The sequence below is a fragment of the Mus pahari genome, chromosome 3 (assembly GCF_900095145.1).
Source record: "Mus pahari chromosome 3, PAHARI_EIJ_v1.1, whole genome shotgun sequence".
Taxonomy (NCBI): Eukaryota; Metazoa; Chordata; class Mammalia; order Rodentia; family Muridae; genus Mus; species Mus pahari.
This window is the reverse complement of record NC_034592.1, coordinates 13,602,801-13,668,411: the sequence shown is the minus strand read 5'-3', so window position 1 is coordinate 13,668,411 and position 65,611 is coordinate 13,602,801. Positions and strand designations below refer to the sequence as shown.

Below are 65,611 nucleotides of genomic sequence, written 5' to 3'. Positions count from 1 at the left end.
AGGTGAGGGATGGTGCAGGAGCTGGGGACACACCAAGGTGAGGGATGGTGCAGGAGCTGGGGACACACCAAGGTGAGGGATGGTGCAGGAGCTGGATTCTGGTGGGAAGAACCAAAGCAGAGCTAGGGAAGAGAGGCTTTGAGCGTCACACTGTAGGGCCCAGTCTGGCCAGTTTCATGTCCCCTCAAGTGTTTACTGCGTTCAGTCCCATGTACACAGATGGGGTCCAGGACAGCAGAGAATTGTATGCACCCCCTACCCTCACCTGCTTGGTTCTCCATTCACACAGTGCTTCTTTAGGACCTACTACCCTAAATGGCACCCGGTGCTCCATCTCCCTCACCCCATCCCAATCCTGAATCCTCATCCCTTTCACCCTCAAGACACCTGCTTTTTCTGTCTTCCTCCTTCTAGGGGTTCTACCAATAAGGGCCTCTCAGTCACAGCATCCAAAACCCCTGCTCAGCAGGAAGGGATGCAAAAAACAGGCTCTGAACCTACAGAATACTAGCTCTACACACTAAGGCCCTGTTCCTTCTCCCAAACTTCCTCTATTTGGGTCTTATTAAAACCCTAGATGCTCTGACTTGTTTCTCTCTCTCTCTCTCTCTCTCTCTCTCTCTCTCTCTCTCTCTCTCTCTCTCTCTCTCTCCCAGGTCTCAAGCTCTTTGACAACAATTGTCTGTTGGATCTTTTCCTGAGATTCAGTAAGAGACTTCTGGACCCAGGTATCAGGTCTGCAGCCACTGGACCTGGGAAGACAGCTCTAGACGGAAGGACTCAAATACACTGACCAACAAATGGAGGATGGAGCAATGTAAGGGACAAGCTGCTATGGCCTGCCCATAGTTGCCTGTGGTTACTGAATACTTTGTTCAGGTTCCCTGGCCTCTGTGATCCCCTACAGCACCACAAAACCCAACAAGCTCTCTCTCCAGTCCCCCCACCCCTCCTCATCCCTACTGACCATGGTCTTGAAGCTTCCCAGGCTCCCGGGCTGCGGAGGAGCACAGGAGGTCTCGGCACAGACAACATCTGCTTTGCTTCACTGTTCTCCGGGGAGAGGGGGCTCTCTGACTTGCTGGTCTACGTTTTCAGCAGATATTGTCCTGATTGAACTCAGGATCCCCAGCTTTGGGGGGGAAAAAAGGTCAGGTGTGTGGGCTCTGAGGACAAGAGGATATGATCAGGTCAAATTCTTTGTAGTAGTCTACCTTTCCCATTGTCCCCAAGTGTTACCCTAGCTTAGAAGCACTTCCCAGCCAGCCAGCTCAATGTCATCAAGGAATGACAAAAAGAAACCCCTCAACACACACACACACACACACACACACACACACACACACACACACACACACACTGGCCTTCACCACAGAGGTCCTGGGCTGTCACCCCACTCCTGCCCCCACACTCAGCTGATGGGAAGCCCCAGTCTTTTCATTGTTGAGGACAGAAGAGTGGAAAGCCAGTACATTATAAGAAGCCCCTCAGACTGCCCTTCCACAAGGAGCTCAGAAGTGCTGTCAGCACCTAGCCTGGCACAACGGGTGCCTGGCACATGCTCACTTGATAGAGTCCTAGTCCCACATGCATAGCCCTGGCATCCTGGTTCCCAGGGATTTTATGTGCCCTGGCTAGTCTAAGAAGCTCTGCCTTGCCTGTCACTGGGAACCCCTGGGAATATGAGTCCTACTTCAGTCCGTTGGCTCTGCCCCCTCCACTCCTGCAACAGTTAAGTGCCTCAGAGTTGAGCACCAAGAAAGGTTAAGAACTCTCCCTGCCCAACTCAGGCAGTGTCTTCGAGGCCATATGAAGGACTGACTGGTCTGTCTCTACTGATTTTCATTATTCCAACAGACGTTCACCATGAGATGTTCCTTGTGATAAGCAGCTTAAGATCTTGAACCCCCTTCCTGGGTCTCGTCCCAGAAGTACCAAGCATGCTTGCACACTCAACTGCCATTGCCACAGAGGTGCCTGTTTTTATTTAAATGGCCCTGAGCAAGACTGACTAAACTAACATTCCCACGCCAACCCTCGGCAGTGTCTCTGGTTTGGGCAATTTTTTTTTCCCTTTAGCTGTCAAGGCAAAAATATAGAATTCTGGTATTACTTAAGGATTGTTGGTTTTTTCCCCCTTCTCTCTAGAGACCCAAAAATAGCTCACAGATGTGCGGTACCTGCTATTGTTTAAGCTCTTGTTGCTTTACCACCAGAACTCCAGGCTCTCCCTGTAACCCAAGCCCTGATTTCCAGGTCCATTTTCTTTTAAAGAGGGGGCTGTGGGGGAAGTAAGCCAGAGGACGGAAGCTCTAAACATGTCTAAATGTGTCTGCAGCAAATTCCAGGAAACCCAGGCCAGTGAGAAGCCATCCCGTGGCGGGGTGGGAAGGGTGGGAGGGTCTCTAAGACTGTGGCCAGGGCAGAAGGCGGGAGAAAGAAAGGATGCAGGGCCTGGGCAGACAGCAGACTGGGGAGCCCATCCAGTCCCGGGAGAACTAAAGTGGACTTTTTTTTTTTTTTTTTTTTTGAAAAGGCTATTTCCTAGCTATTTTTATCACCAAAAAGGGAAAGAGGAACGAAGAGGAATGGAAGCAGAGGAAGAGAAAGGGAAGAAATAAAGGGGAGCGAGCGAATGGGGCGGGAGCGTTGACTTTTCCAGTGACTCAGCCTTGAGGCTGGCGAAGGCTGAGCTGGTACTGAGCCCGAGGGGCGGAGCTTCACAGTTTCGTCCCCTGAGGCCTTTTCTTTTTGGAGAAAGTTCTGAGCTGGAGCAGGCAGGGGGCCAGGCAGGGTGGAGGCTCCCCTCCTCCCAGCTCTGTAGGGGTCCTTGGGCCCCAGGATCCTGGGACTCTGAGGGTGTGTGGGCAGACCCTGGCCAGGCTCCACAACCCTGACACAGGATAAGCGGGAGAGCATGGTGACAACTTCCTGTGGGCCCAACCCCTGCCTGGAGGTACAGTTTCTGGGTTCAGTCTCACAGTTCTACTGGGGTTCCTCCTCTATTAAACCCCCCTGATTTGAACAGGGCTGTTCAGCTTCTCAGTGTGCGCTAGCTCACACGATGCCCAGTCAGACACTCATGGCCTCCCTTCCTTTTTTTCCTCTGGGTTTCTTGGGAAGCAACAGAAGTGACTAGAGACTCCTCAAGAGACCCACCCTAGGCTGTGTGAGCAGTTGAGGGGACCCAAGGGCCTGGATAAACTTCAGTAAGGCACTGCTCGGAGCATCCCCTGGGGCCTCCTGCTAGCTTTCCAGAGCCCACAGTCTGTTCTTTGAGCAGTTTGGGGACAGGCAAATAGATGGCTTCCATCAGAGGGTAGGGTGCAGGTCCTGAGGCCATCTCTGGGATGACAATAACAGACCTGCCCAGTAGGCCAGGCTTACACCCTAAGTGCACATCCTGTGGGCCTTGGTACCTCACCTGCTCCGGAGCTCGGTTCCCCGTCTGGGGGACTTGCCCAGGCAGCACACGCTTGGGCCTCCCCACAGTAGGAGAACAGCAGGGCCTGCTTCTGGGATGCTTTTGCTCCTTCTTAGGCTTCCTGGGCATTGGGAAGCCCTGGGCAGGCTCCCAGCCATACACAGGGCCCTTGACCTTGTAGATGGCTCAGGGAGATTCTGCCCTTTGCCGAAGGACTGGTCAATACATTAGTGGTTCTTTGGGATGTCAAAAGACTGCACCAAGAAACCCCGTGAAACTTGCCTGCTGGCCCATGTATATTGCCTTCAGCCTCCCTGAGTTATGTGTCAATCAGCAAGCCTTTCTGGGTATTTGGTACTGAGACCCAGAAGGGCCAGGCCCTCCCACAGAGACCCATGCAGACAAGGTATCACAAAGGCTTAGCTGACAAGAGTTTTTGGGAAGAAAGCCCAGAACTGGGAGGGCATCTTGCAAGACAGGGGTCCTGGAATGTCCTTTCACACTGGCACAGCTGGGGTAACCAACACCAGTCACAAGGGAGCCAGCCCTGGCCTGCCTGTCTGGAACAGTTCAGGCCGTTGAAAGCACATATGGAGATATAGTCAAACCTCTGAAAAATGTTCAAAGTGGTACTTAAAGTAGAAAGGGTAGACTGGAAGCTACAGACTTAGTAGGGGGGAAACTGAGGCCTAGAGCCTTGAAGGGCCCAAAGCAAGCCAGTCAGTTAGTAGCTCTGATTCAGAGTCCAGGGATCCAGCTCAGGGGTCAACCAGAAGACAGACATGCTGTGGCGGACACAGTGGTCAGAAAGAAGCAACCTCTACGCTGTATACTTCTTGGATCACTAAGTCCAAGTGTTATAAGCGGTGGGATTCCAAGGGTGGCGATCTGGAATGTTCCTGTAGCTGCCTGTTCTGACGGCACCCCACTCAGGACAGAACACTTACACCATGGACATTTCATGCTCATACCCCTTCCCTGTGTTGTCTTGTCACTTCAACCAAGCATACCGTGTGCCCTGAACTGGCTTGACTGAGAGTTACTCTCCTAGGGACATCTCTGAGCCTCTCCTGAGAACTGGGTAGTCTCATTCTACCTGCACCCTAACTTCTGGGTCCCACAGGGCACAAGTGCCAAGGTGAGATCCTGCAGGAGGGAAAGGCACCTGTAGCCCAGGCTCAGGAAGCCTGACCCTGGGACTCCTGGGACTCTATGCTGCCCATCATACCTGCATACCTGCTCCCTCCAGGACAACCAGGCCATGCTGGTCCGCATTCATGATGCAGGTGGTTACAATGTTCCAGGTCTATCAGCAACAGAACATCTGAGGCTGAGTGACTTCCCACTGAGGTGGCCTTACTAGGCAACCTCTTCCTTGCTTCCACTGGGTCTTTGGAAGGCCTCTCTTGTGGCTGGTCAGGCTTTGGATTTGGGGTGTATGTGTGTGTGTGTGTGTGTTGCTGTTGTTGTTGTTGCTGCTGCTGTTGTTGTTGTTTGTCTGGTTGTTTTAACCCAAGCCCTTTTCCTGGTAGACACAGGACTAGAAGGACCAACATCTCCTGGCTACTGTGTGAAACAGCTTCATACCCTCTTGCCAACAACTTGAGCCCTGCCCCCACCCAGGCCATTTTTCTGGCTCAGCTGTCCCAGGGTTCCACAGCTAAGTTCTGCCTATGTGCTTGGCCTCTACTTATAAAAAGGGCCAGCAAGTGTTTGTGTTCAGCTGGTCTGCTGTGCAGCCATACTCATTGCTGGACAAAGACAGTGGAAGAGATACAGACACCCATGGACAGACAGGATGGCAGGTAGGCAGATGTCGCCAGGTCAGTGCATGCCTCCAGACTCCAGAAGGATGAGGCCTTCTTTGTATCCACGTCAGGCTGGCTGCTGGCAAAGCTGGAATATAGTTGCCACATACCCAAGCAGCTAGAGGCCTTCAGGACCCATCCCAGAAGAGGCACTTCTATGGAACTGCTTTCTGGAGCTGCAGATCTCTTATATAAATATTTCTGTAGCATTGGGCGCTTTTTCTCTCGGGTACTGACCCCATGCTGCTAACCCCTAGGCTTGAGGCCAGTTTCTGAGAGGAGCAGGAGATGGGGGCTGGACAGTTGTTGGCACTGGCCCTTTAGTGCCTTTCAGGAACAGGTGTGTCAAGGGAGACGGGAGGTTCCTAGGACAATATAAGCTGGGGCCCTTATTCCGTGTTGAACTCACCTCCGTGTTTTAGGATGGGGAGGTGTTGTTCGTTCCAGATTCCATTGAACTTTAACTGCAAAGGGATAAGGAAGGCATCTTGGACGCCCAGTGCTAAGCGGCTGAGCCCAGGATGTCCAAACATCAAGGTGGAGATAAAACATGAGAGGCTGTGTTGATCCTAGCAGTCATTGTTCTGGAACTCTGCACTTTCCCGGGCCACCTAAGACGGACAGAGCCAGGGACCAGTGAGAAGGGTGACCGGACAGAGCCAGGGACCAGTGAGAAGGGTGACCGTGGAACGTCTAGACTCGGGTTCCTGCTGGGAATCGAGAGTGCAATCTGTCCAGAAAGGCACTAGTCCTTGGGGAGTTCCCTTGGGGAGCCCCGAGCTCCCTTCTACAGAGGCTGCGGGCGCGACGCCATCATCGTTTAAGGTCAAGCGTTCCGGAAGTCATGGCTAAGAGTGCCTGGCCTCAATCCTCCTGATGCCTATAGCCGAGACCAAACAGCTCCCAGGAGTGGAGCCCCAGGGACAGGACACACGCAACGCTGCCAGGGCGCCACATTTAAACTCCTGCCCCAGTATTCCCCCCCCAACTTGACTTCAGCTGCTCCTGCCCACAGCCCCAGACCTAATTCCAGGATGGAGCTGGTTCCCGGTGCAGCTTGTCTTTCCCACAAGACCCGTACCTCCTCTACTATTGAAATGCAAATTCTGACCAAACGTCGCCGAGGGCCGCTACACACAAAGCCTGATCCTTCCGCAGCCCCAGCTCAAACTTTTGGTCTCTGTAAACTTTCGAACAAGAAGTAGTTCCTAGATGCCCATTCCCTACACCCCTCCATTCTTCCTTGTCTTGCGAACCAGAAGACCCTGGCTCGGGACGCGCTCCCTAGCCCGGGCAGGCGCAGAACCCACCAAAGTGCTGGGAGGAACAGGGTCCACAAGGGGGTAAGGGTTCGCAGGATCCATAGGCGGAGCCCGCTGGGATGGGGCGGGTCAGGGGCGGGCCCCCATAGGGGCGGAGCGTCCGCCGGCCCAGAGCCTCACTGTTGCCTCTGCCGCGGGAGGGAGCGCAGGGGCGTGGGGCGTAGGGCGCGGGCGCTGGGCGCGGGTGCGAGAGCAGTGAAGGAGCGAGCCCGGGTGCCTTGTAGGGCCCAGCGCCGCTGAGAGCCCAGCGCCGCCCACCCGCCAGGAAAGAGGGCAGCAGCGGGTGGACGCCTGCGGGACCGCCGGTGGTGTGCGTGAACGTCCGATCCCCGCCGGCCACCCCAAGAGGCCGCCGCCCGGGCTGCGGGCAGCTGGCGAGCAGGCATGCCGCGGCTCCTGACGCCCTTGCTCTGCCTAACGCTGCTGCCCGCGCTCGCCGCAAAAGGTAGGCTCCCGCGAGCCCGCAACTTCGGACGCCCTTCGGAAACTTCTGCTGCGCCCTGCGCACACTTTGGGTAGATAGGAGTAAGGGACCAGCTGCCAGAGTTGGGAGTCAGAGCGGGTGGACGGGACCGTGGGACCTGGTGTCCTGGCGTGTGAAGAGGACCCTTTTCCTTCCAAGGGTACCCACTTTTCTCATAGCGTCCAAAGATGCTGGAAGTTTGGTATGGGGCTCTGGGGGGCCCCGGGGCCCCGGAGGCCCAACCCTGGCTCGCACTTGGGTAGACGTCTTGGGGCTCGCCGCGGGGGCGGACATGCTGCTTGCGCCTCTACTTTTCGATTTGAATCGAATCGGTTTTGGTTTCCTGTTGCTTCTTGGGACCATTTATTTTCATTCTTCTTTGCCTCCGGCCCGTGCTGGGGCGGATGTTGGGGTGCAGTGTGAGGTCAGGGGCGTTATGCTCACGTTGCTTACTTAGAGCGGGGTGGAGACGATGTGCCCTGGACTCCTAGTATGGGGTTTTGGGATCGCTGTCCCCTAGTCGGAATCAAACTTTCGAAGAGGGTCGATGTGCAGGTGGCTTGCTGCCTAGGGTGGGCGTGGGACTCACTCATTTCGGAAGTTTGAAAATCCTGTGCTGATTGGAACGGGAGCCAGAGAGGGGAGCCCTTATTTCCCTGCCGGCTTCACAGAACCGGGGACTCCTGTCGTAGTAACCAACTGCACTCTTCTCCCAGTAATAGGAGAGAACTGCCTCCCCTTTTCTTAAAAGTGGGGTTTTATGTGACGCTCGAACTCAGCCCCACATCGGAGCTTAATTTCTGGAGTTCCTTAAGATGGCGTGGGAGGGGCTTGATTAATAGCCCCTTCCCGAGAACAGGGCGGAATTCCTTCTAAGTGAGGTTTCTAAGACCCCCCCCCGTGGGTGCGGCGGGGGCTGCCCCTGGAGATGCCTGCGAACAGGTATTGGGTGTCGGAGGAGGCGGGGCAGGTCTCCGGGTGCGGCCCCGCTGCCCCAGGAGGCGGCCCTGGCACGACAATGGGCCGCTCTGATTCCCGGGCCGGCGCTTTGTTGGAGGGCGGGGTGGCGGGCTCCGCAGCTGTCGCTTTTTCCCACGATCCGGGGAGCTGAGTGTGGCCACCCCCTCCCTCCTGCGGTCCCCTCGTATCTTGTGTTTGAACTGAGGCAAGGGTGGAGGCTGGTCGGGGGCTTTGCTGGGCTTCTTAATCCCCTCCCACTTTGGTTGAGTGGTTAGAAGTTTGGGAGAATTTCCTAAGTCTTTCTGTTGCCGTCCACTTCGCCTCACTGTGAGTGGGGCGGTACACCTGCCACCTAGCCAGCCTATCCCTTCTCCACTAGTTTTTGACTCCAATACTGTGAGCAGAACATTGATTCGTAAGCCGTCCCCCGCCCTGCCCCCACCTCCGGACTGCCAGTAACTCTAGTGCATAGGCACCATGGCTTTAAATCTCCGTCCACCGTCAGGACCATAAGGAGTTAGGTGCCCAGCACCAAGACTGACCTCTGTCTTCTGACCTTTCCCCAGGCTTGAGATGCTCCCAGCCAAGTGGGACCTGCCTGAATGGAGGGAGGTGCGAAGTGGCCAACGGCACTGAAGCCTGTGTGTGAGTACCGCCCCTGAGGGGACCTGTTGCTTTTGTCAGAGCAGAGCCCCTGCCTTCTGGGGACAGAACACTGGGCTATTGTCTTCGGAAGACAGCCCCGAGGCTGAGTGCAGTCACGTGCTGACTTTTATTGGACAAAGTCTGGCAATTACTTAATCACCAGCAATTATGCCGCGTGTGGAGCTACTCTGGCCCCTGGAGGTTGGCACACTCCTTCGTGGGCCCTCAGGCTCCTGGGAATTCTTGGTGCCCTAATTCTTAGTGAAAATGCTTGAGAAACAGTTGTTTTTGATGATGAGCATTTGTTCTGGGGCACTTACCGGGAGTCTGAGCCCCCACTCCCTGTCACCTGGGATCCCTCTCTCCAAGCAGGAGTGCACTAGGCAGGAAATTGACCGCTGTTGTTAGTGTTCTGATTTTGTTGGTGTTTTTTGTTTTGTTTGTTTGTTTGTTTGTAGCAGGATCTCACTAGGTAGCTCTGGCTGTCCTCATCACTATATAGACCTTGAACTCAGAGATCTGCCTGCCTCTGCCCAGTGAAAAGTGCCTATTTTAAGACAAGACCTCTGGACTCTGTGCCACGGGCCCTTGTCCTCAGGTCACCAACTGTGAAATGGGTATGACATGGGAAGGTCTGCTCCATGTTGGGAAGTCCTTCTGGGAAGGATCCTGGCCAGGTTGCCCGCAAGGGCGGCCAGGGGAAGTCTCTGCTGGTGCTAGTGCCCTTCAACTTGAGTTCCTCCCTGATGAGACTAGCAAGGTGCTGGAGGCTGAGGCCTCCCCTGGAGGCTGGAGACAGAGAAGGCTCCAGCCTACATGGCACGCCCTCATTCCAACTGCTGAATGGCTCATCCCCTTGACAACGGGGACTGCTGCCTCCAGTACCCAGCCTGTGGGCTGCAGCCCCACCTCCCTGGCTGGCCCGCCCTGTACCGAAGCCAATTAAGCAGGTCTGTGAGCAGTTTATTGGACAAAGCCGATTGTGCCTCTGTCAGACACTAATGAATGCACACTCCTTTTTTTTTTTTTCTTTTTTTGGGGGGGCCCTTTCTCCCCCTTGCAGAAGTCTCACGGACGCTTGATGCCCTAAATCTTATTTCCTTCCATTCAGAGGCCGACAGCTGGGATTCAGTAGAAGGGCAGCGGCTATTGTTGGGAGGCGATTAATGCTGTGTGATTAATTATGCGTGGCTTCCCAGAACGTACAACCCCCTTCCCGCCTCTCTGCTCCTAGGTCTGCCTGCCTCACTGGCAGGGCGGGGCTGAAACGTTTCTTACTTCTGCTCAGCACTTGGAGGGGTCCTGCCAGCCTGGGGAGATTGAGGGCAGTTTCTTCTTAGCCCCGCCAGGAAAGGGGTACAGCCTGGTCTGCTGCCCGCCAGTCACTTGGTAGCGTTAATGTTATTTGCTGTAGTCCCACTAATAGCTTGTATCTTAGTTTCTGCATGGATGCCTTTCAAGCCAAAGGCACAGAGGTGCTGTGCTTTCTTTCCCACCTCCCAAATTTGGGGAAGCTGCTTGCAAATCCCTTGCAGTACAAGCCAGGCCACTGAAAGGATCTTGGTGCCAGGCCTTCTGTCTTGCACTAGATCCTAAGGCCCTTCCTCCTTGGCAGAAAACTTGCTTCAGTTTGGCTCAGAGTTCCACTGAGTTCTATCCACAGAGGCCGCATTGTGCTCACTCCGTAAGTCCAATGAGATGAAAGAGATATGCTCACTTCTGGTCAGCAGAGCTGGAGGCCAAGGCTACAGCCAGGCCTGGCTGGTGATAGACACAGGTCTGGGCTCACTGTGCAGTTTGGGGGTTCTTTATAGCCAATCCATAGAGGGGTCCAGTGTCACTGTGTGGGCTTGGGTGTTTGAGGGTCCCACCCATTCCATGGTGTTGTCTACTTCTTCACATGGCCTCAGGAGGCCTATCCAAGAGTTTGCCAGAGCATACACAGAGAAATCCGCCACTCCTGACTGGGGAAAGGCAGTTCCCTTTTTCCTCAAAGGAACCTAAAGGGGTGAGCTTGGAGCCTGTAGACCTCTGTCACACCTAGCCACGATCCTAATGTTACCTCTGTCACACCTAGCCACGATCCTAATGGTTTTCCGCTTCTTGTGCTGCCTACTCTGAGAAGGGCCTGAGAACCATGGCATCATATAACAGTGAATTGGTGCTTTCTAAATCATCTCTTCTACCAAAACAGAGAACCTACCCCGAAAGCTGCGGGGCAGGGAGTTTCAGGGCTCAGGATTGCAAAGTAACCCTCTTGGTACCAAGTGCCACTTAAGTACTAGTGCCACTGAGGCTTAGCTAGCCAGTGATCATAGAGGAAAGGCCTGGCTTTTCCTCCAAAGGGCCTCTGATATCCCACAAAGCACAGCGGCTGCGAAGACTCTTCTCTGCCCACAGGGTGCAAAGCCATGCCTTCCTTCCTTGTGGGCCCAATTGGTGCTGAGAGGGAAGGCCGACAAAAGGCTGTCATTTGAAAAGCCAGAGGGACCTCTACACTTGGGTAAACATGAATTCACTGATCAAAGGGGCTTATAAGGAGCTGCAGACTCTGAACTGAGGGAGCTCAGGAATAGTGTTAGGAGACTAAGGCCACCTTCACTGGGAGCTAAGCCAGATGTGAAGAGGACATGCATTTTAAATGCATTTAGGAATCGGGTGAACTACGCCCAGAGACATTCAGGGCAGTGGGTGATAATCTTGGGGTACCCTGTGTTTGAGAATCTGACCTTAGCGTCACCATCTTTAAGTCAGGGCAGAATCAGGATTGATATCTTGGTGGTACACAGGATTGAGTAAGAGCTTTAAGAGTACACACTGAAGAACACCCGTGTCTTTTTCACACTCTGCTGGTGAGCTCGTGGGGCTGGTTTTGAGGGCTTCATTCTCCCATAATAAGTTGGGTGATGAATTAGTTCACCATCCCAATAGTGCTATCTGGTGGGTCTGTTCGAATTACTGTTTAGGGACGAGCTGGCTGGGTCTGAGGATTCTAGCCTGGGACGTGGCTGCAGTTGTCAGCTCTTTCAGTTTCCTTTTTTGGAATTTCTGTGTCTGAGCACTGAGAGCAGGCATATGTATGGAAGTCCGAGGACATCTTCTGCAAGTCAGTTCTTTCCTAGGTCTGGGGGTCCAAATCAGGCCGTCAGGCTTGTGTAGTACATGCCTTTCCTCTCTGAGCCATCTCACTGGTCCCTCGGACACTTTAAAGCAACTACTGTGCTCTGCGATCGACTCCAGGTAGAGCCCAGACCTGGACTGTCATCCAGCATGTCTGTGACATCTACATACATGGTAGACCTGCCCCACCATGGCCTGACAGGGCTCTCAGCAGATCAGCCGGGGTCAGGCACAGGGAGAGAATTCAGCCGTGTTTGGTTGTGGACTGTTTCAGCTGATGCCCTTTCCTCCCTCCCTCCAGAGTCTGGGTTATAGCCACATCCCTGACCCATCACTTCCTGCCCTCGTGGTAAGGCCGGAAGTGATTGTGGACTGAGGAGGGACCCAACAGAATGCTCTATGTCTTCCATCTCCTGGCCCTGCGACTGTTCCATTGAGTCACACGCCATCGTGGGTTGGTCCCATCCAACCCAGTAGGAGAGCCAAGGCTGTCCCAGGCTTGCCTGTCGGTGCAGTGCCATGTCTGGCCTTCAAGGACATGAGGTTAGAAAAACAGGTTAAAAAACCAGCCTCACAACTTCACGTGTCATGGAACCTGTGGGGAGACGTCCAGGTACCGGAACACCTGAGCAGAGGCGGAGTGTTCCATGAAGGAGAGTGTCTCTGTGGGCAGCCCTGCCTCTGGCCAGCAGCCAACAGTTTTTCCATTGAAGGAATAATAATAATGCTAAAGGAGAGAGACAGAGCACAAGCTGTGACCTCAGCAGGAAGAGGGTGGGGTGGAGCAGACTGGAGAGCCCTGTTTCCAGGAGCTGCGAAGGAGGCAGATAACCAGAGTGGCTACTGGGGTCCCCAGAAGCGGGGTGGTAGAGGAGGGGTCTCCACAAGGTTTCATGCCCAGGGTCAAAGATGGAAGCTCCACTGGAGAAGATGGTTTTGGCCCTCACTCCTGGCCCCTGTGGTGGGGTAGAAGACATCATGGTCAGACAGGGCCCAGAGGGCAGGCAGGCTGGACTGAGGGGTTCGGCTCTCTCGTGTGGGGAGGGATGTGTTTCATGTGTCATCTCTAAATAGAGGATGTGGCTTTGTAGTCGAGTGACATCCACGTTGCTTTTCTGAAAAACATGAAGGCAACAGCTCTAGCAGGGCTGTGATCAGCCCTGCGAACTTGGTGGCAGAGGGCTGGGTTTTCCCAGAGGGCCTGGCCCACCCTGCTTGTTTCATCTCCAGTTTATAGGTGGGAAAAACTGAGGCTAAGGGTGAAGAGGCTGGGGGGTGGGGGACCTAAGGGCAGCTTGCATCAGCTTTCACCTTCATGTGCAGGCGTATCCAGAACTTTCCAGACCTTTCCCAGAGGCTGAGAGGGAATCACCAGCTTTAATGAGCGGCTAGCTGCAGGGCATCGTTGTGACTAGGTCAGGACGTGTCTGATCCCCCTTGTTTCCCAGGCAGGGCACACCCTGGCACCTGCTGGCTGGAAGACATGGACTAGCTGGTTGTGATGAGCAGTACTCCAGTCTCAGTTTACCCCTTGAGCATGAGAGGGCACCGGAGCCTCCTCTCTGCTATATCTAGACTGGGCTGAGGGATAACCTCCGGGTGTTAAGAGTGGCTGCTCTTGGAGGTAGCAGCTCCTAGGACTATCTATGTGGTAGGGCCAGTTCTTCAAACTGGGACATATTTTGGCCTGGGGCTGGGGACACCCTGCTGGAGAGGGAGTGATTGCAGGGCGGGAGGGCAGCGGGTGTCTTTCCTGTGGCCTGACCCCATGCTGTACCAGAGTCCAGGCTTCTGAGGACCGATTTGGGAGATTGGGCTTTTGGGTGGTAGATTACGCACTTCGTAAACGATGCCGTTTGAGCCCTGGAAAGTGCACAATGCAGTGTGTACTTAATAGAGGTGTGGATTGCACAACCTGCCCACCTATCCAGTTCCAGACCCCTTAATCAGCCCAAAGGCAGGCTGCTTATCAGCCCCTCCCCTCCCTGGCAGCCACTGAGCAGGGATGATGTCAGGGTCTCACAGTGCCACGGTGGGTGCCAGCTCTGTACTCCTGTTAGGATCATTTCCGACTCGTGGCGCCATCAGGATGAGCCCTGTTCTGACTCCTGACGACAGCACCGAGTGGCCAGAATGTAGTCTCTGGGCTTGTGCTGCCCCCTGGGAATGTAGGGCTCCTTGATTGGGACCTGATGTGTTCTCGTGTTGGTCACAGATAATGTGCCCAAGGCCTTTACAGTGCCCAGTATCCATGGCAGACTCATAGTCAACTATCCTTGGCTTGCCTTCCAACGGCCATCTTGCCTCTTGGCCTTTTACGCCTGCAGGAAGAGCTAGTGGAGTCTTGGTACCTCGCACAGGACAATGGAGGCAGAAGATTTTTGCTGAGGGCTTCGTATGCTTTGGAGCCTAGGATCTAGGGCAGGCGAGGCAGCCAACCCACCTAGGCACCCAGCCGTAAGGAGATGAGAAACTAGGGAGGGTGGGCTGCTGGAGTCAGCCTCAGTCTCCACAGAGTAAAGCTTGAGGAACCGTGTGTCCGAGTGCCCTGGGCCTTTCACAGCTTGGTGTGTGGCCCACTACAGGGCAGCATCTATGGCAGCCTGGATGAGGACATGGACCGGCAGGGAGCCTTAGCCAGCAGGAGAAATGCGGCGGGGCAGTAGGGAGGGAAGCTTTGGCCCGGTCTTCCATAGGCTTGTGCTGTGATTTTCCCTCCACAGCCTAGAAGATCTGAACAGGTATGCCAGTCTATGAATAGCTGTTCCTTGGAAGGGGCACCAAGCTCTGGGTGATGAGAGAACCCAGCCCTTACCTTAGAGGTAGAAAGTATCCTTCAGTTGCCTCTGATGCTCAGACGGATGTAATATCTCTTGCAGAACTGTCTCCCTAGCCAACACAGGGGTCCCCAGTAGAAGGCGTAGGGATGGTTGGATGGACTTGGTATGTAGGGGCTGCTTTCTCAGTGTTCCTGAGATCTACAGGACTCTAGGATTAGCCCCTTTCCCAGGGACTTTACTTTTCATTTTGTGAGGATTGATGTTGTCTGCGTGTGTGTGTGTGTGTGTGTGTGTGTGTCTGTGTGAAAGTGTTGGATTTTCTGGAGTTGGAGTTACAGACAGTGGTGAACCGCCATGTGGGTGCTGGGAATTGAACCTGGGCCCCCTAGAAGAGTTCTTAACCACCGAGTCACCTCTCCAGCCCCTAGATTGTGCCTTTTTGTTGCAGCCCCCTGGACTGAAGTGCTCTGGGTAGAAGGCCTCCCAACTTTCCCGCCTGCTCCTGCCATTGGCACTCCAGAGTGAATTAGCTAGGCTAATTCTCCTCCTTCTGCCGGCCCCTCCCCCTTTAGTTTCTTTGGTACTCACCAGGTGAGTTATAGCCACTGCTGAGGCACAGGGAGGAGTGACTGTCTCCAAGTATGGAATCCGGTTAAATGCTTGTTCTAGCCTTGCCCTAACAGGCAGATAAGAGTTGTCACTGGGCTTGTGTTGGTTTATCCTATCTCCTGGCTTGGTGTCTCTATGCAACTGAAGTGCTTGAAGGGCTGCCCTTCTGAAGTAGGCAGATGAGCCCCTTGTCATCTGTTGATGCTGCTAATTTGCTGAACAAATTCTCCCACAGGTAGTGCCAGAGGCCAGCTTGACCCAAGCTCCAGCGCAGGCCTGGGAAGGCAGGTCCTGTCACGTGGACTGTCAGCCTTGTGTGAGCAATTTGCTCTGTGCAGTCAGCTGAGGGTTTTGAGAAGTGGATGTGCCTAGCCACCTCTTGAGAGTTCTTAGACCCGAGCTGGAGGACTACGGACTGTCCTTCTTCTGAGATGATACCCAGGCCCTGAGGCCATAGCTTGGCTCTGGGTCACCCTGCTGCCTTAACACCACATGTGGGTCTCCCTGTATGAATCACAGCCCAGCCACAGGGAGGCCAGGGAGCCGCAGGATGCATGGAAGCCACTGACTTTCCTAGAGAAACATCTGTGTTTAATCAAGTTCAGGAAGAAAGCTGGGCGGCAGCCTGTTCCCTGAAGCAGGTTTTCCCACGGCCTAGAAGCGTGTGTGTGTGTGTGTGTGTGTGTGTGTGTGTGTGTGTGTGTGTGTGTACATGCATGTAAGGTGCGTGGGAAGGGGAGGAAGCAAGGTTGACAGTGGCTTTCTTTCCTCCATATGCTCCACCTTCGTTTTTTTTGTGATAGAGTATCTCATTGAACCTTAAGCTGTCAATTCAGCCAACCACTGGGCTTCAGGGACCCTTCTTCTGTCTTCTCTTCTGGAAGGCTGGGCTACATGCCAACATGCCAGAGTTTTACCTGGGTTCCTTCCGGAGGTTTGAACTCAGGTCCTTGTACTTACATAGCAGGTGCTTTGCCTATTGAGTCAGTATTTTGTGTGTGTTTGTGTAGGTGTGTTCACGTCTGTATGCTTGTATATTGGTGTGTGTGTAGAGGCCAACACTGGGTGTCTTCTTTTGCACCCCATCTTATTTTTTATAACAGGGTGGCTCACAGAACCTGGCGCTCACTGCTTCAGCTAGAGTGGCTGGCTAGCGCGTTCCAAGGGTTCCTATGTCCACCTCCCTGCACGACGATGACAAAAGTGTGCTGCCATCCCTGGTTCAAGTGGGTGCTGAGGACTGGCTCTCGGTCCCCGTGCTTGCTCAGCGAACACTTTACCAGCAGAGCCAGTGTGCCTATGTCCTTACTTTAAAAGTAGATTTGCAGGTGGAGTTCTTGGTGCACAGGGTTCTCTATTGTAGACCAGATCCCAGAGAGACCCGGGAAGGGAGGAGGCGGCTCACACTGGGGTCTGACTTGTGCTCTCCAGGCTCCCAGGGCCATTGCTCTGCATGGGGAGGAATGTGGGTGGTAAAGGCTGGAAAGATGGCTCAGGTCTGAGTGGCAGCAGCTCCGCCTCCCACCATTTCCTCTCTTGTTTCAGTTCTGAGTGAGCGGAAGCAGCACAGTTACTGGAAGTGAGAGGTTGGGGGTGGAGGGGAGCGGGGCTTCCAGTGTATGTGCCTGGCCTGCGGTGGCTGGGGTAGGGCCTATGCTGCCTTTGTGCTCAACCCTCTGCTGTTCTGCTTCTTCTCGGCTCTGGTTGATCATGGCTTCTAGAGGTTGATCCTGGGAGGTTGGGCTTTCCTTCCTCTTCTGAGGGTCAGACGAGGGTGACTTCAACTCTGTCACAGGGCCTGATAGTGGAAACCAGGTGGGGCACTGGTTTGTGGGACAGTGATGTGACAGATCAGGCCGTGACTTCATCCTATCTTCATGGCTCAGAGTCTGGCCTACTCTGTGGTATCGGCAGCTGGGCTAAGCTGGTCTGGTGAGATGGACTGGGACAGGCGTGGGGGCAGGTGGATAGCCCCAGGTCAGAGGCCACGGCGAAGGCAGGATCCCCCTTCCTCACAGTCTACTCTGGACTTGGCCTCTGAGCCAGGCTTGTTCCCCTCTAACTCCCTGTTCCAGTAGGCTGTGCCTAGTCAAAGCTCAGATAAAGGATACTTCCTTCCTCCAGAGCTGGCGCTGCAACTAGTGTCACACTTCCTCTTCATATGACAGGACCTTATCCTTGGGGTGAATGGAGGATCCCATGGGGCCACTGTAGCTAAAGGTACTGGCTGGCCTTACTGCTGGTATATGGGCTTCATTTGTCTTTGGGGGTCTCACTTTGAGAGCCCTGTGTGTTACCATGAGGCTGCAGAAGGTGCCTGACTGACCTTGGGCAGCTTAGACCTGATGGGTTGTGGCCTTTTCCTTGTGCTCAGTCTCAGCTAAGGAGTGGAGAGGTCACCAGGATGCCAGTGAAGTGATATTTGAAAAGAGGCCAAGCATGGGACATCAGTGTCCACAGGGGCAGAAGGGCCAGGACCTGCAAGCTTTGAGCTTGTCCTAGACCCACTGGCCTGGGACACCCTGGGTCCTATACAGCTCCCTCCCTGGAGCACCTCCTTTTCCCTGGACCCCTTCTAGAGCAGGGTACATTTAACTGGTTCTCCTCTTCTCATCTTTCCTGTGTCCTAAGGCAGAACAGAAGATTCTCATGGATGGCCAGTACACTGTGAGACAATTGGTGACCATTATTGGGATGGGACCTAGCTATCTGCTACGGTATGGGGACCTCCCAAGCAGGGGACTTCTTCCTTGTTGGAAAACATTTGGTTGGAGTGGGGGCTGCTGAGTTTTGAGGGGTGGGGTGACCTCTGGGGCCTCCCACCAAAGCTGCAGTCTGCACTTCAGCAAGTCATTCAAAGGATTCAGTGAAAGCGGGTTTCCTAGGGGGCCCTGGAAGAATGCAGCCAAGATCTGTGCCACTTTGTCTGCCCAGCAGCCAGCGTGACTCTGCCCCGATGGGTATCTGGACATAGGCTTCATCAGCACATCTTCAGTGCCACCAACTAGAAAGGATAGCCACAGGGGTGGTGACAGGTGACCGGCCGCTAGGAGGGACTTGGATTTGGTGAAGCTGAGAGTTTCGAGGTCTCCCTTGCGGTGGCAGTGGCTTCCCAGTTCCTGGGTCTCTCACTAAGAACCCTGCCCCCTTCCTAGGAGTTTTGTTTCAGCCAAACTCCCCCTTTGTGTGTGCCTTTTCCTCCCCCCTCCCCCGAGTTCAGGTGACCAAAGAGATGAGGCAGTTTGGGATATAGGGAACAACATCTCGCATCCCCAGGGAGCCTCTGTTACTCTCTCTTGCCTGTGACTGTTCTCTGAACCAAGGCTGTTCCACTGTGGGTGACAGGAATTAAGCACTACAGAATCTGGAATGTGTATACAGAGCCTGGTAAGCCTGTCTTCCCATCTGTAAAATGGGCCTAGCCCACCTCCAGGACTGTAGTAAGGGTCTAGTGAGGTGAAGCGTCTGGCATCCAAGGGCCAGTTTACCAGGTAGGAGCATGTCTTCTCTTTTGAACTTTGATGGGGGTGGGGGGCAGGGGGACAGAGTAGTCTCTGGAGAGCTCCCTCTCACCATCTTCACATTTATTTGGGGGAAGCAGCGATGGACAGGTGCTTTGGTATAGATCTCAGTGCGGGGCGTCTGGCTTCATCTCTCTCTGGACAAAGCTTTCCCCTCTGCTTAGTGGGAGCAGCTTCAGGGCCAGGGCTAAGTTCCAGAGAGGCCTGTTGCTGTCCTCTGTGGCCGTTCCTCGCCTTCCTTGGTACTGCTGCACACACCGAGGTTTGTCCGCATGAGTCCCAGGGACCACTCAGAGTGGCTGGCAGGCATTGTGGAGTGGAATGTGGGAAGACACACTCCCAGCCTTGTTTGCAGCTTGGGGACTGTCTGTGTTTGGAATGATCAAGCAGGAAACTGTCCCTAGTGGAGGCAGGAGCTTAGGCAGGTGTTTTTCACACCCTAGCAGTGACCCCTGCTTCCTGGTGACCCTAGTTTGCTGGATGGTGCTTTCACCAATGGTGGAAGGGGCACATTGGGTGGAGTCTCCCACCCCTGCTCCTGTGGGTCACCACTTCCCACAGACCAACTTCAGGAAATTGTTTAATGCCCCACCCCCAGCCCCAGGAGCCTTTTTGCCCCCTCAGAGGGACCTTCACAGGCAGCAGTCAGGAGGGGGGTATTGTTTTCCCTGTAGTGGGAAAAGGTGGCTTCCCTGGAGGGCAGGTTCCAGCTTCAACTGTCTCCCACACAAAGGGCTTCCCTGAGCCAGGCCAGGAAGCCTGCGCTTTTCCTGAGCTTCCTTTTCCAGCATATTTTAAACCACCCAAGGATGCAACTGGGGGGAAAGATTTGAAGACAAAGGAGCTGAGTGTGCTGGGAGTGGTTCTTTGAGCTGGAAAGCTGGACCCTGGCTTCAATCCCGGCCAGCCCTGCGGCCACCTGCTGATGTGCTACACCTGCCCTAGTGTGACCCACGTTCCTGCCCTGGCCACTGCTGTCCCAGTCTGACCAGCAGGTGATGTTTGGTCCAGGGGAGTCTACCTTCCACATGCTGGCTGTCTTCTCAGCTTCCTGCCGCCGTGGGAGCCAGGGTCCTTAAGGCTTCAGAGGTTGGGAGGAGAACACAGTTCAGTTATTCCTGCCTGCCTTCCCTGCTGGCACAGGTGAGGCACTGATGCTGGCAGTAAGCAACAGTGTTGCTGTGCCCTCTGGAAACGAACGATGCTGGCAGTGCACAGGCAGCTACCCACGTGCACTTCATCTATCCACAGTGGGGCAGGAAGCTGGGTTGGGGCATGAAGACAGGAGACCGAGAGGTTGAAGAGGGCAACTCTCATCCTCACCCCATGTTCTAAATGACAGGAGAGCTAGGCTCCTGATGCTCTTTGCCTTGAGTTGTGTGGGGGAAAGTAGGGATGGAATTGTGGTCTGTAGGGGTCCCCTGTCTCTCGGACTTGAATTAACTGTTCTGAACCAGGGAGGATACCAGGACTTTACTCAGCCTGCTGTGAGCACCTTCCTTCATCGAGGCACCAGGATTTAGGGGGCTTGGGCTGGCCTCTGCTTGGGTCCCAGGGCCGAGGTCCCAGAACCTCTCTCGTGCAACCCCGCACTCCCGCTCCCAGAAGCCTTTGCCCTGGGATTGCTGACCCTGTGAAAACCCTACAAGGTGGGCTTTGGGTGAGAGGTGGCCCTGGTTTTGGACCTATTGTGCGAAGGTTGGGTGGCAGGCAACCAGCTTTACTGTATTTTCACTGAACAGAACAAAATCAGGCTGGGGTAGGGATCTGCATCGAACCATCCCTTGGGTACAAGAGAACGGTCACCACTTGTTGAGTGGGAACTTGCAGAACAGGGGCTTCAGCTATACTCGGGTGACCGCAGACACAGGTAGAGCAGACTAAAGAAGACAGAGGCGCCCTCCACCACTCTCACCCGGTGCCATCACTCTCAGTGGTTCTGGGGACCTGAGGTATACACAGTCATGCACTGAGCCACCCTCGGCCTCTGGGCCCTAGAGCTCAGACGCCTCACTGCAGGCCCCTGGTCCCAGAGAAGAATAAGCAAGAGCCTTGCTACTCAGATGGGGGCCTGTGGTGCCTCCAGTCCTCAGATGGGGGCTTTTACCTGTGCGATGAGGACGTTTCTTGTGGGACAAGACTGTCCTTTTGTGACTCAAACCTAGCTATGTGCAGAGTGGGAGTCCCTCAGCACCTCACATCTGCTGGTGCCTGCTGCAAGGGCCTCTCTTCAACCTCCCCCCTCGAGACAGACAGACAGACAGACAGACAGACAGACACACACACACACACACACACACACACACACACACACACACACGGAGACACACACACAGACACACACAGACACACACACACAGCTTTCTGGCAAAACTGAGGCAAAACTAAGAATTCCATCTCACCATGGAGCAGCTGAAGCAGTGCTGGGAGGGTCCTACAAGACATGTCCCTTCTGAAAGTGCTTTCTCTCACAAGGTCCTCTGGCCACTGGGTTCTGGGAAGCCAATGAAGGGGCTCCAGTGTTGACTACCCCCTCCCCACCCCAGCTATCTCAAGTCTAGTAAACCTACTCCTTTCCCCAGCCCTACTTGGCCATAAACCCACCAAGGGCAGGAGCTAAGGAACTCCTACTGCAGTCCCTCTGCCCCCTCCTCATTTTGGGGTGGAGGGAGCTGTCATCTGTCCCCTGGGGGCAGCAGATGGCCATGTAGTTTAGAAAGGAAAACAGTACTTTAGAATTAGTCCCGGGTGAGAGGCCACAGCAACATCTGCCTCTGGATGCTTTGGGGAGTCACATTTCCATGGAGTGGCGCTGCCAGGGAGGTGGGAGTCAGCACAGTGGAAATGCTGAAGCCGCCAACAAAGCCCAGGCAGCGGTTGTGGGATGACAGGCACAGGGGCCATTCGTACTCCTCTGCATCTGCGTCTGCAGGAACCAACCCTTCCTGGGGCCCCAGCCTGCCTGATACTCACCTGCAGCCAGCCACAGTGGGACCGGTCACACTCCAGGCAATGGAGTATGTGGTGCAGAAGAGGCAAAGTGGAGAAGTAGGTGCCCTAAGGAGCCGTAAGAAGGAAGTAAGGGGAGGGCACACCTGCCGTGGCTGGGTTCCCACTGCAGAGGCCCCTGAGTGCCGGAGTGTTGCAGAGCCCTGGTGGTTCTCGGCTCCTTGACGGCTCAGGCTTTCATCCTTAGCAAGTCCCATCTTTCAGTTCTGGGAGGGTCTTTCCTCCCTAGATAGGAGGTGACTCAGGAAACAGAGGACATCCTGGGTCACTCGGGGAAGCTCTGGTTGGTGTTCGGGGACTGCCCAGTAAGTGAGGCTTCCCGTGTAGGGCTTCCATGCCTCTATGTTGCTCACATCCACTGACACTGGGGGATTGTGGCCATGGCTGTAGCCCAGCTGTGGCCTAAATGTCCCTTCTTAGGGACATTTGAATGCTGTGAGGAGAGCACATGGCCAGGTGGTACAGAGGTCAGACAGGTAGGCCGTAGACAGGAGAAGGGCTTTTGAGCTGTTGTTGTTTGTCCGCCAACCCCCTGCCCTAGACCTAGACCCTGCCACTTGGCTCCAGGCATCTGAGGGAATGGTCCCATCCAAGTGGCCCTGCTGGTCCTCCAGCTATGGAATGCTGGTGGTGGACGGTGGCCTCAGCCATGGTGGTGGGCCCAGCTAAGGAACATGCCTGCGCTATGGTGTCCCCAAGCCTGGGGTGGCAGTGGGGTGGACAATGGGCCTTCTCAGCTATCACATTCCCCCACGGAGGAGTGGAGGAGCGTCCCTGGCCACCAGCTTCCCAGCTCCTGCCCCACCCGCTGGTGTTGGCGTCTGGCCGCGCCCAGCAGGGGCAGCTGTCCCCTCCACAGATGCACCTGCTCCCCGCCGCCCTTTGTCCATGCTGCTGGCGCCTGATTTATTGGCCATATTTTCCCCCTTGCTGGTCCAGCAGAACACAGCAGTGTTGGCAAGTGTGCATCCCATCTAGGCGGGTTCCCCAGTCTCTCACTGTGGTTCCTATTCACGGTGCTGTAGGGAACACAGCCCATGGCCGGAGGCGAAGAGGAATGTGTGCAAGCTTGGAGCCTTTGGTTACATTCAGTGTCTTTACCCTAAGAGACCTAGCAGGGGGTGGCTTAAGGACTGGAGACCTAACATCGGGCTTGCCCCATTTTTCCCTCCCAGGGAAATCTTCCCGCCTCTTGGAGCCTCAGTCTCACTGGCCTAGAGCTCCCCCCACCCCCTTAGCCTGCAGGAATGGGTGGACGGCAGCAGCTCCATTTGGCTTTGAAGATGAAGCTCCCTCTGTCCCTTAACACTCCCTCCCCCGTGACTTCACCAATGGCTGGGAAAGAAAAAAATAAAAAAAAAAAACCTTTTCTCCAAGTGGGCCGAGGCCAACCCTGCTCGACAAAGAGGCATTGATCCAGAGAGGAGGGCTGCTTCTAGGGGCCAGCCTCAGTGGGCAGATCCCAGGCTCCCAGCAGCCTCTCCAGCAGGCTGGTAACTGGATCCATGAGTAGCCCAGGCAAAGACTGCCTCCCAGCCTCCCCAGGGTTGATTCTACCAGAGCCTAGGTGCCCCAGAGAAGCAGGTGTGGATCTCAGTGGCTGGCCACACTGGCGGGGAGGTGCCTTCCAAGGCTACCCCCTCCCCATGCAGGAGGAGCCAGATGTCCCCCATCCCCACCCCGCCCCCCACACCAAACACACACTTCCCATGCAGGACAGGAACCTTCCCAAAGGCTTGTGTTAACTCCCCGGGGAGTGGAGTGTGATTTGTTTTCTTTAGGCCAGTTGGTTTGAGACTTTTGGCTTGTGGCAACAGATGGTCACCAGAGTGGCCATTTTGTGTCTTCCATACCCAAGCGGTAGACACAGATGAAAGGCTTCAGAGAGGACAGATGTCTCCCAGTACTTCTGCTAAGATACCTGACCCCAGACCCCATGCTGCCTCCAGCAGCTCTTAGTGGGGAGGCCTCTCCTGGGGCCACTCTCACACGGGGTGTGTGTGTGTGGGGTTGAATATAAATAGCTGTTCAGAAGCAAGTGGGGACTGACAGGTTGGCTGGAGGTAGGGATTGAGGCAACTTACAGCCAGAGCTTGGGGTGTGTGTGGGGCAGGGGTGGTCAAGGGGCAGTCTGCATGCCAGTGAGCAGGCTCTGGAAGTCAGGATGTGCTGTGTGTACCCAGCACCTGGCTGTGACCCTGCCATGGGGGTTGCCCTGTCAGCTAGCATGTTCTGCCTCAGAGCCTCTGCCTCTGGGAAGAGCTTGGCTTGGCGGCTCCCAGAGCCTTCTGTGGGAGTGTGGGGCCAAGAGGTGGGGCAAGAGTGGGGTCAGGGATTTATGGCCCAAGCTCTGGGAGCTAGGCAGACAGGTGGCTGAGGAGGCTACTGAAGCTGGGGCAGTGGTGCACCTTGAGCTCGTCCCCGTAGGGAACCAGCGAATGGAGCCGGGAAACCCCTCACCTGTCTGGAGGTGACTCAGGCTTTCAGCCTCGGTCCTTCGGTGTGTCATGTCCTGAGAGGAGGGTGCTGATGCTACTGGAGCAGAGTGTGCAGTACAGAGAACGTGTGTCTGGAGGTTTTATGTGTCCCTGAGGGGTGCCATTTTGGCTGGGGGTATGATATGAAGAACCTGTGTCTGAGAGCGGAGCTGTAGAGAGTGGGCAGCGGCCTGCATCCTGGCATAGTCCCCTTGCCACAGGGCAGGAACTGAAGAGAGAGAAAGCACACACAGTCTCCAGTCTGCTCCGCTTCCCGCGTCCACTGTGCTATTGATGTTTGAAAGTGGAAGGAACCGTGAACTCTTTTATTACCCAGATGATGCATATTCATGACAGAAGCCCGGAGAGAAAAGCAGATCAGCCTCCTAAATGAGAGTTTCACAGAGTCTATGTCGACATCCCCCCACAGGGCTGGGGGGAGGGGGCCCTGCTGAGCCTGCAGGGCCCCTTCTCCGTAGCTCACTGCGGGTGTAGACCCGGGTTTGAAATCTGCCGGGTTGGGTTTGAAATCTGCCTGGTTTGAAATTCAGGCTGGTCTTGTCTCTAGCCTGGCCCCAATTAACAGTCATTATTATTTCTTTTTTATTGAGGTGAAGCTCACTTAGTCTGTGAAAGTAACCCCTTTAAAGCGAGCGCCTCCATGGCGCTGATGCGCGCTCCAGAGCTTACATCATCCCAGAAACCTCTGCCCAGCGAGCAGCCACTGTACCTCCATTCTAGAGCCCGATCCCAGTTGCACGATCCCAGTTGCACCCGCTGCCCAAGGTCGGGTAGCCTGTGGCCATGAGAGAAGAGGGCGGGGAGCTGACTGCCCTACATGTCTGTCAACAGCTGCAGCGGGGCCTTTGTGGGCCAACGATGCCAGGACCCCAATCCTTGCCTCAGCACGCCGTGTAAGAATGCTGGAACGTGCCACGTTGTGGACCACAGCGGCACTGTGGATTATGCCTGCAGCTGTCCCCTGGGTTTCTCTGGGCCCCTCTGCCTCACACCTCTGGACAACGCCTGCCTGGCCAACCCCTGCCGCAACGGGGGCACCTGTGACCTGCTCACTCTCACAGAGTACAAGTGCCGCTGCCCACCAGGGTGGTCAGGTAAGGGCCGTAGGAGGTTGTGAACTTCATGGCTGGGACCCTTAGGCCTACCCTATCTTTGTTGACTTGATTTGTCTGGTACACCAAACTTTATCCTCTCCTGGCTCAGAGTTAAGCTGGGATCCAGAAAAATCTTGGGGATTCCTTGGGAACTCTGGTCCTTTTCAACCCTGAACTATCTGATTTTTGGCTGCCCTCTTTCAGGCCCCCAACCTCTCACTGTTTCTGTGCATAAAGGATGAGTCCTCATGTAGCCCTAGTCTTACCATCTCCTGGTCAGGGTGCCTCGACTTGCCATTGCTTATATATGTGGGGTCCAGGAGACGGCTAGGTACAAATTTTAGACTGCCATTCCTACTTTCTGTCCTTGAGCAGTCACTTGGTCTCTTATGACTTCCAGTCCTCTGTATGCAGAAAGATGGCCACATTCTGCAACAGGTACTGAACATCATGAAGATAACACTTTAGATCTATCCCTGGTTGGTACCTCCGTGATGTCCAATTCTGCCATGGGTTCACAGGGAGGTCCTGCCAACAGCTGACCCTCTTCCCTGCCTCCCAGGAAAATCATGTCAGCAGGCTGACCCCTGTGCCTCCAACCCCTGTGCCAATGGTGGCCAGTGCCTGCCCTTTGAGTCTTCATACATCTGTGGCTGCCCGCCTGGCTTCCATGGCCCCACCTGCAGGCAAGATGTTAACGAGTGCAGCCAGAACCCTGGGCTGTGCCGCCATGGAGGCACCTGCCACAATGAGATCGGCTCCTATCGCTGTGCCTGCCGTGCCACCCATACCGGTCCCCACTGTGAACTGCCCTACGTGCCCTGCAGCCCCTCGCCCTGCCAGAATGGGGGCACCTGCCGCCCTACGGGGGACACCACCCACGAGTGTGCCTGCCTGCCAGGTAGGTTCCATCTCAGTGTGCTGGCCTCCGGCCTGGTTGTCCATGTCCGTGCGTGCTCCACTGTCAAGCCCGAGGGATGCAGGAAGAGTTAATGCCCTTTGGAGGGAGCCCAGAAAGAAGCTTAGAGAAGGGCAGCAGCCATGGAGCCTTAGGTGCGGTATAGGAGCAGGTCAGGATAGGGATACCAGAAGCGAGGGGACACACTCAGTGGCACCACACACATCTGTCAGGTCCCACTGGTCTGTTTCTGTCTGGGCCATCTAGATCCAGACAGCTTGGTGCATAACCCCCAAGCCTTCTTTCTGCTGATTAGAATGCCTTCTCTTGGTATTTTCTTCATGCTGGGCCTCCCCTGACCCATAGCCAACTAATACCCACATGTCAATCCCTCGAGCCTCTTAGGGCAGGGAGCCAGCCTGCCTTTACAGATGCTCATGCACTGTTTGCAGTCCACATGTGAGTCTCTGTACGTTAGGGGATTAGGGGAGCACCCTGTCATGGGCAGCCCCTGGGGTTTCCCCTTTCTCTGGGGATCATAATTGGATAACAGGGTCTTGAGGGCCTTAGGGACCTCAAGTCGAGTCATTCATTACTTCCTCTGCAGTGTTCCTCCCACTGTGCTCGATGTCTCTGCAGGGGTGGGGCCTGCAGGCAAGCCCTAGTCCTTTCTGTTGCTGCTCTAACGATGGTAACTCAGTGATCTGCGGCAGCATGGAGCTGCCGCCAATCCACTTTTGGCAAGGGTGGGGTGGGTCAACATACCAGGCAGTTGAGAGGAAGGAGGAGTGGGCTCAGGAAATAGGAATAGATTTGGTTGCTGGGGGTGACCTCTTCCATTTGCAGCCACTCCCCTTGCAACCCCGGAGCCACCCTTCACCCTGAAAAAGGGAAGTTCCCTTCTGTCCCAAGCTTGCAGAGTCAGCCTCAAGTCTGCGTGCAGACACTGGCTTATACATTTCCTGAAAGTCACTAGGCAAGCTTGGAGGTAACAGATAGCTGCCTACACACTCCCCAGCCTCTCTGGAGGGCTGGGACAGGATCCTCACGCTCAGGAAGGCCCCAGAGCTGTGGGTTCAGATCTGTCTCAGTGGCCGCCTAAGCCCTCAGCTGTTAGAGCCTGTGTTGAGAGACTAGACCGGGTCTGTCATGCACACTGAGAGAAAGCCTTGTTCAAGGAGCTTGTGCATGGAGCTGCCACTAATCCACCTTAGGCAGGGTGGGGTGGGTCAACTCAGAGTGCTGGGAGGTGGGCAGAAGGGAAGCAGGGGCTGGTTGGGGTCCCTTTACCATAGCCGGTGGGTCACCCCTAAAGATGGAACACACACTAACCTGTGCTGTGTGGAGACACGCTATTTCAGAGCAGGGAGAAGTGAAAACTGTCCACCCAAATTGCTGTTGAGGGGAGTCCAGTCTGGGCACAGTTATACCCACCATTTGGGATCCCCGGTAGCTATGTACCAGGTTTCCTGAAGACTGTATGAACTAGGGCGGACATAAGGAACTAAGACTGGGACAGAACTTAAGCCTGAGAGCTCTGATTGGGAATTAAAGCAACTCTGGCTCCTGTGTATCCATCCCCTCACGCTCTCACAAGCCCGGTTTCCCTGGAGGATGCTGAGTAGGCAGAGGAGGCTCTGGCCAGGCTCCATGTAGGACCTATGATCCCTTCTCTCCCCTAGTGAAATCCTTCTACACCTGCTCAGGGCCCCTCCAGGCTTGCTTCTTCCTGGAAGCTTGCCCTGTGCTAGAATAAATCTCGGCACAGGCAGGGAGACAAGCTATTTGGTCTTGCTGACCCCTGGGCAGGTGCTAGGCTCCAAGTTGGTTCCTCCCTCACCCAGATAAGCCTCTTCCAAGCCTCCAGCTTCTTGCTGTGGTGCAAGATGGTGGGGTGGAGGGGCATCTTTGAGGAGGAGGCAGACAGGTGGGTTCTCCAAGGGCAGGAGGGGTTCAAAGGCATCCCCAGAGATGGTGTTAATTAGTAACCGGCTGCAAGTTTGGCTGTTGCCAGACTCGCCTTTCTGGGTTGATCATTGAACTGGCAGGAGTTGAGGAGATTAATAGCTAACTAGCTGCTGAGCAGGCCCTTGGGAGCCACACTGCAGGCCACACCTTGGGGCCCAGCCGCAGGCTAGATGGACTGCCTTAGCTTGTGGAGGAGAGATGGTTGCCCTGGCTGTGCCCTGAGGAGATCACAGGTTCTGACTGAGCAGGCCTACCTGGATCCACCCACTTTGGTTTCTAACTTAGTGCTCCCAAGCCCCACTTTTAGCTCCAGCAGTTTAAGGTATTTGTGGCTGCCCCACTGATTCAGTGTAGACAACGGTAGTGTGGAATCGTCTGTGAAATCGTTAGTGGTTTTGTGGCAGAACCTTTAAGAACACTATGTTCTTGGATCCCTGTCTTTACATAGTGACTTTCTAGAGAAGAGCTGTCACCTGTGGACACGGGAGTAGGGATGGCATGGAAGGATAGATAGATGCCTTGTCCAGAGCAGAACATTGCAGGTCCATCCAGAATCTGAAGATACTGGAGCCCACCCGAGGCTCCTCAGCAGACTTCTAAGGTCAGGCTAACCTGCTGGCCCCTGTCCCACAGGTTTTGCTGGACAGAATTGTGAAGAAAATGTAGATGACTGTCCAGGAAACAACTGCAAGAATGGGGGTGCCTGTGTGGACGGCGTGAATACCTACAATTGCCGCTGCCCACCGGAGTGGACGGGTATGTATATGGGACTTGTATGCAGCAGCCTTCCACTAACAAAACTGCACACAACGGGGTGGTAGGAAGGTCTGAACTCTGTCCCATGCTACGGAAGCCCACACTGCAAGACACAGGGTGACTGGTAGCATGGGACAGCTTCTGTGCTTCCAGTTGGAGTCAGCACAGCTCAGCATCAGATGGTTCTTGTGAGCTATTAGCAGCTAATATCCAGACATCAGGTCCCCAGCACTGAGCCATACAGGAGTCTAGCATTCTGGGCAAGCTACCAGGGATGAATACAAGGTTGTCCTCAGGGGGCTCACTGGTTAATGATAGCCAGGTCAGCCATGAGCTGACTACCCTTTGGGCTAGAGAATGGGGTAACGTGCTGGCTGCTCAAGTCATCTAGGATGACTTCCTACAGAGAGTGGCTTTCAGCCCCACAGCCCAGAGCAGGGAGCTCATCTTGTAGCTGAGGTTGATGGTCCTGTGGCCCCTCATAGGTCAGTACTGTACAGAGGATGTGGACGAATGTCAGCTCATGCCCAACGCCTGCCAGAATGGCGGAACCTGCCACAACACCCACGGTGGCTACAACTGTGTGTGTGTCAATGGGTGGACTGGCGAGGACTGCAGTGAGAACATTGATGACTGTGCCAGTGCTGCCTGTTTCCAGGGTGCAACTTGCCATGACCGTGTGGCTTCCTTCTACTGCGAGTGTCCGCATGGACGCACAGGTAAGTCAGCGCAGGAATCTCCTGCGAGAAGGGAAACTTGGTTGGCTCACACCCCTGGTGGAAACGCCTGGGGAGCCATGAATGGGGTCAGAGGGACCAGCTTCACTCAGATATAGGTACAGCGCTGGACATGCAGCTCAGTTGGTAGAGTGGCTGCCTAGCATGCACAGGATACTGGACTCAATCCCTAGTACCACATAAACTGTGGGTAGTGGCACATGCCTGTCAAGCCAACACCCAGGGAAGAGTGGATCCAAAGTTCAAGGCCATCTTTAGCTATATAGCAAACTTGAGTTCAGCCTGGAATATGTGAGACCCTGTTTTAGGAAGGGGATGGGGAGAGAGAAAGCTGTGTCTCTTTGGCACCTCCAGCAATGACCCTTGCTGGACAGAGGCATCCTGGTGATCTGAACTTTGTGGGATGCCTGAGTGAGTCAGAGAGATTCGTTCCAGAGTATTGGGTGAGGATGGCCCTGCTGCAACAACCTGTTAATCCCAGGCTAGGGAAAAGCAGTGCCCACTCACCGCAGCTGTCTTGTCTAGGTCTGCTGTGCCACCTCAACGATGCATGCATCAGCAACCCCTGCAACGAGGGCTCCAACTGTGACACCAACCCTGTCAACGGCAAGGCCATCTGTACCTGCCCCTCGGGGTACACGGGGCCAGCCTGCAGCCAGGATGTGGATGAGTGTGCTCTGGGTAGGTGCAGATGCAGCGGCACAGGCAGCAGGAACGGGCTGGCTATCACATATGTGGGATGTGATCTGTCCTGGAGAACCACCATTTTGATGGTCTGGGCTGGGGCATTGCAGGTGGTCTGGAGGCTGGAAGGCCAGATGAACCCTCATCCGTGCCTCTCTCACCAGGTGCCAACCCTTGTGAGCACGCAGGCAAGTGCCTCAACACACTGGGTTCTTTTGAGTGCCAGTGTCTACAGGGCTACACAGGACCCCGCTGTGAGATTGATGTCAATGAGTGCATCTCCAACCCGTGTCAGAATGATGCCACTTGTCTGGACCAGATTGGGGAGTTCCAATGCATATGTATGCCAGGTATGTCTTGTGCCACTTCCCACCATGGGGGCTGCTAAGAGCAGGCAGCAGGGGAATGAGTTAAGGCTGCATAGCTTCAAGAAACATTTCTGTCATGGTTGGCAGCATCTGGGAAACCGAGGCCAGGATAACAGGACTAAGTAGAGAATGGACCCAGAGTTGGGCGCCTAGACTCAGAGCAGATATAGACATGAACCACAGTGGTCACACTAGGCCCGTATGAGGGAGGGTTATTTCTCTCCTGAGTCTTCAGCAGGGGCTCTAGATGGACCTACTGAAGCCGTGCTCGGTCTCACCATCTCCCGTCCACAGGTTATGAAGGTGTATACTGTGAGATCAACACGGACGAGTGTGCCAGCAGCCCCTGTTTGCACAATGGCCGCTGCATGGACAAGATCAATGAGTTCCTGTGTCAGTGCCCCAAAGGTGAGGCCACCTACCTACCACAGGACCCGTGTCCTCATGATCTCTTCCCAGACTCCTTTGAGGGAGGACTTGAGTTGACTAGGATGTTTTCAGGCTTTCCTCAAAAGGTAAAGGCCCTCGTGAGCAGTGGGCACTGTAGGGAACCTGGCACCGGAAACCCTTTACTAAAGGAGGGAAGGATGAACAGGAGCTGCAGTGTCCACCTGCTTGGCTCTGTCCTCTCCTTGATGGTCATGGGAATAAGGACATAGTGTGGGGATCTGACCTCTATGACTGGGAAGGACTTGGAGGAACTGAAGAGGGGACCAAAGTCCTGGGAAGGTGTCTCTTGCCTACTCCAGGGCTGGACCAGGCCTTGGGCCTTCTGAGATGTAAATAAGCCATCCTAGACTTGGTTGAGCTAGGGGAGTTCCATTCACAGCCTAGTGCAGCTGTAACCATAGCAACCAGAGGCTATTTAGGAAAAAGACCCCTCTGTTGGGCCAGGGAGGCAGCTACTGAGCAGTGCTAAACCAGGAGCTGATCAGAGGGGCAGTGTGCAAGGGGCAGGATAGGATATAAGGGCAGGTTGAAGCCTGGAGGTTAGTGGCCCCTGGTGTCAAAGTACCCTCTAGGGAGCCCATGTGAGCAGACATTGAACTCTAGGATTTGTGGGTAGCAGCCATGAGGTTAGGACACTGTCAGATATAACCATCTTGTCTTCCCTGGCCACAGGCTTCAGCGGGCACCTGTGCCAGTATGATGTGGATGAGTGTGCCAGCACACCATGCAAGAATGGTGCCAAGTGCCTGGATGGGCCCAACACCTACACCTGCGTGTGTACAGAAGGTACAAAAAGCAGTGCAGGATCTGGGGAGGGAACTCTTGAGGCTAGATAGCGCTGAGAAGGGGACAGGAAACTGGGGAGGCCTTAGTTTGGGGCCATATAATCTGAGAGCCAGGAACTTAACTCTGCTTGGACTCCAGGCAGGAGTGATGAGAACATCTCGGCGTATGTGATACCCCCCATCCATCAGCGACCAGGCAGTGATCCTGGGCCTGCTCGGTGGTTTGCCAAGGTGTGGCCAACTGAGTGTTGAGGGAGTAACTGGCCCTGAAGCTCACTAATACCCACCTTTCCTGCCATCTAGGCTACACAGGGACACACTGCGAGGTGGACATTGACGAGTGTGACCCTGACCCCTGTCACTATGGTTCCTGCAAGGATGGTGTGGCCACCTTTACCTGCCTGTGCCAGCCAGGCTACACAGGCCATCACTGTGAGACCAACATTAATGAGTGCCACAGCCAACCGTGCCGCCATGGGGGCACCTGCCAGGACCGTGACAACTCCTACCTCTGCTTATGCCTCAAGGGAACCACAGGTGACTGGCCAGAGCTGGCAGTGGGTGGAAAAGGGTGAGACCAGGCTTGGAAACTGATTACATGTCACGCTGCCCCTAGGACCCAACTGTGAGATCAACCTGGATGACTGCGCCAGCAACCCCTGTGACTCTGGCACCTGTCTGGACAAGATTGATGGCTATGAGTGTGCCTGCGAACCAGGCTACACAGGTGAGTGGCTGAAGTCAGAGGTCATGGTCAACCCTAGAGTCTGGGAGGGACTGTGGGGTTAGCCGGGGTCCAAGGGCTGGATGACACAAGCTGGGTGTCAGCTACCCACATCTTGATCTGCCGACCAGTAGCGGTATCTATCATAAAGACTGGGTGCCCTCCACATGCCTCCTGTCCCCTGTCAGTGTCAGCCCTGGCCATGCCAGACTTAGAGGCCCAGTAGGCTGAAGTTGGGTAGCCAGAGCTCCGAGGCCAAGCCTTTGGACATGTGCTCAGATCTGATAAGATCCTTAGCTTCTCTGAGCCCTGGGGACCTTGTCCACCAGAGACACATGGTACCTCTGTTCCTCTAGAAGGGTAGAAGAGGATGGGTCTCAGGCTGTGGTAAAGCTGGGTTGAGAGAGTGACTCAGTTGGGAAGGTGTTGGCCTAGCATGCGCAAACCCTGCGTTCAGTTCTCCCGCCATGTAAACCATATAGAGTGGCATACGTTGTAACCCTCGCACTCTGACATTGGAATCAAGAGGATCAGAAGTTTAGGTCATTCTCAGCTACATGTGAGTTTGTGGCCAGACTGGACCACATGAGGCTCTGAAGCTGCTGGCACTTCGGTCATTGCCACATAAGGCACTTTACCATAACTCAGAGTTTCATAGATTAGCACAAAGGGAAACTTAGACCCAGCTAGGAGGGGTGGGCTCTGGGTGGCAGGCCTGGAATCTGAGCTCCTTCCCACCCACAGGAAGCATGTGTAATGTCAACATTGACGAATGTGCGGGCAGCCCCTGCCACAACGGGGGCACTTGTGAAGATGGCATTGCGGGCTTCACTTGCCGCTGCCCCGAGGGCTACCATGACCCCACGTGCCTGTCTGAGGTCAACGAGTGCAACAGTAACCCCTGCATCCATGGAGCTTGCCGGGATGGCCTCAATGGGTATGGCAGACTGACCTGGGAGGTACAAGCTGGGGCAGGCACAGGCTGGGTGAATGAGTGCTCCTGTGAGACCAGTGATCTGAGGTCAGCCCCTAGTGTCTTCCCAGCATCCCTGGGCTGTATCCTCATTGGCTAGCATCAGCTCAGGATATAGACTCTAAGCACACTGTGGCTGCCAAAATAGTTGTCTGATACTGTGGTGACAGCAGCCCTCTGTCAGTGTGTGGGGGCAGGGGAGATTACTAAAGCCTCCATTAAAACTATTAAAGTTTTATACAGAGGGCCAGTGCATTGTCAAGGTGGCATTGTCCCAGTCTGGAACCCTTGCATGGTCTTGGGCCAGGTGGGTACCTCTAGCCCAGTAGATGACATGTGCTTGTCCTCAGACTGGAACTGTAGTTTAGCAGGAGGGCTCTGAGCCCAGCCTACAGCTCAGGCCTCTCTGTAGGTACAAGTGTGACTGTGCCCCTGGGTGGAGTGGAACAAACTGTGACATCAACAACAACGAGTGTGAGTCCAACCCTTGTGTCAACGGTGGCACCTGCAAGGACATGACCAGTGGCTACGTATGCACCTGCCGAGAAGGCTTCAGTGGTGAGCGTGTTTGGTGACACAGCAGAATGGGTCCTCCCTTTGGTCTCTTTCTCGGTCCCCCTGATGAGCTAGCATTTCTCAGGCTGGGATCCTGGCTCTCTTGAGTAAAGGCGTAGGGCAGAGGCTCAGGCCCACCTCCTCTTGCTCAACTTCCTACAGGCCCTAACTGCCAGACCAACATCAACGAATGCGCCTCCAACCCCTGCCTGAACCAGGGGACCTGCATTGATGATGTCGCTGGGTACAAGTGCAACTGTCCTCTGCCGTATACAGGTACGAGCAGCCAGGGGCTGTAATCGGCTCTGGTGGTAGCTAGTGGAGCTTACCAGGCACAGAAGAGGTTCTGTTCCTCGACGAGGGTCTTAGGTCCTTAGACTGGAACTGCAGTTTAGCAAGAAGGTTCTGAGCCCAGGCTACAGCCCAGGCCTCCTGGGCCTAGGGAGAGTCACCAGATGGGCAAACGCCGAGGATGCCTGGGAGGGAGCTCCGGGGGTTGTGTCGGGGTGTTTATCTGGTACGTCTAGAGTGAGGCGAGCACTGGATTCCTCCAGAGAAAGCCCAGGAGGATGACTGGTAGGTACTGCATGGATCAGTGTCCACTTTGCCTGTGCCTCTGGGGGCCCTGGCTGCCCTCCTCTGCTGGCTGGGCCTGGGATTCCTTTGATGGCAGCTTCTTTGTGTGAGGAGACAAGGAGCCCTCTGTTCAGATGAACAGAGGCAGCTCCTGCCATGGGCACTGCCTGAGGAATGGCGAGAAGTAGACCCCCTGCAGGAGAGATGTGCATTGAACATGAAAGCCGTGACCACATGGCCCCCAACCCTGCAGCTCCCAATGCTGCCACTGAGTACTGGTGGCTTCATGCTGCAGTTGCTGCTGCTGCTGCTAGGTTTTAGACATAGCATGTGGGTCTGTGAAGGTGGAGAACCTTCCAGTGTTCCTATGATGCCTGGCAGGATGCTGTTTTCTTTGACAAAGTTAAAGGGCCTGGATTTTGTCTCCTGTGTTGGTCAGTGAGGAAACTGTCAGCAGCCAGGCACACCCCATGTCCCTTTTGGTCTTGCTGCTATCGGGGCTAGCGGGAGGAGTCAAGCCGTGCTGACCAGCTTCCTGCTTCCCTTTGCACAATTGTCGGAAACTCTGTCAAAGTTCCTGTCTGCCCAGGTCACCGTGGAAACCGATAGAGAGAGGCCCTGGAGAGTCTCACCAGTGGGCTAGGGCCATGGTGGGAGACAAGGGAGATAAGGCTTCCTTGCTTAGCTCTTGGAGCCAGCCATGGCCATAAACAGGAAAGCTAGCTGGGATTACAAGGGGAGTCACCTGGGTTGCACATGGCTCCCCCAGGCGGTTTTCAGCCTTCACTGCCCTAGTGTGAGGCTGCACCCCATGTTCCCTAAGTAGGATATGCTTGGGGTAGCCACAGTAGCTCTGTCTCAGGAGTGAGCCTGCTGTGACCTAAAGTCTCTGGATCAGCTCAAGGTTTTTCCAGGAATGGGGAGCAGGCCAGGGTCCCCCAGGCTCAACCACCTGTTACAGTAGGGTCTTGTTTTGAGGTTTCCTGGTTGGGCAAGGCCCAGGCTTCATCTTGCAGCATTTGGGAGATGAGAGATGGCTTCCAGGACTACATAGATGGCTCATGGAGAAAGAGTGCTTGTGGAAACATGAAGCCTGTTTCATGAAAACAGGGTACCTCTAAATGCCCATAACCCCAACATTTGGGAGCAGAGACATCACATCTTGAGAGCTCACTGGCCGGCCAGCCTAGCTAAAATGGCAAAGCTTCTGGTTCAGTGAGCCTCTGTCTCAAAGGAATAAGATGCAGGGTTGGCAGAGGACACCAGATATCTGTCTCTGCTGCATATACTCTTACACACCCGCATACATATACTATGTACATTAAAAAAAAAACAAGGGGCTTCAGAGAGAAACTTGATTCTGCTTTATCTCTATCTAACCTCCTGTAATCGTCATTCCTCCCTGGATCAGAGTCTGGCTGGCCAATCATACAGCATCTCCTATAACTCCCTCTGCCCCCTATGGAAGACGCTACAGGCCAGGCTCACTGGGTTCTATCTTCTACATATCTTTCTTTCTAGGAGCCACGTGTGAGGTGGTGTTGGCCCCATGTGCCACCAGCCCCTGCAAAAACAGCGGGGTATGCAAGGAGTCTGAGGACTACGAGAGTTTTTCTTGTGTCTGTCCCACAGGCTGGCAAGGTGAGGCTTGCCTGGTCCCACCAGACTGGGACAAAGATGGTGGGTGGGAAGTTAGGGGCCCTGGCCAGCCTGTGGGACAGTCTCCAGAAATGAGCCCATCAGTGCTGAGCCACCTGCTCTGGGAAGCTCCAGGAGCAGGAGATGACCTTGGATGGCCCTTCCCATTCCAACTCCATACCCTTCTGTTCCCCAGAGGTCAGGGGAGAAGCACTGGAGATAGACAGACCAGCTAGGACAGAGGCTCGGAGGGCGGGGGCAGGTAACCAAATGAGTTTTGTCCTCACAGGTCAAACCTGCGAGATTGACATCAATGAGTGTGTGAAAAGCCCATGTCGCCATGGGGCCTCCTGCCAAAACACCAATGGCAGCTACCGCTGCCTCTGCCAGGCTGGCTACACGGGTCGCAACTGTGAGAGTGACATCGATGACTGCCGACCCAGTAAGTGGTACCCAGCTCTGTTCATCCTATGTTTGGGTGCCTCAGTTCCATGGCAGGGAGCTGCTGAGAGTCTGAGGTGGGAAATAGTCCTGGTGCCTGGCAGTCATGAAGGACTGTGGATAGCCGTGCCCTCGGCTCAGTCCACTTGCCTGTGCCTGAAAAGAGACATCTGGCCAGAGGCTAGACAGGCCGGGAGGTGGCTGTTGAGCGTCATCAGTGTGTGCTTCTCACAGGCTTTGCTGCTAGATTTCTCAGCTCAGCTGAGGATAGGGGACAGAGGCACCAGGCACTTCAAAATGATGGCATGGGGCCTCGTTGTACTCAACCTTGACACTCGGCCCTTGTCAGGACCCACTGAATTGTGTAGGGCTTTAGGGATGCCCCGCATCCTGAGTCAAAGCTAAAGGCAGAGGGAGACTGAGGGAGGTTCTGCCTGGCACCATCAGTGTGTGTGGGGGAATGGGCTTCCCCATGACTGCCTTGGGCCTGAGGGAAGGAGCTCATGCAGAGCAGATCCCAGGCTCAGTGCTGGGATGGGCCCTGTCGACTACAGTCACCGAGGCTTGCTGTGAGCGCTTGCCACCCCACACCACCTTCTCAGTGTCAGGTCCCTGTAGCATGGCCAGTGACCACCTAAGGCTCATCTTTCTGTCCCTCCAGACCCGTGTCACAATGGGGGTTCCTGCACTGATGGCATCAACACAGCCTTCTGCGACTGCCTGCCCGGCTTCCAAGGTGCCTTCTGTGAGGAGGACATCAACGAATGTGCCAGCAATCCCTGCCGAAACGGTGCCAACTGCACCGACTGTGTGGACAGCTACACGTGCACCTGCCCCGCGGGCTTCAATGGTATTCACTGCGAGAACAACACACCTGACTGTACTGAGAGGTGGGTTCCAGCTTCAGCTGAGACAGGGCAAGAAATGGACTTTGCAAGACACAAAGTCTTGACAGCATGGCATCTCAAGCTGGTGTCTTGACCAGACCCAGTGGGCATACAGCACTAATTGAACTGAATCCAGCGTTGTTCATTATGTTGCAGTGTCCCTCTTAAAGGGGCCTTTGTGACCTCCAGTGACTTAGAACAAGGAAGTTTATCCAGAGGAATTGGGGAACTAGCCTCCTATCAAACAAGAGCTTTGTAATCCGTCTTAGTTCCCCTTTTGCCCTGGTTGCCAGGAAGCTTAGAGTTAAATATCAATCTCAAGCCTGATTTGTGATGTGTTTCCTATAGTGTTCTTAGTTTGCTCTTGATTTTGTTTTTTCAACCACCATGTGTCTGTGTGCTATAAAATCTCTGCTCATGATTTGGGTATTGTGGCCAGGTAGGCACGAAGTTGTCTCTCCTGGCAAGGACCTTAGGGTACTCCTCACTCTTCCCTGCTTCTCATCTGCTTCCAGCTCCTGCTTCAATGGTGGCACCTGTGTGGATGGCATCAACTCCTTCACCTGTCTGTGTCCGCCTGGCTTCACGGGCAGCTACTGCCAGTATGATGTCAATGAGTGTGACTCACGGCCCTGTCTGCACGGTGGTACCTGCCAAGATAGCTATGGTACCTATAAGTGTACCTGCCCACAGGGCTACACTGGTCTCAACTGCCAGGTGAGCTGAGGTTGCAGGGTGTGACCCAGTAGGCCTAGGACTCTCCAGTGCCCATTGCCCAGCCCTGGGCCACACTACCTTCAGAGGGCCAGGGACACAGAAGCAGAGAGGCTCCCTGGTGTCATCATTGGTTGATGAGCCAGAATGAACCCACACCCTCTGGGAAAATGCCAAGTTGGGTGCTTCTGGGGGAGACAGGTGGGCATGGGTGCCAGCCAGGCTCTTCTGTGGAGCATATTATGTGGCCATCCATCTGAAGCAGCCTGGGCAGTGCTCACTTCTGGTGGAGGATGTCCAAGGGGAGGTAGCCAGTGGGTTGTAGAGAGCCTTGAAAGAGACCAGTCCCATGTTGTTTCGAGGGCCGGAGGTGTTTGTGAGTCCTGTGCCTGAGAGTTCTTAGGTGACATTTTTTCTGAGATGGTGGGGGCAGGAGTGGGGGAGTCAGAGCATAGAATACCTTATTCCAGTGGCGCTCAGCCTGTGGGTCATGACCCCAATAAGGGTCGTATATCAGATATCCTGCATATCAGATATTTACATTACTGTAGCAAAATTATAGTTATGAAGAAGCAATGAAATAATTTTATGGTTGGAGGGTCACCACTACATGAGGAACTGTATTAAAAGCTAGCAGCCTTAGGAAGGTTGAGAACCACTGTGCTACTCAGAGCCAGCCAGGACTAGGGCAGGAGGGTGCCCTGGCAGTCAGAGTTGGTCGGGGAGAGGCTGACCAGCGCCTGTCTCCTCAGAACCTTGTGCGGTGGTGCGACTCGGCTCCTTGCAAGAACGGTGGCAGGTGCTCGCAGAACAACACACAGTACCACTGTAAGTGCCGCAGCGGCTGGACTGGCTTCAACTGCGACGTGCTCAGTGTGTCCTGCGAGGTGGCTGCACAGAAGCGAGGTAACCAGCCGGCCTGGCCCATCTGTCCTTGCTCAGGCTCAGCTTAGGCCAGGAACGCCCTGGTGCCCGCCACGCCAGGGAACAATGGGCAATAGTCCCGAGAGTCGGAGTCCAGGCCTCAGCTCCTTCCTGTCTCGTCCCCACAGGCATCGATGTCACTCTCCTATGCCAGCATGGAGGGCTCTGTGTGGATGAGGGAGATAAACATTACTGCCACTGCCAGGCAGGCTACACGGGCAGCTACTGTGAGGACGAGGTGGATGAGTGCTCGCCTAACCCCTGCCAGAACGGAGCTACCTGCACCGACTATCTCGGGGGCTTTTCCTGCAAGGTGTGGGCCGTCCTGGGGTGGCGGGGAGGGATTTTGACTGGGAGCTAGTGCATCATGGCAGACTGAGCACACACCTGTGCAGGATCCCGTCACATCACAGATGTGCTGAAGGAGGAGAAATAGGCCAAGCAGTGACTTAGGGCACCCCTTTCCTATATGGTTTCATGGTACCTAACACCTGCTCATCCCTGGGGGACCAGGTATTGCCCCCTCACACACACACACACACACACACACACACGTTGGACACATACTTTAACTTACTGGGGTCTACTAGGTGGAGCCCTCGCTGCAGGGCGGGACAGTGTAGTCTAACTGGGTATATAGCCTGCATGGCAAGTGGAGGACATGATACCACAACCCCAGCTAAGCTGTGACCTGTGCCATTTCTACAGTGTGTGGCTGGCTACCATGGGTCTAACTGCTCCGAGGAGATCAACGAGTGCCTGTCCCAGCCCTGCCAGAATGGGGGTACCTGTATTGATCTGACCAACACCTACAAGTGTTCCTGCCCCCGGGGCACACAGGGTAAGGGTGGAGACCTGGATGGCATGGGCAGGATCCAGCCAGAGATGACTCAGGTGATTCAAAGCTGACCACCGAATAGGAGTCTCAGAAGGGAGAGGGGCTCCAATGGTACTGTGCTACCTCCCCTGGGGCCACACGGGACAGAACATAGTCAGTGTCATCTGATGGTGTTTATGGTCCCTCTGCAGGTGTACACTGCGAGATCAATGTTGATGACTGCCATCCCCCCCTTGACCCTGCCTCCCGAAGCCCCAAGTGCTTCAACAATGGCACCTGTGTGGACCAGGTGGGTGGCTATACCTGCAGCTGCCCACCAGGCTTCGTCGGGGAGCGGTGTGAGGGTGATGTCAATGAGTGTCTCTCCAACCCCTGCGACCCACGTGGCACCCAGAACTGCGTGCAGCGTGTTAATGACTTCCACTGCGAGTGCCGGGCTGGCCACACTGGTGCGTGCCTTGGGCAGGTGGGTCGAACGGGTGGATGGGCAGGGTCAACGGGCTGACTCCTTACTGTCCCTTCACACAGGACGCCGCTGTGAGTCAGTCATCAACGGATGCAGGGGCAAACCGTGCAAGAATGGTGGTGTTTGTGCCGTGGCCTCCAACACTGCCCGTGGATTCATCTGTAGGTGCCCTGCGGTAGGTGTCCCTGGCCCTGTGCTGCTGCAAGGGTGCCTGAACCCCGACCGACTCTTATGGTGGGTCTGTCCCCCACCCACCCTCACTGTGAATAGTCAACCTGAAGACCTCTAGCAGAAGCTAGGGCCCGCCTGAGTCACATGCTTCCTCGTGTCCACTCCCCAGCTCTTTCATAAAACTTGAGTAGGCGTGATCCATTCATGCCTGTGCTCCCAGTGCTCTGCAGCCTCAGGCCGAAAGATTGCCTCGTATTTGAGGTACCTTAGGCTACACAACAAGACCCTGTTTCAAAAGTTTATCTCCTGCTGTGCTATGTTGGGACCCTTACACAAGCTGGGCAAGTGTTTTGCCATTGTGTCTTAGCCCAAATTTTTAAATAGATGTTCATTTTAGAGCAGTTTTAGGTTTGCATGAGAACTTAGCAGGAGGGCCAGGTCCTCACCCTGCCAGCCATTCCCTATGGTTGCTGCCTTGCATGGAAGGTGTTGAGTTGGCACCAATATGCAGTATTTGCTCTGGGTGTTGACACCCAGGGACTTGTACACATACAATGTACCAGCGTCAGCCTTGGGTTTCATGGCTCTAAAAACTCCTAGGGTTCTCCCCATTCAGCTATCCCGCCAGTTTGAAGCCCTTGGCAACCCTGACCTTCCTATGGTGAGACGTTTCAAGGGCCTTGTGACTGGGCAAGGCCATGGACACCTTTCACAGGTCACAGACTGGGGCCAGACCTTGGCTGGGGTGTGCATGGTGTCCCTGATCGAATGCACCATCTTCTCTCTACCACAGGGCTTCGAGGGTGCCACGTGTGAGAATGATGCCCGCACTTGTGGCAGCTTGCGCTGCCTCAATGGTGGTACATGCATCTCGGGCCCACGTAGTCCCACCTGCCTATGCCTGGGATCCTTCACCGGCCCTGAGTGCCAGTTCCCAGCCAGCAGCCCCTGTGTGGGTAGCAACCCCTGCTACAATCAGGGCACCTGTGAGCCCACATCCGAGAACCCTTTCTACCGCTGTCTATGCCCTGCCAAATTCAACGGGCTACTGTGCCACATCCTGGACTACAGCTTCACAGGTGGCGCTGGGCGCGACATTCCCCCACCGCAGATCGAGGAGGCCTGCGAGCTGCCCGAGTGCCAGGTGGACGCAGGCAACAAGGTCTGCAACCTGCAGTGTAATAATCACGCATGCGGCTGGGATGGTGGTGACTGCTCCCTCAACTTCAACGACCCTTGGAAGAACTGCACACAGTCCCTACAGTGCTGGAAGTATTTTAGTGACGGCCACTGTGACAGCCAGTGCAACTCTGCCGGCTGCCTCTTTGACGGCTTCGACTGCCAGCTCACCGAGGGACAGTGCAAGTAAGTAAGACTGAGTTTCTTCAGAGTCCCGGGGCTCAGGATGCCACGGGAGGACCTAACCGAACACCAGGCTCACGAGGCCAGTGTCTATCCCTGCCCGTTGCGAGTCACCAAGCACATTTCCCAGGTCTGGCCCCTTCAAGGTGGGTTTGAGGTCCACAGGCTGGGATGGGACTAAGTGCATCCTATACCTCCTCAGCCCCCTGTATGACCAGTACTGCAAGGACCACTTCAGTGATGGCCACTGCGACCAGGGCTGTAACAGTGCCGAATGTGAATGGGATGGTCTAGACTGTGCTGAGCACGTACCCGAGCGGCTGGCGGCCGGCACGCTGGTGCTGGTGGTGCTGCTTCCACCGGACCAGCTACGGAACAACTCCTTCCACTTCCTGCGGGAGCTCAGCCACGTGCTGCACACCAACGTGGTCTTCAAGCGTGATGCGCAAGGCCAGCAGATGATCTTCCCCTACTATGGCCATGAGGAAGAGCTGCGCAAGCACCCAATCAAGCGCTCTACAGTGGGTTGGGCCACCTCTTCACTGCTTCCTGGTACCAATGGTGGGCGCCAGCGCAGGGAGTTGGATCCCATGGACATCCGTGGGTGAGTGAGCTCCAGCTCCCGCTGTGGTGGGCTGTTTCCTAGTGTGTCCCTGGGTTCTCTAACCAGCTTAACCCTGGAGTTGTAACCTCAGGGGAGGTAGTATGGTTAGAAAGCACCTGGGATGATGAGGGCATCCCTCTGCTAGTACCTAGCAGGTCTCAGTGTTTGCCCAGATGTGATTTTCAGGCCCCAGTGTGTACCAGGTGTTGGAGACCAAGCTGATTAAAGCCTCCAGAGTGTCCCCTGAGGCTAAATCATCCTAGACCAATCCTGCACCTCAGTCACTACAGCCCTTATCCCTACTACAAAGGAGGCAGTGAGGGGCGCAGAAGGGCACTGTTGCTGAGCCTTGAAGGCTGAGGAGCCGAGGGAGGCAGTGAGGAGGCACAAATAAGAGCATCTCCTGGATGCTGCACAGAGCCATCTGGGGATGGGCAGGGAAGCACCAGCCAGGCATTTGGAGGTCCCAAGAGCCTGAGCTGTTGGGCATCTGTCTGGTGGCACCTTAGTGTCTCCTGACCACAGCTGTTCCTGGTCCTGGTTTTCTTGTCATGGGACTGTGGTGAAGGTCAGACATGAATTGTTTCCTGGAGGCTGTGTTAGAATCCTGTTTCTGAGAGGCCAGTGACTGAGAGTTGGTGACTTGGCTGGCATGAGAGAGCTGACTCTCTGGCATCTGAGCCTGCTGTCACCTCAAGCTACACCCTAGGGAGTCACAACTGCATCCCTACAGTTCTGTGGGGCCCCGGGCACTGCTATCAAGAGGGCATTGGATGCCTAAAGACTATTCTCTGAAGTGAGGAAAAGGGGTGCTGTGCACCTAAGGGGCAAGGCTGGACAGTAGAATGACCCCTGCTGAGTGCTAAACACTGGGGCTGCAGGGAGACTGTCCCATTGCAGGGCTGTTGGCTGATATGCCCTGTGGGTCAGGGTGATAGGATAGGGAGTCAGAGCTGGTGTGTAGGCAGCGTACTGGGGTGTATCTAATCTCACTGTGCTGTGTGTGTTCTCAGCTCCATTGTCTACCTGGAGATCGACAACCGGCAATGTGTGCAGTCATCCTCGCAATGCTTCCAGAGTGCCACCGATGTGGCTGCCTTCCTAGGCGCTCTTGCGTCACTTGGCAGCCTCAATATTCCTTACAAGATCGAGGCCGTAAAGAGTGAGTGATCAGGGGCTGGAGGGATGGCTCAGTGGTTAAGAGCACTGGCTGCTCTTGCAGAGGACAAGGGTTCAAATCCCAGCACCCATGCAGCATCTTATAACTATGTGTAACTCTAATTCCAGGGCATTCAACACTTTCTGACCTCTGCAGGCACCAGGCATGCACAGGGTCCTGATGTACATGCAGGCATACACATTACATTTTTTAAAAATGAGTGCCCTACCCGCGCCAGCCCTGCCTCTTCGGGGATGGTTCCTTGGGTGGAGGGTCACAGGCAGGCTGTCTCTCGCTCCTTGTGCCAGCTGCCATTCCCGGCTCCGGAAGTGCTTTTCTGGAATTTTTTTCCAAGGCCTTCCCTCCCTGTGGCTAGTTGGAGCCGTAAGTAAAAGCTGTCCCCCTAAGATGTATACATATACAGAAAGTGTGGAGGAGCCTTTTTTCTCTCCTCATTCTTTACCCCTGATTTTTCTTTGTTGGATATTATTTCAAAATCATTACTAGAGTTTTTGTGTGTATGTGTATTTTTTTTAAGAGAGAGAGAAGAATTGATCGGTGTCATGTGAAGTGTTGAAGTTTGTATCTTGAAAATCCCCCTAAATCCTTTGTCTTAACAGCTCAATGCGAGCGCAGTGATTTGAAGTTCGCTAATCCTCCTTCTCGAAAGGGGAGAAGTGAGCAGTCTCCAGACAGATCAGCTGGTGCAGGAGAGAATTTAGCGATAGTTTGCAATTCTGATTAATCACGTAGAAAATGACCTTATTTTGGGGGGTGGGATGGAGGAGAGTGGGTGAGGAGGCACCGGCCGTGGAGCCAGTCCTCCGCCCCCTGCCAGCCCACAGCATCACCACGCCTGACGTGGGGTGCTTGCCTGCCGCCCCTGTCCGCAGGTGAGCCGGTGGAGCCTCCGCTGCCCTCGCAGCTGCACCTCATGTACGTAGCAGCAGCCGCCTTCGTGCTCCTGTTCTTTGTGGGCTGTGGGGTGCTGCTGTCCCGCAAGCGCCGGCGGCAGCATGGCCAGCTCTGGTTCCCTGAGGGTTTCAAAGTGTCAGAGGCCAGCAAGAAGAAGCGGAGAGAGCCCCTTGGTGAGGACTCAGTCGGCCTCAAGTGAGTGGACACTGCTCCCACTGTGTGTGGGTGGGTGAGTGAGTGGCAGGGTTGGTGGGGGTGCTCAGATCCTGCAGGCCCATGCTGGGCCCATCCATCCCTGTCCGTTACCCTAAGCCCTTCTGCATGTAGAGGATGCCCATATGAGCTGTGGCTTCAGGGTATTTCCCGGGGTACCTGCTCAGTCTCCCTACCCCCATACCCAGGCCCCTGAAGAATGCCTCAGATGGTGCTCTGATGGATGACAATCAGAACGAGTGGGGGGACGAAGACCTGGAGACCAAGAAGTTCCGGGTGAGTCCCTTGGGCTCCCCAGCTTCCCTGGGTGGCACCCCCCACTTTGGCCCCAAGTGATGAGGCTCTGCTTACTCTGTCCACACTCAGTTTGAGGAGCCAGTGGTTCTCCCTGACCTGAATGATCAGACTGACCACAGGCAGTGGACCCAGCAGCACCTGGACGCTGCTGACCTGCGCATGTCTGCCATGGCCCCAACACCGCCTCAGGGGGAGGTGGATGCTGACTGCATGGATGTCAATGTTCGAGGACCAGGTAAGGCCACTGGAGACACATGCACACATCCCCTAACATGGACTTAAGAGGCCAGTAGGACTTGAGGAGGGCTGGGTCACTGAATGGCTCTGCCAGAGCAGCATCCTGCCCTGAGCTCATCCTCTGGCTCCTGCTGCCCCTAGAAATGCTGCTTTGCAATAGTTAAAGTGGTTTTTTGTTTTTTTTGTTTTTTTTTGTTTTTTTTTTTTGAGGCAGGGTCTTACTCTATAGACCAGACTAGCACCAAATATGATTTTTTTTGGGAGGGGGGGAGTCTCAGTTTTTAGTATGCTGGGATTATAGGTGTATCCCTATGCCCAGCTAAAGTGTTGACTTTTAAAATTATATGCATATAGGTGTATATAAAATATATCTTTTATTTTATGTGCATGGTTCTGCCTACATATATGTCTGTGTAGCGTGTGCATACCCAGTGCCTGTGGGGAGCCTGAAGAGGCTATTGGATCCCCTAAAGCTGCAGTTACAGACAGTTGTGAGCGGCCATATGGGTGCTGGGGATTGAACTCAGGACCTCTGGAAGAACAGCCAGTGCTCTTAACCACTGAGCTATCTCTCCAGCCCTTATTTTATGTTTTAAAGCATTTCTTCACTTGAGTGCAAGGGCTACACATGTACCATAGTGCACACGTGGAGGTCAGAGGACAACTTGTATGAGTGGGTTCTCTCCTTCTACCATGTTGGTCCCAGGGTTCCTTCCAGGGAGGCAGCACTGCATCCTTGGGGACTTCATCTGGGGTCCCTTAAACTGCAGGCTGTAGCAGGACTGCCTGCCAGGGCTACAGCTGAATGTTGACCCTCCCTGAGGCTGACACCATCCTTCCCACACCTGCCCCTGTTTCTGTCCTCTCTGCAGATGGCTTCACGCCCCTCATGATTGCCTCCTGCAGTGGAGGAGGCCTTGAGACAGGCAACAGTGAAGAAGAAGAAGATGCACCTGCTGTCATCTCCGACTTCATCTACCAGGGCGCCAGCTTGCACAACCAGACAGACCGCACCGGGGAGACTGCCTTGCACCTGGCTGCCCGGTACTCTCGTTCAGATGCTGCAAAGCGCTTGCTGGAGGCCAGTGCAGATGCCAACATCCAGGACAACATGGGCCGTACTCCGTTACATGCAGCAGTTTCTGCAGATGCTCAGGGTGTCTTCCAGGTACGCAGCACTGCATCCTTGGGGCCAGTGACCTCGTCTGGTCTGACTGGCATGGACCCTGCAATCTCTAATTCCAAGTGTGACTGGGCAGGGAAACTAGGCACCTCCATGCTGCATTTTGAAGGAAGTCCAGGTTACAAAGGGCATCAAGTCCCACCTGTGCTCTCTGAGCAGGCTGGTTGAAGGTGGCCTTGAGGAAGCTACCGGGTAAGGCAGGGCCTCCCTCCTCTCACTAAGACTCTCCCAGTCTCAAGGGTATGGCCTTGAGGTCTCCACCCCAGTGCTAAAACCTTTGCAGCCTATCCCCACCCCATTCAGCTGTGGCTGCAGGCATAGCCCATGGTGGCAGAACGAGAGCTTTAGAGGCCGCTGGTCCTGGCCTGCAAACCTGTCTCCTGGCTTTGCCTAGAAGCCTGGAGCCAGCCTGGGTGGATTTATGGATTTAGCTGCCTGGGTCTGCAGGGACCATCCCTAGTAGTTGCTCTTGCGTGCTGCCAGCCAATGACCCCTGCTACCAGACTTGTCCTCTAGGCGGCCCTGGAGCAGGCTCCATTGGGGAATAGACCAGGCATCAAAAAGCTTGTCGTTTAATCATTTAACTTGAACCACACTTTGTCGGTCTGCAGAAGAAATTAAACAAGACAGGGCAATGTACACCTGTTATCCCAGCACTCTAGAATCTGAGAGGATTGTGAGCATGAGGCCAGCCTGGTCTTCATAGAAGACCTATTTCACAATAGCAGAGAGGTTGAGACCAGCCACAGGTTAACTTGACTGCCTGGTGAACAGCTCTCCACATGGCCTGCTTTGCTTGCATAGACAGATGTGTGTACGTGTTGTAGGAATCCAGGCTGTGCTGTGAATCCTTACCCAGGTCACCACCCCACTCCTCCCACCTTAGCAGTTCCAAGGACGGCTGTGGGCCATGAGCAAGATCCTGGTTACCCTCCCCCCTCCTCCATGCTATGGAGTTTGATTTCCTCAACCTGGAGGTAGTTCTGGCAGCCATGACCAAAAGATGAGGCCACCTGTGGTCCCAGTAGGTCCCCACTGTCACTAGGGACTGGAGTAAGAGCCCCAGCCCCTCCTGCACATGGAATGTAGCTCCTGCCTTCCTCAGGGGCTCAGCTGAGCCCAGTCCAGGCATTGGTTCCTGGAGATACGGGCTTGCATTTAGATCACTCTGCCTGAATCCATCCCTGCCTTCCAGATCCTGCTCCGGAACAGAGCCACAGATCTGGATGCCCGAATGCATGATGGCACAACTCCACTGATCCTGGCTGCGCGCCTGGCTGTGGAGGGCATGCTAGAGGACCTCATCAACTCACATGCTGATGTCAATGCCGTGGATGACCTAGGTAGGCCCAAGCTACAGCCCAGCTACTGAGGACATCAGCCAGTACCTGGTCTGCTCAACCCCCTCTCTCCCCTCTTTGCTTCCTTTCCAGGCAAGTCGGCTTTGCACTGGGCAGCCGCTGTGAACAATGTGGATGCTGCTGTCCTGCTCCTGAAGAACGGAGCCAACAAGGACATGCAGAACAACAAGGTAAGCAGAGGGGCTGCCTTAACCGAAGGCCCATGATGGGGACTTAGGTGCACCCAGACGGTAACCACTTAAGAGTGTTAAGAGTGTCTGGGACAACAGCAGATAAAATAACCCGTGCTCTTGCTGGAGATGAGCTGAGGCATAAGCAGCTGTCCCATGTCACTGTTAACTTGAGCCTTGCCTTCTGTCCCTGGTAGCTGTGGTGACCCTAGGGGTTCAGGATTGGCCAAGGGTCAGGGATGGGGTGGCCCTGTCTCTTAAAACCTGCAAGGCCTCTGGCTTGGCCCACCACTCCCATCCCCCTCCTTTGGGATAAGAAAACTGCTGAGCTGGCCTGTATGTCTCCACCTTGCCTCCCAGTGTCTGTCTGTGCAGGGCTAGTTGCTTCTTCAGGACTCTGCTTAGTTGCTCACAGGGCAGAGTTTGTGCCTCCCTTACCAGCTCCACTGCAGGCTGGGAAATGGAGCAGGAGTTAGGCACCTGGAGTTGCTCTTGGGCACAGGTTCCCCACAGTCCAGGGTGGGCCAGTGGTTATGAAGAGAATCTGAGCCTGGTAGGCAGTTCTGTAGAGGTGTATGATTATGTCTGCCAGGCAGAGCAGACCTGGAAGGAGCTGAGATGCCCCAGCCACTGGTGACCCTTTGGACTGGAAGTACCTTCCCCATGTCCAGTCATTTGCCTTAAAGGTCCCGAGTCCCAGGATTGCAGTACTTGTGCCTGCATTTTGGGGAGGAAAGCAAAGGGCACACAGTTCATTCTGTTTTTGGCAGTCTGACTCCACACAGGGGAAGCCCTGTGGATTTATCCCACAGACCTTCTCTGGGGGTGTGAGGTGTTAAATCTAGGTTCTCTAAAAAAGAACTCGGGATCAGCCATGTGTGCTTGCTAGCACCGGGAAGCGGAGGCGGGATGATATTGAATTCCTAGCCACTTTGGGCAACATAGGAAAGCCCCGCTATAAGTCCTCTCGGAGCTAGTAATCTAGGATGCTTGGGGCTAGATAGATATCTCCAGATAAGAGAAAAGAAAGAGGAAGCGCCTGCTTCCCTAGCCCCTCCTCCCAGGCCATCCATCATAGATGACTCAGCAAATTCTACACCCAGCCCCGCCCCCTCATACCCCTCATGTCCCTGTCCTACAGGAGGAGACTCCCCTGTTCCTGGCCGCCCGTGAAGGCAGCTACGAGACTGCCAAAGTGTTGCTGGACCACTTTGCCAACCGGGACATCACGGATCACATGGACCGATTGCCGCGGGACATCGCACAGGAGCGTATGCACCATGATATCGTGCGGCTTTTGGATGAGTACAACCTGGTGCGCAGCCCACAGCTGCATGGCACTGCCCTGGGTGGCACACCCACTCTGTCTCCCACACTCTGCTCGCCCAATGGCTACCTGGGCAATCTCAAGTCTGCCACACAGGGCAAGAAGGCCCGCAAGCCCAGCACCAAAGGGCTGGCTTGTGGTAGCAAGGAAGCCAAGGACCTCAAGGCACGGAGGAAGAAGTCCCAGGATGGCAAGGGCTGCCTGTTGGACAGCTCGAGCATGCTGTCGCCTGTAGACTCCCTCGAGTCACCCCATGGCTACTTGTCAGATGTGGCCTCGCCACCCCTCCTCCCCTCCCCATTCCAACAGTCTCCATCCATGCCTCTCAGCCACCTGCCTGGTATGCCTGACACCCACCTGGGCATGAGCCACTTGAATGTGGCAGCCAAGCCTGAGATGGCAGCGCTGGCTGGAGGTGGCCGGTTGGCCTTTGAGCCACCCCCGCCACGCCTCTCCCACCTGCCTGTAGCCTCCAGTGCCAGCACAGTGCTGAGTACCAATGGCACGGGGGCTATGAATTTCACCGTGGGTGCGCCGGCAAGCTTGAATGGCCAGTGTGAGTGGCTTCCCCGGCTCCAGAATGGCATGGTGCCCGGCCAGTACAATCCACTACGGCCAGGTGTGACGCCGGGCACACTGAGCACACAGGCAGCTGGCCTCCAGCATAGCATGATGGGCCCACTACACAGCAGCCTCTCCACCAATGCCTTGTCCCCGATTATTTACCAGGGCCTGCCCAACACACGGCTGGCAACACAGCCCCACCTGGTGCAGACCCAGCAGGTGCAGCCACAGAACTTACAGATCCAGCCTCAGAACCTGCAGCCACCGTCGCAGCCACACCTCAGTGTGAGCTCAGCGGCCAATGGGCCACTGGGCCGGAGCTTCCTGAGCGGGGAGCCCAGCCAGGCAGATGTACAGCCGCTGGGCCCCAGCAGTCTGCCTGTGCACACTATTCTGCCCCAGGAGAGCCAGGCCCTGCCCACATCACTGCCATCCTCCATGGTCCCACCCATGACCACTACCCAGTTCCTGACTCCTCCTTCCCAGCACAGCTACTCCTCCTCCCCTGTGGACAACACCCCCAGCCACCAGCTGCAGGTGCCTGAGCACCCCTTCCTCACCCCATCCCCAGAGTCCCCTGACCAGTGGTCCAGCTCCTCCCCGCATTCCAACATCTCTGATTGGTCCGAGGGCATCTCCAGCCCGCCCACCAGCATGCCGTCCCAGATCACCCACATTCCAGAGGCATTTAAATAAACAGAGATGTGGGATGCAGGACCCCAGCTTCCGTTCCCAAGCCCTGTTGGGAGTCCTTTCCAGTGCTTCAGGATGCTGGGGCGACCAAAGGAGCCTTTAAAAAATGTTTTTATACAAAATAAGAGGACAAGAATTTCCATTTTTTTTTTTTTAGTATTTATTTATGTACTTTTATTTTCCACAGAAACACTGCCTTTTTATTTATATGTATTGTTTTCTATGGCACTAGGGAAAAACATATCTGTTCCAAGAAAATAAACTAGTTCTCAGAGCCTTGATTTTCCTGGTCAGGGTGAAGTTCCCTGTGTGTCTGTAAAATATGAACAAGGATTCATGATTTGTAAATGCTGTTTATTTATTGATTGCTTCTTTCCAAAATCGAAAAAAAAGAAAAAAGAACATGACAGGAGAAGGGAAGCTGGAAACTGCCATGGCCAGAATTGCCCCTCCCCCACACTCACTGCCCTGCACCCCAGTGTCACCTGGGATTTGCAGATGTGTTTAGAAACACGCCAAGACCTTGAACCTTGGGTTCGTGGATTAGTTTTGTAGCTAAAACAGGAAAGAAGTCAGATGGTGTGGTTTGTGCATTTTCTGTAACCACCAGTGTGGGCTTGCAGGGTCCCGGGCATGTGCAGGGTCCACCACCCAGTACCAGTCGGGAGTCCGCAGGCTAAGCTCTATAGGAGTGTTTATGGGCCTAGGGAGCACTGCTCCCCTTCCTGACAACGTGAGCCAGTAAGCCATGCAAGGTGGTGCCTCCTAGAGAAACACTGCCTGGACTGTTCTGTGCATCCATGCAAACAGCACCATCCAAATTCAACCGAGGACAGACGGACTGTCCCTGCCTGGGCCTGGGCTCCTAACACCTGACTGCCAAAGGGCTCCATTGTGCATTGTGGACTCGACAGAGTAGCCTGCATTGAGACCTAAAAAAAAACAGAAGCTGTGTGGCCTCTGATCCCCAAACTGGCCTGGGTGGGGATGTGCCTTGAGTGTGCTGGAATGTGGGTGGAGTCTGCTTCTGGGCCACCCCTCCTGGTTCAGGGCTGTGCTCACAGCAGATTCTTGCAGTATCAAGTATACGCCTGTGGCAGAATAAGTATCTGTAAATACATGTTTAAAGATGGATTTTGTTTAAAAAATCTAAAGGAACAAGAGTGTCGTGTGTCAGGCTGATGAGGACTGTCAGACTGCGGCTCAGCTCAGTGTGACCCAGATCTTGTGACCTGCAGCTGCCGAGCCAGTAGCTCCTAAGAGCACAACCCAGGACGGCCCATCTGCTGCCCACCAAGCCCCTTCCCAGCCACTGTGTGCTAGGGGCTTTCGGGGGCAGTTGCCCACCTCCTCAGGGCAGCTCCTCCTAGCCTTTTGGGGGGCAGTGTCTGCGCCATGCCTAATAGATATGACCAGACACATCCTAAGATGTTGATTCTTATCATGTTTTATAAAATAAAGTGTAGTTTACAGAAAAAAGAAACTTAAAAAAAATTATCTACATGCAAAACTGTAGGTAATGAAAATGATGTATTTTTTCATCTTTTTTTGTTAACTAATTTGCAATAAAAATGATACTGATGATTGTCCATGTTTTGCTAAACTTGGAGTGTGGTTTGGTTCACTTTTTGGGGAGTGTGACAGAGAAAGGGCCACCCAGCACTGAAATAACCAAATACAAACCCTCTCTTACACAGTAATACAGAGAGGTTGCCATAGGGACACACCATTTTCAGAAGCTGCACAGTGCAGGGCATCAAGATGGGAAGACAGTTTCCAAAAGAGTTGATGCAGTCCTCTTGGGGATGTGGATTTGATGTCAGCAGTATCCTGTGAGCAGCAGAGGAGTGAAGGCACCTTATGTTGTCATAGATGACTATCCTCTGAGCCCAGTAACCCCCAACCTCTTCAAATTCAGCCTTGACTTGCAAAAAGTCATCCCAGCTCTGCTTGTTGACTGACCCCCCCCCCCCAAAGAGTTGGGAAGGTCATGGGACTCAAAGGACCCTCGCCTGATGATCCAGTCACTCTGTTGTATGCAGTCCTGTCCTACTGTGCATGACCTCAGGAGGTACTGGAGTGTATAGTCTGGGACAACTGACTGGTGGGGAGACTCTCCCAACTATGTGGCTGTGAGGAAAGCCTTACCCCTGCTGAGTAAATGTATTAATATTCAGTTAATAAACCCTTGCAACAGGTCACTATCCAACTCAATGGTTTATGAAGACACATACAGCTTTTATATTTTATTATGTCTTATTCAGCACAATAGCTGGGCAGCTGCCTAGCCTCCATATTGCTAAAACTCTACCTCCCGCTAATTCTGAATTACTACTTACTAATTCTATGGTCTATCTTGGCTGATCTAGACCCAGTTGGGCAGCCTTCTAGGCCATGCTCTCCCAGCTCCTTCAGGTGGTGGCTATGCCTCTCTGTCCTGCACTCTTCCCAGGCATGGCATCTCTCCTCTCCCCCACTCTCCCTTCTCCCACTGCCCCAAGTCCCAAGCCCAGGAGTCCTAAAAGGTCCAGCTACTGGCTATTGGCATCTTTATTTACCAATCAGAACCTACTGGGGAATGGAAATGTCAGCTCGGAAAGGGCTTCGCAGACTCATGTGCCTGGGTGTTCTCTAGAGCATCATCCACAATGGCATGTGCAGCCCAGGGTTCACAACTGATGGCTGGACCACTGAGAACACATCTGGACTGGGTTCGGGGTGAAAAGCATTTATGTTTGCAGATCAAAGCAAGCACCTACCTGTGTGGGCAAATCTCCAGTGAGAGACCAGACAGTGAAAGGTCAGGGAAGAGGGGATCGATCCTGCCTACTGTGGCAGAACATGAATCCTCTCCCACCTTCAGACTCCCACTGAAAGACAGCCTCTTGGGTCTCCAGCTTGCCAGGTACAGCTCTGGGGGCTTGCCAACCCCACAACCTCTCTTTGTAGATACCCTAATAAACATTCAGTGGAATACTTTTCAGCCATTAAAAGGAACAAAGCTCTGAGACCTACTAACATGTGGGTGACCTGCAGGAGGACACTGGGTTCAGTGAAAGACATCTCACAAGTGACCATATGATTTCAACTTTATGAAATGTCATAGCCCGGCGGTGGTGGCGCACGCCTTTGATCCCAGCACTTGGGAGGCAGAGACAGGCGGATTTCTGAGTTCAAGGCCAGCCTGGTCTACAAAGCGAGTTCCAGGACAGCCAGGTCTATACAGAGAAACCCTGTCTTGAAAGCAATGCTACAGGTTCCCACAAGGTTGAAGATTCTGTCTCTGACCTCAGAGCTTGGATAACCATTGTCTTCTCTGACTCCAATGTGCTCAACTCGGAGAGCATTTATGCAGCACCTGCTATCTTTAGCAAGCCCACCACCTCCAGGGAGTCCAGAAGTAAAGACTTCCCTCAGCGAGGGCTGCTGGGGGTGGGGGATGAGGGGGTCTGCACGGTGTGCAACACCTGCACCTAACTCAAGTGAGACAGGATCTGGAAGGAGCCCTCAATGGATGGGTAGATTTGTAGGTGGCTCTCTGCCTCCCTCTGCTGGCAGCTTTCCACTAGTGTGCCTCTGGCAAGCAAGGGATTCTCCAGATGGCATTTGTGCCCATCCCAAAATATTATTCATGTTGCATACAAGGAAACTGAATGAAACAGTTCATTCAAGTTGGTTCAGTAGATCCAGAGCCACATGACTCCCAGATCTACAAGAGAGGTCATCTTCCCCCAGAAAGAATGTAAGGGATCTCTCTAGCTAAGTTGCCCACAAGCACTTCAAAAGCAGAAATGGGTGCTCAGGGAGAAAGAGGGGTTTGGCAGGGCACTTTTCCAGGATCCCTGGACACAGCCAGTTTGGCACATGGCACCTTTTGCACACTGGGGTTCTCCCTCGATCTTTCCTGCCTTGAATCCTCAGGAGTCCACCCATACAATGTGAATTACTGCCCTTGCTTCAGATGTATGCCCTGCTGCTATGCTGGTGCTGTCAGAAGTAGCTGCAGCCATGAAACTCAATCTCTGCCCAAGGGCTTCATTAAGGTGGGTTCTACATTTGTTCCAGAAACACCACTTGCCTGGGATGCCCAAGGCTAACTCGAGCAGGCCAAACTGATCTGAAAAGCCCCTAGGACCTCCCTTACTTCCAAGTGTCTAGCAAATACCTCCTGCAGACCTACAGACCCACAACCAAGGATTCCGTCCCTTTTGATACAGAAGCCCTCCCCAGACTGTCCCCAAGAGCTCCTGCCCTGCTCTGACAAGTGTCTCTCAAGAGCTCCACATCTGGAGCTTCCTAGTGTTGACACCGGCTCCAGGACAGAGGGGTGGCCTAATTCCCAATTGGGCCTCTGTCCCAATTCCAGCCAGCTGTGCCTGGAGTACAGTTCTGCACCACCTTTGTATGTGTGCTGAGAGACCTTCCTGCACTGTCTGCACCCCTGGGTTAGTGTGATGTCAACATCTGCCTTGTGTTTCCTATTTCATTCCTACTACCTGCTTATCACCCTACAGGGTGGCTCTGTGATCTAAAAATGTCCCCTGAGACACAGAATAAGCCAAGCCTCATGCAGGACTGAAGACATGAAAGAGAAGCCATAGGCCAGGAAGTTGATAGCAGTGCAGTTAACACTTACCGTACCTGGAAGGGAGTGGGCTACTGTGGATTCTGAGCCCCTGTTATCCATGACAATTCCAGAAGCCTTCAGAAAAGTCTAGGACAGGTTCTTATTACCATCTCTTTTCATGGGTGAAGAAATGCAGGTGTCTAGTACCCTTCAATCTCTGGCTTCTAGAATCTTACGTACAGTTGGACCACCCAACAAAATCTTCAAGCCATTTATCTATGTTTTAGCAGCTGGGGGGGGGGGGTGTACCCAAAGGTGTATCCACTCCTGTAGGGAGGAAGGGCTGCAAGTCCCATTCTCAGCAGCCCAGGAGAGGGATAAAGTGCCAGGGCTTCTTCAGTTGGCACCTTCGGTCCACAGGTCAGCCCTCACTCATACCCACAGTGAGCACCCAGGGGCCTAAGATACTTTAGGTGGAAGGCAGGGCTGCCAAGGTGCACCTGCCTAGTATGGAGCCCCATCCGCAAACTAGCCTTGTACTATGGGCACATGGAAAAGTGACACTGGCCTGAGGCTCCTTTCATGCTGCCTACCATTGCTCTCAGGGGTTTGGCCTGAAGCTTCAAGAAAGGATCTCCACTCACCTTGGCCACGTGGGAGCCAGCCCGGGTGGCACACTGGTATACACTATAGGGCCTGGAAATAAATGGCATACAACTCTACATCCCAGCTATCCCTGCTTTCCCATCTTCCTCAGCCCATCACTTCCTGATCCTTTAGGAAGCCTCCCTCCCTGAATCAGCTCTTTCTACCCCTGAGGCCCTAACACGCTTTGGCTGGGGCTACTCAGGGAGCCCTGGCTCCTGGAAGCTGACACTTTCTTCTCTTCGGGTTCTGTGTCCATGCTGAGGGCTTGTCGGGGGCTGAGCACGGTGCCAAAAACAGAGCAGGCACAGACCATCAGGAACCCTGAGGCTGGGACCACACCTCCTAGCAGGTGTAAGGAGTAGCGGCTCGAGGCCGAGAGGCACCCTCTCTTTTCCAAGACTGCTACCTCTTCCTTTAGCAGTCTTCAGAGGCCTGCCCCTGGCTTCTCAGTGCCAGAAAGGAAACAGTACCATGTGGCCTCCTGACTCAAGGAGGCCATAAGCCCTAGAGTAGGATGTCAAGTACACAGCATCTAGGCTAGGACTGTTCGGGAGAAATGTACTGACAGCTACATGTGGAATTTTATACTTCCTAGCTACATTAAAGAAAAAACATATCACGTTTAATAAGAAGTTCTATTCAATCCAACACTCTCAGAATACTCAACATTCAATAAACACTCAGCAATGAATTCTTATCTATCTGGCGGCATGCTTTATGTTCACAGGTCAGCTCAGTGTGAAGCAGCTCTATGTAACTGCCCAGGGGCCACCACGCCAGACAGTGCAGCCTGGGAAAGGCTGACTGGGTAGCGCTACAAAGAATACATGGTCACATGTCAGAAACCACAGGGAGTTCTGACATAACCTTCATGCATGGGAGTCCTGTGTGCTCTGCAGTGCAGCCTAGGCTATAACAGCTTTGTACCAGATGCTGACTACGTAGGACTCCAGGGAACTGGAGATGCTGTGCCCAACTTCCAAATAAATGAAGAGTCCCTAGGCAAAGAGGAGGTACCCAAGTAATGGTGGGGGCACCCGTAAACTCAAGAGTCACCATGTGCCCTGCCTGCTTCAGGCAGTCCCAGTTTGTGCCCGTTGCCTTTGCATATGCATTAAAGTATGCCATTCAAGTCCTCAAACTGCCCAGTGGCTCTCCCAATGCCCAGAGAGGTTTCAGTCAACAGAGCAGGGCATATGGGCACAGACTGGGCCTAAAACTGGAGTCTCTGTCACTCAGAGGCCAGGTTAGCTTAGCTGCATGAGGCCAGCCAGTCTACAGCAGGCAACGAGTCATGTCCCTACCTTAGGATGGAGTCAGAGATGGGAGCCAGCACAGCTGTCCCTTGAACATCTCTACCCTTGGGGGTCTGAGAGTGGAGAGCTTGCATTTTATTATTATTTATTTATCTAGACAAGGCCTTACTAGTGTATAGCTCTAGCCATCCTAGGGTTGGAGTGGCTGTTTCTTTTTAGGGACTTAAAGTTGAGTCTACCATGTGTTCTGTGTAGAAAGAGTTTGGAAAACTGGCTCTCTAAAGACCAATGTTAGCTTTACAGAGTGACTCACAGTGCCACGTCAGAGGACATGAAGCTGGCCCTCAGTTCTCCCGGCTCTGCTTGCGTGGCTGAGCGCTGGCTAGCTCCACCACACTCCCTACTTCTCTGCCTCTGGGTTCGCCACTGACCAGGCGGCTTCGCAGGGGCACCGCTTTCACGCTCTCTGGAGTACAGGTTAGGGAGCCAGGCCTGGTCACTTCCCCATGACAGCACCCACCTTTTCCGGAGAGCCTCTGCTCCGACAGACGGAAGGCTGACCTGTTGACATCCCTTTAGGCCGCGCCCTGCTGGGAGGGGTCGTAATGGAGATTGAAGGACTTGGCCTCCAGGCTCTGGCTTCTCTCCTCTAGCAAAGGCTGGAGGGGAATAGGGGTAGTGGTGGTGAGAGTTCCTACTAGCACCAGGAAAGGCTCCACGCGAACAGCAACAGGCAGGCTGCAGCAAAAAGCCGTAACCAAGCAACGGGTGCAGCTCCGCGCACGCGCCTGTCCAGCCCGCAGAAGTCGACCGCCTAGTTACTCGAGCCGGGTGGCGCACGCGTAGTCGCCCCGCCGGCATCCATGAGAATCCAACGGAAAAATGGGGAGGGGGCAGGCGGGAGAGCCCGCTGGGGCTCTGAACTCAGCGGAACTTCTGGCTTTGGTTTTTCCAGACTGTTTCTCCCTGGGGATCTGGATTGAAGAGTCCTGTCCGGTCAAATCCTAGAGCAGGAGGACTGTAGGACAGAACCGGCGTTACCAGGGCGACGTGAAGAGGCGGGGCCCGCGCTCGTGGCTCCGCTAGTGGATGAGGGCGGGGCCACGGGGGTGGAGCTGTAAGTGACTGACGTAAGGGGGCGGGCCTATGGGTGGGACGAAGAGAAGAGGCGGCGAAAGACTGGAGAAGAACGAAGGGCGGAGTTAAAGGGGACACGACGGAAGGCTCTTAAAGGGAATGGGCGGGGCAGCTCCTAGGGGGCGGGACAAGAGGATGAAGCAGTGCAAAACTGGACGGGAGAGGGGGCGGAGCCCAAGGGGGAGTGGCATGATTGGTGCGCCGAAGACGTGTACGGTGCGCGGCCAAGAGGGCCGGGCAGTGGGGGCGGGGCAATGAGTGAAGCAGCGAAAGACTGGACGAAGCAGGAGGAGGGGCGATTAAGGGGCGGGGCGCGCTGACGTCTCCTTCGGACACGTCGGCGGCGGCGCCTGGAGCCGGATGTGCCAAGATGGCTGCGGCTGCTGCTGGGAACGCGCTAGTTCCCCCTGCTGCCGCCGCCGTCGCCGGCTGGGTTTCAGTTCGCGGCGCCTGAGAAGCCAACCACAGCTCACAGGGTGAGGGCTGAGTGTATGGAGCACGGTGGAGGCCCGAGGGTGGGCGAGGCTGCGGAGGCCAGGCAGGCTCAGTGAGCATCGGGCCTAGCCCGGAGTGGCGAGCGCATTTAAAGAGACACAGTCAGGCCTGGGGAGAACGACAGCACCGGGCCGCCTGGTGCTGAGACACCGGACAGGTTACAGGCCGTGTTGCCTTGGTGGGTTGTCTAAGGGGCTCGCGGTTTCCCAGACCTGACGGGAGACAGATACCTGGTCTGGGCTTCCGGAACTGGTCGGCCGCTGGGCAAGGTGTGTTAGCATAGCCAGACTGTGACACCTCTGAGGAAGCCCGCAACTTATTTAAAACGAAGAAGGTGCAGGAAATTGCCAAGCTTGACTTTTGCTGGGTTCTGAAGATATTTGATTCTCGTTGGCTCGAAGACTTCCTCAGAAGTTGGTGATCATGGGACACATTTTCATTTGAAACAGGGAGTAGCAGCGTTTATTTGTAATCTCTTGGCCGGCGGAGCAGGATGTCGCAAGGGAGGTCATGATTTGTTTTTTACCAAGGTGTAGAAAAATGTCGGCATGGCCGTGGAGCGTCCTGTAGATAACTCTGCTTACACAGGTTTTTAAGTGGCGTGTAGGATGGTCGTGCCCTGAAGGAGAGATTTCCTTTCAAATGTGTTGACTAGAGGCGTTTTCCATTCTAAGTTTGGCCGTAAGAAACAGCAGACTCACAGATTACTGTTCCTTCAGGTTCTTTTGCAAGGTACAGCACAGTGCAGCTTCCTTACACTTTGGCCACGTTTGGCCATGTTCCCTTCCTAGGGTTTCGGTGCTCTCCTCGTGCAGATAAGAGGCAAAATAGACATTGTTTCTTCTTGTGATTCATTATTCCTGAATGAATCTCCAAATTGACCTTGGAATTTTCCGAGATACTGTGCAGACTTTGGTATCCTGTCTTGCTTTTATAAGCAAATGTGAATGTCCTCGTTTCTTGTGTGTCTTCCTCACATAGTGTATAGCTTTTTCTCTTCTGCAAATGCCTTTTTCAACATTTAAAGGGTTCTGGCTCAGATTTTGACTTAGAAGGGAGGTGTTTATCTTGTCTGTCTGATAAAGAGTATCACAGTCACCATGGGGGGGGGATTGTTGGCGAGTGGAGCTCACTAATGTTCTTGGGTGCCCCTGTGTTCTGCAGTTTACAGCTGTTAAGGCTGGCAGTGAAAGGATCAGGGGACTGTTTTAAATACCTTAGTCACATAGAGTCATACTTAAAATGTCTTGTGTAAGTATGTATGGGGATGTGAGGTAGTTGAGCTACAGAGCTGGTTTCATGAGTAATGCATCTGAGATCAGTAGGTCTCTCTGAAACAGGTGCTTTTTTGAAAAGTAGATAGCTGGCCAAACAGAATAAAAATGTCTATAATCCTGAGATAAGTAATAGGCAGTTTGTTATCTTTCTGTTGGTAAGTAAAGACAGTAAAAGAATAATGTTCAAGTTGCAAGATTGTTTCGCCTGAACCAGGCATAGTGTGGAAAAGCTTTCTGTATAGGAGCTGTGGGATAGTGTCAGCTCATGAAACACCCATTAAAGTTGAGAAAATAATTTCAAATTTCTACAAACAAAATAGTTAAGTATAAATTTAGGCAATTTGGATTCTGGTAGGCAGCATTAGGGATCGGGCCCTTGAAAGAACAACATATGGCCAAAATCTTAATAGTGAATTCAGAAGACACTTGAGCGTGAAAAGATCTTGTTCTCATCCTGTGAACTAGCTGCAGAGAGAGGTAGTTGCCCTTAGCTGCTCAATGGATACCCAACCTATTGACACTTGATAGCCTGTGTTGTTTATTATATTTTAGTTTAGTTTTGCTTGTTTGTTTGTTTTTATTTGTTTGATGTGTTTGAAATGGTTAAGATGAAGGACAGCCTCATCTGCCTATTATGCTTGCCATCCAGGTTTCAGAAGGAACATGAAAGTCTGTGTGTTCGGGCCAGGTCCAGATCCATGTTATTGTGTCTATGGCTGCTCTGCAGCTGGTCAGATAAATAGGGGTGGCATCTCTCCTTCCACTTTTGGTTCAGGTGAAGTGAAGCAGCAATGTTCTTTATTATGTAAAATGACAAGTTAGAGCCTAATGAATTCCTGGCATTGCTTCTAATTGAAGTTCCATTGTAGTTGTTAGTCAGGTGCTAGTCAGTTGATAGGGTCCTCTGTTGACAGAGGAAGGAGTATATGTGGGCAATAATGGAACTGAGCTAATAGATTAATAGAACTGACATTTAGGTAGGGATTAGAGACCTTTTGTAAATTGCTTTACTTAAAATACATATATCAATGGTTTGTTTTTAAATCTGAGTATCAAAAAGATATCCAAGAACAAAGTATACATCTGTGAATTAAACTGCCTTTGCTTTATTTCTTTGTGGATTAGCCAAGCAAATTTCTTCTTAAGGGTGGTGCCAGAAAGAAGGACAGACACAATGAAAAGGGCTTTACGCTTGAATTGTGTCTTGTTCAAAAATAAAAAACACTGGTGAGAATCTCGTCCTATCGCACACCACCCACAGAGGGCTTGTTGGGATCTCCCTGTTGGAAATGTGAGACAGTAAAAATGCTGTAAGTTTCCTTGGGAGTTTCAGTTGCAGCTGTGTTACAACTTCAGTGGTCAGAGGCAACTTGGTTTTCCTGTTCTCAGAAGACTACTCTAAACATTTCACTTGGTGGGGTAAATGCGTTTAGTAACTTTATATCTGTGTTTTAGGAAGTATAAACTCTAATAGACTTAAAATTAACATTACAAAAAGCACTGATTATGTGTGTTTTTTTTTTAAGGTTTATTTATTTATTATATGTAAGTACACTGTAGCTGTCTTCAGACACTCCAGAAGAGTGTCTCATTAAGGATGGTTGTGAGCCACCATGTGGTTGCTGGGATTTGAACTCAGGACCTTCGGAAAGAGCAGTCGAGTGCTCTTACCTGCTGAGCCATCTCAGCAGCCCCATGTGTACTTTTTCTTAATAGTGGAGTTGGCTCTTTCTGGATGTGGTAGTAGTCGCTTAAAGAAGTGTCAAGGACTAAGGAACATCTGGTAGTCTGTCAGACTGGCAATAGGTTGTTTCTTGTCCCTGATGATGTGGGGCGGGGATGTGGAGAGATGGAGTCTTTGGTATTTAAATGATTTGAAATCACATTTAGTCTTCTTATTTTCATAGTTTTATTGATTGTAGCCAGGACTGTGAATCTATAGGCCTTATGTTCTGTTTTCTTTTTTAGCACAAATTAAAGAAAAGCTCTACTCTGCCTCCTTGATAAGCAGCATCTCCTTGGGCAGAAGACTCCAACATGCAGCCACCACCTCAGGCAGTCCCATCTGGTGTGGCTGGACCACCCCCAGCTGGGAATCCTCGGAGCATGTTCTGGGCCAACAGCCCTTACAGGAAGCCAGCCAGTAATAATGCACCAGTGGCTCCCATAACACGCCCATTGCAGCCAGTAACGGATCCGTTTGCTTTTAATAGACAGACTCTTCAAAACACACCAGTGGGAAGTTCATCCAAAAGCAGCCTGCCCAATTTGCCTGGCCCAGCCCTCTCTGTTTTTTCTCAGTGGCCTGGTTTGCCTGTGACTCCCACAAATGCTGGGGATAGCTCCACAGGACTGCATGAGCCTCTGTCAGGAACTCTGTCACAGCCTAGAGCAGATACCAGTCTATTTCCTCCTGCATCTACCCCTTCTTCACTGCCTGGGCTAGAGGTGAGCAGGAATGCTGAGGTTGATCCCAACTCAGGACATGAAGTCCAGATGCCGCCACATCCACCTCCCTACATTCCAGGAGTTGGTCCTGAGCAGCCTCACGGGGGCCAAATGAACGACAGTGGGTCTGGACCCGACCAACCCGAGAATAGGCATGCCCCACATGATGGTGCTGTGACCCACGCACCATCTCCTTTCCTCCCTCAGCCACAGATGCCAGGTCAGTGGGGGCCTGCACAAGGAGGCCCTCAGCCCTCCTATCAGCATCACTCACCCTACCTGGAGGGGCCTGTTCAGAACATGGGGCCCCAGGCTGCCAGCTTGCCTCATTTCCCCCCTCCATCTAGTCTACACCAGGGACCTGGCCATGAGTCTCATGTCCCACAGACATTGACTCCAGCATCCTTGACCAGTGGCGAAGGGAATGAGATAGTCCACCAGCAAAGTAAAAATCATCCATTGAGTAGCTTCCCCCCGAAACACACTTTTGAGCAGAATTCCAGAGTTGGGAATATGTGGGCAAGCCCAGAGTTGAGGCAGAATCCAGGAGTGAATAAAGAGCATCTGCTAGACCCTGCCCATGTCAGTCCCTTCACTCAGGGAAATAGTCCTGAAAACCAGGCACACCATCCCCCAGGAGCTGCAACCAACCCTGCCCTGCAAGAAGCAGCCTCTGGAGCTCTCTCAATGTTTTTTCAAGGGGAGGAGACGGAGAACGAGGAAAATCTCTCGTCTGAAAAAGCAGGCCTTGATAACAGATTGGACTTGGACAGCTTCTCTTCTACCTCCAGACTGGGCCGTCCACCACCACCTGGAGCTAGTGGTGTCTACCAGGCCTTTCCCAGAGGTCCTAGCGGCGAGGCTGCGCAGGAAGGAGATGAGCAACCTTATTTTTCTCAGTCTGTGGGCATCCGTCTTGACAAACAGACCACTATGACCCCTGCTAATGATACATGGGGTGATCTTCCTGGTGCTGGGACCCACCGTGCTAATGGGCCACAGTGTGAGAATGTTGAGAACTTAGAATTTGTTCAGAATCAAGAAGTTTTGCCACGTGAGACCCTGAGTGTGGATCCCTTTCCTCTGAGTGATCACATCCGATATGGGCCCCTTCCTGGGCCAGCTGCCTCCAGGCCTGTTACTGTGGGCCTCACCAGAGGTGGGGGGCTAAATCTTGAGGCCCCTGACACACCACTCCACCCTACACGACCTGACAGTGTGTCATCCAGCTACAGTAGCCATAGCCACAGAAGTCCTCCTGGGTCAGCCAGACCCCAAGAATTAGTGGGCACATTCATTCAGCAAGAAGTTGGAAAACTTGAAGATGATACTTCAGGGAGTTTTTTTAAGCAAATTGATTCTTCTCCTGTTGGAGGTGAGACAGATGAGGTGACTGGGAGCCAAACTTGCTGCAGCACTCTGTCCCAGCCTTCAACCCCAAGCCCTCCGAAACCCACAGGAGTGTTCCAAACAAGTGCAAACAGTTCTTTTGAGCCAGTAAAATCCCACTTGGTTGGAGTGAAACCAGTTGAAGCAGATCGTGCCAACATGGTGGTTGAAGTGAGAGGGACCCGATACTGCCCGAAGAAGCGCAGGGCAGCTGTTGCACCACCTGATGCCACCCCAGGAAACCTGGAACAGCCACCAGACAACATGGAGACCCCGTGTGCACCTCAGGCCTGCCCTTTGCCTCTTAGCACCACTGGAGAGGCTGGGCAACTGGTTTCACACACAGTAGGGTCACCCCTGGATACTGTGCGCCCAGTACCTGATAAGAGGCCCTCAGCCAGGGCCCAGGGGCCTGTGAAGTGTGAGAGCCCAGCAACAACTCTGTGGGCACAAAATGAGCTGCCAGATTTTGGTGGCAATGTCCTTCTAGCCCCTGCTGCCCCTGCACTTTATGTTCCTGTAAAACCAAAACCTTCAGAGGTTGTTCATCATACAGAAAAGGGAATGTCTGGACAGCAGTCATGGCAACAAGGGTCTATGCCACCTTTGCAGAACCAAGACCCTCCTGGTGCTTCTGAGAACCTTGAGAACCCTCCCAAGGTAGGAGAAGAGGAGGCCCCTCCATTGCAGGCAAGTTCTGGTTATGCGAGTTTGCTTTCCTCGCCACCCACTGAATCTTTGCACAATCAACCTGTCCTGATTGCCCAGCCTGATCAAAGCTATAATTTGGCTCAGCCCATTAATTTTTCTGTGTCCTTACTGAATCCTAATGAGAAGAATCAGTCCTGGGGAGATGCTGTGGTGGGGGAGAAATCCATAGTGAGCAACAACTGGGCTCTCAGTGGTGATCCTGAAGAACATGCTGCTTTGTCTGGAGTTCCAGCCACTGCTGTCACTGGCTCATCTTTGCCTAGCAGTATCCCCCAGAATTGTGCCCCTCAAGGTTCTGGGTCTTCTGAAATGATTGCTAGCCAGCCTGCCAGTTGGTTGGTTCGACAGCTAACCCCTCAAATCCCTCAAAGTCAGCATCCTAATGCAGAAAAGGGTCCTTCCGAGTTTGTTAGTAGCCCTGCTGGAAATACAAGTGTGATGCTAGTTCCACCTGCAAACAGTACTTTGGTACCTAACAATAATAAGGCAAATCACTTTAGTAACCAGGAAGAAGCTGTTGGCGCCCTAGACTTCACATTAAATAGAACTTTGGAAAATCCTGTGAGAATGTATAGCCCATCTCATTCACATGGCCCAGCTTCTCAGCAGCCTCTTCCCAATCATCCCAGACAGTCTGGGCCTGGGCTGCATAACCAGGATCATTTCTACCAGCAGGTAACAGAAGATGCTCAGCGCCAGTGTAGACTAGAAAGAGCCCAGCCAGAGCTGGTGCCTCCTCAGCCACAGAATTCTCCCCAAGCGCCCCAAGCAGCGTGTCCAGAGCCTTCAAAT

The 65,611-nt window shown here is 53.8% G+C and overlaps 2 protein-coding genes across 6 annotated transcripts in view; both read left to right on the top strand.

The window, feature by feature from the left end:
• The first annotated feature begins 6,677 nt into the window (after window positions 1-6,677).
• On the top strand, window positions 6,678-52,494 carry Notch1 (notch receptor 1). Its single transcript, XM_021194012.1, has 34 exons — window positions 6,678-6,999; window positions 8,544-8,622; window positions 24,991-25,253; window positions 25,816-26,154; window positions 28,753-28,875; window positions 29,361-29,594; window positions 30,138-30,293; window positions 30,461-30,646; window positions 30,959-31,072; window positions 31,787-31,900; window positions 32,203-32,436; window positions 32,516-32,626; window positions 33,368-33,560; window positions 34,009-34,154; window positions 34,314-34,427; window positions 36,249-36,368; window positions 36,655-36,807; window positions 37,468-37,696; window positions 38,209-38,410; window positions 39,160-39,313; window positions 39,460-39,644; window positions 40,040-40,172; window positions 40,361-40,618; window positions 40,698-40,810; window positions 41,600-42,171; window positions 42,371-42,772; window positions 43,786-43,934; window positions 44,825-45,041; window positions 45,248-45,335; window positions 45,426-45,591; window positions 46,466-46,761; window positions 47,972-48,119; window positions 48,210-48,307; window positions 49,449-52,494. The coding sequence occupies exons 1-34, from the start codon at window positions 6,939-6,941 to the stop codon at window positions 50,892-50,894; spliced, it is 7,596 nt and encodes a 2,531-aa protein (XP_021049671.1). The 5' UTR covers window positions 6,678-6,938; the 3' UTR covers window positions 50,895-52,494.
• A 6,339-nt stretch (window positions 52,495-58,833) lies between these two features.
• Sec16a (SEC16 homolog A, endoplasmic reticulum export factor) overlaps window positions 58,834-65,611 on the top strand; it is a 38,347-nt gene continuing 31,569 nt past the window's right edge. For 2 of the 5 annotated variants that reach the window (XM_029535988.1, XM_029535987.1), the window contains exons 1-2: window positions 58,850-58,975; window positions 62,240-65,611. The exon at window positions 62,240-65,611 is cut by the window's right edge and continues 315 nt beyond it. In XM_029535988.1, the coding sequence (XP_029391848.1) occupies window positions 62,309-65,611 (3,303 nt within the window). In that variant the 5' untranslated portion in view covers window positions 58,850-58,975; window positions 62,240-62,308. Of the gene's footprint in view, window positions 58,976-62,239 lie in introns of all 5 variants that reach the window. The other 3 variants (XM_029535990.1, XM_029535989.1, XM_021192024.1) reach the window with 3 other exon arrangements.

Coding starts and splice junctions, on each gene's coding strand:
- Notch1 (XM_021194012.1), top strand. CDS start 6,939: ATGCCGCGGCTCCTGACGCCCTTGCTCTGCCTAACGCTGCTGCCCGCG. Junction 28,876..29,360: donor CTGCCCACCGGAGTGGACGG/GTATGTATATGG, acceptor GGCCCCTCATAG/GTCAGTACTGTACAGAGGAT. Junction 48,308..49,448: donor AGGACATGCAGAACAACAAG/GTAAGCAGAGGG, acceptor CCTGTCCTACAG/GAGGAGACTCCCCTGTTCCT.